The sequence below is a fragment of the Humulus lupulus genome, chromosome 6 (genome assembly GCF_963169125.1).
Source record: "Humulus lupulus chromosome 6, drHumLupu1.1, whole genome shotgun sequence".
NCBI lineage: Eukaryota > Viridiplantae > Streptophyta > Magnoliopsida > Rosales > Cannabaceae > Humulus > Humulus lupulus.
The window spans coordinates 23416965-23489053 of record NC_084798.1 but is presented as its reverse complement, the minus strand read 5'-3'; the positions used below and the strand labels follow the sequence as shown (position 1 = coordinate 23489053).

Sequence of the window (72089 nt, the reverse complement as noted above, 5' to 3'; positions counted from 1 at the left end):
GCAACCTCTTCTTCAATCGACAATCTCTCTGCAATCGCCATGTAGAGTCCAAGAACTTTACTTAGCTAGTTATTTAGTAGTATTATAGTATGTTTAGTATTATCTATGTAACTGTGGATTTTTGGTTCAGACCGGGAATTATTTGGACACTCATAGTAGTACTTATAGATTTTCTAAGTTTAATATATAGTTTAAGAATATTAAGTATAACCTAAGGTTTGATTAATGTGACTGATATTAAGGATTATATTTATTATATTATAAGGTTTAGACATCAACCAATAGGATTTTAAGCACATGTTATGAATGGTGATTAAGGATTAAGTATTTTTGAGGATTAAATTTAATAAGGAGTAAAGTTTGAATGTTATAGGGTCAGTCAGCAGCTTTGAAAATGTTGAGGGCTTAGTCAAGGCTGTTTACTCCATTCAAACTTAGCTAAAAATGTGTAATTTCGTGTTTAAATATTCAGCGTGTGCCAATATATCGCAGCTATAGGGGGCGATATGTCGCAGCACGTAGATACGGAAAACACGAAATGATGCACGGTCGCCTCGGGCATACTGGCCCAGGGGGCGATATATCGCCTCCTCCAGCATGAATTCAAACTCTTTTGAATTCTTTTCCTTTCAGCCATTCAAACTTCTTCAAAAGTCCAGCATCTTTTGAACGAGTCTTCAGCCTCTGCTGAACGATTATTCAAATGATTTTCACCTAAAAAGCCATTATTTTTTTATTCAAGTAAAATCAAGATACTTTCATTCCCAAACTCTATAAATAGGACCTAGTACCCAGCCATTTCTTCACCTTTTACTCTAAGTTCAGAAGCTGCTAGTGTTAAGTGAGTGTGAGAGTTTAAACACCTGGTTTGGGAAAATCATAAGCTTAAACATCATAAGCTTATCAAACACTTTGGGAAGTGAGGTTCGTTAGTATTTCAGTTGTGGTTAGATTGATCTTGCAAGTCTTTGAGGTAACCAAAACTCTAGTTCATTTCTGTATTATGTTATTTTCTTTCTCATAGTCTTCTACTCAATCTCTAACCTTAATCTCTATTTTGGTTAGGGAATCTAAGTTCTTGAGCACATAAGTTTCGGTAAGCATGTCTCTCAAATGGTTTAGTCTTCTCATTTCCTTTTCATCTCTTTCCTTCTTTCAACTCACTCTTGTTCATTATGGTTTTAGGAGTGTTCCAAAAGTCCCAACTCAGTCCATTATATTCCGGTAACTTTGGTAAGGAAAATAGGCTAGAATCTATATGTTTATGTTTATGTTATCTTATGTGTTATGTTATGATATGTTATGAATATGTTATAAATGTGTTTGTTTGTAGGCTTGGGCTTATGCCCTATTTGACTAACAAGACCCCAAAAAGATTGTGGGCATATGCCTATTTAGCTGGTAGGACCCCACTAATCTCATGGGCATAAGCTTGTTTAGTCTATGGGACCCCAAGTAATAATGGCCATTATAATAAGTGTATTATGTGTTATGATATGTCTTTACGTTATTATGAAATAGATTTGTATGACTATGTGTTAGATTTTTCCTTGCTGGGCATTAGGCTCATTCCTTTCTGTTTATGTGCAGGAAATAAGCTTTAGAGGCGGAAAGATTCGTGACGCTTAGAGGATGTGTATCGATGGTGAATGGAGTCAAGGGGCCGAGCGTTATTTGATTCGAGGATGTAGTCTCATTTTAATTTTTATGGTTTTATATGTATTTTCCGCATTTTCTTATGTAATTCTTTTCATTTAAATCATGTTTTGTTTTTAAAGACAATGGGATCCCAAATCCTTCTTAGTATTCTGTTTATTTGTAAGTATCTCTTATTTTACAAGTTACTCAATAAAATTATGGTATTTTCGTAAAAATGTAAGTTTTATGTATAGTTTCGTTAATGGTCCAAATAGTCTAGATTAGTGGGTCATTACACGCCATTACTGTGTAAGTATGCAATTTTTGTTTTCCATTTTGTCAGTTTTTATTCACGCTGTTCTTGTTGTGTACGTGTATATACTGGTTTACATCCTTAGCATAATACGATAGGAGGTTATTGATCAAATAAGCTCTTATACTTTTTGGACTTCCATCCTGGATTTACATCTCTGGTTCATACCCAGATTTGATGTTTGAATGAGGTTCTTACTTTTTGGGTTTTGAAAAAAAATTTAGGCGACGTTTCTTGTATACTAAGTTTTCGGGTAAAAACCCTTGTCCTTGACATATGCACGAAACCCAAGAATGCCTTTCCTGGTTAACCGCCACTCTTCTTTCCCTTGAATTTCGGGATTTTCAAAAAATTATCCACGCTCCCTTTCTTTTTTGTGGTACACATGCCCTGACTCCTCAATAAGGGTCTTAATATTTAGTTTGTCTTGTTCCTAAATCTCCGAGCTCATCCCATCGAGCTCGTGATTCTTGCATGCATGGCCCTCACCATTTTTTCTTTCTCGTTAGATGTCACAGAATCTGGAAAGACGGTGGGGGTCATTGCTGACAATCCCTTACGAGCCAAAATCTCCGAGCCCAGAATCGCTGTTCGCCCGAAATCAACGTCGGATAAGAGAGTACGAGCTTGCGCACGAGCAAGAGGACATTCGAGCTCACTACCTCCGTCAGATAGACGAAGTCATAGAGGGGAAGAGGAGAGTTCTTCGGGAGGCCATCTATCCGGAATCCAATTCAGGTCCTAGGCCGATTCCTCTCGATCCTGCTTTAAAGGTTACTGTCGCATACCACCCTGGAGAGCTCAAATTTTCACTAATGGGGGAACCTTCATCCTAGCAGTCGAGGAGAGAGATGTTCGAGGCCGAGCTCTACTAGAGCTCGGTTACCACAACCAGCCAAATAACTGAAATCTTGGCTTTCCATGGCCTTGGTTTGTCGGGCACCTTGAAGTGTCGAGCTCCGACTGGTCATGAACGGAGCTGCTTTGCCCCTGGCGGCCGCGACGCCACAGTGAAATATGCGGCATGGAGCCAGGAGCACATGAGGGCGGGAGCACTGCTGCCCTTGAAGTCTTTTTTCAAAGACTTTACTGATTTCGTTGGGTTGGATCTGTTCCAACTCAACACCAATTCGTACAGGGTGCTGTCTGCCCTGAGGTCCTTGTACCACGAGCTGAGGTGGAAAGGACCTTCACCTCAAGAGATTTTATATCTCTTTTGTTTAAAAAGTAACCCCTCCCGAGCTCGGAGAGTGGATGGATTTTACTACATCTCGAGCTACCCCAAGGAGACGAAGGTTTTTGAGGATCTTCCCAACCACCCGCCTGATTTCAAAAGGGCCTTTTTCTGGACAGATGGTCTGTCCCCGTCTCGACATTATTCATTCAGGCGGATTCGTAAGTATTCTCGTTACCTTTGTTTCTGTGCTCGAGACTTTAGTTCTTAAATCCATATTTAGTTGAAATGTGTCTCGCCTTTCAACTAATTTTCAGCGTCCCACCCCCGATGAAGCAATGAAGGGGCACAGAGAGGCCTTGCTTCAACTCCCTTATGGCAGGAGGTCTCTCTCGTATCTATTACACGAGGGCAAGCTCCGAGCTTGTGGGCTGTTGGGAGAGGGCCAGTCAACCTCTGACTGGTCCAATAAAAAATATGAACACTGGGAGGAGGTGCCACTGCCCACAGGTGCCCTTCCTCCTAGGAGAGAAACGAGGCCATCACTCCCAGTTCGCCTGAGGAGTCCGCGGTCTGGGAATGAGGCCAATGATGAAGCTTCGAGCTCGGATTCAGATGAAGGTAAAGTCCTCCCTACTTCAAGAATGTGGTCCCCCACTTTACTAAAACACAGGCCCAATAGGTTAGTCTCGTGCCCACAGGATGATACCACTTCTACATATGGAGTTGGGTAGATGACTGTGTCCATAGGTTTGATAGCGGGCTCAGGAAATACAACACCATGTACACCACGGATGAGGTGTGGAATGAGATAGTTGTGCAGTACGGGACCAATGATTATAGGGACCTCTCGAGGTTATCACCTACTTATAGGGAAGGCACTCCCCCCGCCTCCTCTGAAGACGGGGGAATTTCATGGTCCCCAAGCTCGAGCTCGGGGGAGAGTTCCAGTTAGGTTTCTTCTATCATCACTCTATATGTCTGTGACACTGAAACAACTTGTGTGCTTCACTTTACTCACCGTGTTGTGACTTGTGCAGGCGAGATGGACTCTGAACTTGACACCCTCATCGACACTGCTGGTGCCAAGAGGAGCAAACGCCCTAGGGCGGGGTCGCTGAAGACCGGCCAACCGGGCAAAGGCTCTAAGAGGTCCAAGAAAACACCTGCCCTTGCTCTGCCGGTTCCAAGCTCTGTTGCTGTGTCGACTACTCAGGCCGACACTTCCATGACGGCGCCATCCTCGCAGGCCGTCGCCTCTGCGGTGGCACCGACTACGCTGGTTGGTGCCCCCATCATGGTTGAGCCCCCACCTCCTATGGTGGGTCAATCATCCTCTGCTCCGCTTTCCAAAAGGCCTTCTACTTCCCGAGTTCAGAAGCTATCAATCTCCACCCATATGGACGCATATGCGGTGGACAATGCTGCTGGGTCCCATGGATCCACGCTGGTCTCGGATGTCATGTCCCGGATCGGCCAGAGCTATGGCAGCCTCGAAGCTCCCCAGTGGCAGTGCCTAAATGATACCCGAGACTGCACTGCTCTTTATGAGAAGAGTATCGAGCACACCGCCGCAGTAAGTATTCTTCTATACTCCTTCCTTTTCTACTTGTAATCATACTGACCTGGAGCTAATGGTGGTTTATTTCTTTTTCAGGCTCTTGCCTTCACTGCTCAGCTCAATTACCAGTTAAACCATGAGATCCATTCGAGCAAGATTCATGCTCAGGAGGCGAAAGATCTTCACCTCAAGGTGAGCGATGATCTGAAGGCAGCGAATCTGAAGCTCGAGGCAGGAGTTAAGGAGCGTGAGGGTATGGCCACCGAGCTCGGGAATTTGAAGGCTGAGCTCGAGGAGTATAAAAAAGAGATCATCCAGCTTCGGGAGACCAATAAGAAGCTTGAAGAGGACAAGGCCGACACCTTCGACATCATGGAGGATGCAAAAGCTCGTCTCCTTGCCGAGTACAAAGAGAAGAAAGAGAAGGCGGTCGACTCGGCCATGTACCGGATGTGGGCCTACAATGAAGATCTGGACACCAGCTTCTTAGGTTCTCACGAGGCGCCACTTCTTGAAAGGTGGAATGCTCGGCTCGAGAAGGAAGAAGCTGAACAGCTCGAGAAGGATAAGGCTGAGCAGCTCGAGAAGGAAAAGGCTGCTCGGGACGCCGTTTCGGGGGAAGTTTAGGAGGATAGTCATGCTATTCGTCCTGAGGAATCCGGTGCTGCATATGCTGGGAAGGCCAAGGAGACTCCTCTTCCTTGAATCTGACCTCGGGGAGATCATTTATTGGGGCTGCGTCCCCCTATTTTGTAATTATTTTAATTTATGCCCACGGGGCTGATACAATTTCTTTAACTATTCTTTTACATGCTTTACATTTCATGGCTCGAAATATTTTGCACATTTTATGTTGATGAATCAGTTATGTTTATTTATTCATACAAACATAATTTGGATTTTAGGCTTGAATCTCGATGCATTCATGCATAGTTTGTTCGAATTATCCGCTTCCGACCTCGTTATTTATCAAGGTCGGATATTACTTTAACCATGAACCCGAAAGTACTTATATGGTATGTAACGTATATGATTTGGTTATATCTTTTGTTTAGTCACTTTTCCTCATCCTCAGTTTTTGCTCCGAGGTTAAGAGTTCGAAACTATTTTTTTTTAAGATATTCCAGCCTTGATCTCGACTCATCTCGAAGTAGGTTTAGGTTCCTACTTATTACCGATTAATTTTTTGGCCGGTTTGTTCCAAACCTGTTAGGTTTGCACCTCTGGTTAACTCCAAATGTTTTAAGTTTTTGATGGTTTGGTTATGTCCGAACTATCTAAGCTCGCGTATTTAGTTACATCCAAATACTTTATGTTTTTGATAATTCAATTATGCCCGAACTATCTAAGCTCGCGTTTTTACTTACATCCAAATACTTTATGTTTTTGATAATTCAGTTATGCCCGAACTATCTAAGCTCGTGTACTTGGTTATATCCAAATACTTTTTGATAATTCGGTTATGTCCGAACTATCTAAGCTCGCGTACTTGGTTATATCCAAATACTTTTTGATAATTCGATTATGTCCGAACTATCTAAGCTCACGTACTTGGTTATATCCAAATACTTTTTGATAATTTGGTTATGTCTGAACTATCTAAACTCGCGTACTTGGTTGCATCCAAATACTTTATATATATATTTTTTATTTTTTTAAGCTGATGGTATATATACCAATGATGCCCCCTTAATATCCTATGAGTGTGACCATAGGTTATTAAATTAAGAGAGATTGCAAAAATAAAAAACAAAAAGAGATTACATATTGAACAAAATAGATCTTTTATTTGATGGAATTCAAAAACAGACAAGCTAATACATATAGAAAATCATTGTTACAGGCAACACACTTCCTACACTACTGATAGTAAGGTCTAAGGTGTTCGCCATTCCATGCTCGCGGTACTAGGGTCCCGTCTAATCTCGCAAGTTTGTATACGCCAAGTCGGATGACTGACTCTATCTGGTATGGTCCTTCCCAGTTCGGCCCGAGCACTTCAGCTGCTGGATCTCGGGTTGCTAAGAATACGCGTCTCAACACCAGATCTCCCATTCCGAACTTTCGATCTCGAACCCTCTTGTTGAAATATCTGATAGTGCGTTGCTGGTAAGCAACATTTCTCAGCTGAGCCTCTTCTCTTTTTTCTTCGATCAAGTCTAGGGTTTCCTCGAGCTGAGTATAGTTTGAACTTTGGTCGTAGGTCTGAGTTCGGATCGTTGGGATTTCAACTTCGATGGGCAACATTGCCTCGCAGCCGTATGCTAGAGAGAACGGGGTATGTCCTGTTGATGTCCGAGCTGTGGTCCTATACCCCCAAAGGACTTGAGGCAAATCCTCGGGCCATCGTCCCTTTGCTTCCTCCAACTTTTTCTTTAGAGAACTCTTGAGAGTTTTGTTAACGGCTTCAACCTGACCATTCGCTTGAGGGTGGGCCACTGATGAAAAACTCTTTATTATACCGTTCTTCTCACAAAAACTGGTGAATAGGTTGCAATCGAACTGGGTTCCGTTGTCGGATACGATCTTCCTTGGTACTCCATATCGGCACACGATGCTCTTTACAACGAAATCAAGGATTTTTTTCGAAGTTATGGTCGCCAATGGTTCAGCCTCCGTCCATTTCGTGAAGTAATCAACGACGACTACAGCATATTTTACTCCGCCTTTGCCAGTCGGGAGAGAGCCTATGAGGTCGATGCCCCATACCGCGAAAGGCCATGGGGATGTCAACATGGTCAGTTCGGATGGTGGAGCTCGGGGAATTGTGGCGAATCTCTGGCATTTGTCGCACTTCTTCACATACTCGAAAGAATCCGTTTTAATGGTTGGCCAGAAATATCCCTGGCGTATGATCTTCTTGGACAGGCTATGCCCCCCGGTGTGGTCTCCGCAGAACCCTTCATGAATTTCTTCAATGATTTTCTTAGCTTCGGGGGGGGGGGGGGGGGGGGTTACACACCTAAGCAATGGCATGGAATATCCCCTTATGTATAGTTTTCCGTCTAAAATGGTGTACCGAGGAAGTTGATACATCAACTTTCGAGCCTGATTCCGATCTTTTGGAAGAATTCTGTTTTCGAGGTAATCAACTATCGGGGTCATCCAGGTTGGCTCTGTTTCGATCATACACACATCTTCCTCTTCCGGCTCACTAATTCTGGGTGTTGATAGGTGTTCTATGGGTATAACATTCAGCTCTTCATTTTCGGCGGAGGTGGCGAGTCGAGCTAAGGCATCTGCATTTGAGTTTCGTTCTCGGGGAACCTGTTTGATTGCATAAAACTCGAAATACTCTAATGCGGATTTTTCCTTCTCCAGATAAGCTGCCATTCTTGTGCCACGAGCCTGGTATTCTCCCAAAATTTGATTAACTACGAGCTGGGAGTCACTATAGCAATGTATAGCTTTAGCCTTGAGCTCTTTTGCTATTCGTAGTCCCGCGAGTAGAGCCTCGTACTCGGCCTCATTATTCGATGCTTTAAAGCCAAATCTTAAAGCGGAGTGAAATTTACTCCCTGCGGGGGTGATCAGAATAACCCCTGCCCCTGCTCCGTTTTCATTTGACGAGCCGTCGACGTAAAGTTTCCATAGCTCGTGGGCCGTGGTTATTACCTCGTCGTCGGCTATTCCAGTACATTCCACTATAAAGTCCGCCAATGCATGTGCCTTAATGGTCGTCCTCGGATGGTAGGTGATCTCGAACTGTCGGAGCTCAACAGCCCATTTAAGAAGTCGACCTGAAGCTTCTGGTTTAGACAGGACCTGTCTAAGTGGTTGATCTATTAGTACATGAATGGGATGTGCCTGAAAGTAGGGGCGGAGCTTACGAGATGAATGAATTAGACTAAGGGCGAGTTTCTCCATCAATGGATATCTTGACTCTGCCCCCAGTAATCTTTTACTGATGTAGTAGACGGGTTTTTGCACCCTCTCTTCTTCTCAAACGAGCACCGCGCTTATCGCGTGTTCGGTGGTTGAGAGGTATAGGTACAATACTTCTCCCGTCTCAGGTTTTGACAGGATGGGTGGTTCAGCTAGATGCTTTTTGAGCTCCTGAAAGGCCAGCTCACACTCCTCTGTCCATTCAAACTTCTTACTTCCCCTCAATAAGTTGAAGAATGGAAGGCCACGATCCGTTGATTTCGAGATGAATCTGCTTAGGGCTGCCATCCTGCCAGTCAAGCTTTGGACATCTTTATGCTTCCGAGGTGAAGGCATGTCAATCAGGGCCTTGATCTTGTCAGGGTTAGCCTCGATTCCACGAAAGTTCACAATAAAGCCCAGAAATTTTCCCGAAGATACCCCAAAAATGCACTTCTGAGGATTTAGCTTCATGTTGTATTTTCTGAGCACGCCGAAGCACTCTTCGAGGTCATCAACATGGTTCTTGTTAAGTTGAGACTTGACAAGCATGTCATCAACATAAACCTCCATGTTGTTCCCAATTTGTTCCGAAAACATCATGTTTACGAGCCGATGGTACGTGGCTCCAGCATTCTTGAGTCTGAACGGCATGACATTGTAGCAGTAGAGCCCTTTATCTGTGATGAAGCTCGTATGTTCTTGGTCGGGGGCATGCATGGGAATCTGGTTATATCCAGAATAGGCATCCATGAATGACATCAAGCCATGCCCCGCCGTGGCATCCACAAGCTGATCAATCCTTGGCAACGGAAAATAGTCTTTTGGGCAAGCTTTGTTGAGATCCGAGTAGTCAATACAGGTTCTCCACGTCCCATTGGGCTTTGGGACCAACACCGGATTGACCACCCAGTCAGGGTAAAAGGCATCCCTAATGAAATGGTTTGCTTTTAACCTGTCAACTTCCTCCTTTAATGCTTTCTTTCTGTCTTTGTCCAGCTGTCTTCGTTTTTGTTGCTTCGGGGGGAAGCTTTTGTCTATGTTTAGTGCGTGGCTCGCTACATTTGGACTTATCCCCACCATGTCTGAGTGTGACCACGCAAAGACATCCTGGTTTTCCTTCAGAAAGCAAATTAATTGCTATTTTGTCTTATCTGGGAGGTGTTTCCCGACCTTCACCTTTCTCAAGGGTTCAGCTTCCTCGAGCTGAATTTCTTCGAGCTCCTCTAGAGGTTCGAGGTCAACTTTCTCTTCAATCCTTGGATCAATCTCCTCGTCGATTTCAAAGACCGTTCCATCTTTATTTTGTATGATAACGAGTGCCTGAGTGCTCGTTTGCTTCTTTCCCCTCAAGGAGATGCTATAGCATTCCCTCCCTGCCAGTTGGTCTCCTTTTAATGTCCCGATTCCGCTAGGGGTCGAGAACTTAAGGGCCAGATGCCTTATAGATGAAACTGCCCCCAGCCCGACCAGGGCGGGTCTCCCGAGCAGCACATTGTAGGCAGATGGTAAATCTACTACCACAAACTCCATTATCTTGGTCACCGAGACTGGGTAGTCTCCCAAGGTCACAGGGAGCTCAATGGATCCCATACAGGCAGTTCCTTCTCCTAAAAAGCCGTACAAAGTAGTTGCACATGCCTTCAGGTCGCGAAGGGAGAGTCCCATTTTCTCGAGGGTTTCTTTGTAAAGAATGTTGACTGAGCTCCCATTATCTATGAGAACTCGGCGGACTCTTTTGTTGGCGAGCTGAAGAGTAATAACCAGCGGATCATGATGTGGGAACTGAACATGGGAGGCGTCCTCCTCAGTGAAGGTTATGGGTTGTGTTTCAATCCTTTGGCTTTTAGGGGCCCTAGGTTCGGGTTCATAAGGAGACCCGTCCCCTGTCTTAAGCTCGTTAACATATCTCTTTTGGGCATTCCTGCTCCCTCCTGTGAGATGAGGCCCTCCCGAAATGGTTATTATGTCCTCTCCATCTATCGGGGGGGGGGGGGGGGGGCTGTCCTCTTCCCGAGATCGGGAGTTATTATTTTGTGTCGTCGGAGGCGCGGTTACTCTCTGGCTTGCGACCGTCTGACCAGTGTTCTGGTTTTTGACATACTGCCGGAAGTAACCTCTCAAGATCAACCCTTCGATCTCGTCCATCAGTTGTCGACATTCATCAGTTGTGTGTCCGGTGTCTCTGTGGAACCGGCAATACTTACTGGAATCCTTCTTGGATTTTTGATTTCTCATTGGGTCCGGACGCCTGAAGGGGACCTGGTTATCATTAGCCAGGTATATGTTTTCCCGAGACTCGTTGAGCTCGGTGTGCACTTTATAGACGGAGAAATACCTCTCTCCTTTCTTTTTCTTTCCTCCCTCAGCTTCGGGATTGTTTCCTTCGTTCTTTTTCCTCTTGGAGGGATTCTCCGAGGTAGGCTGTGGAGCTGCTGGGTCAGCCGAGGTTGAGGCAGAGTTGATGTTTATCGTTGTAGTTTCGGTCTGCGAGGTCGCTTTGAGCGTAGACCTCGCCTCCTCTACATTGACAAATCTCTGCACACGTCTGTTAAACTCGGTTATCGACCTCACCGGTTTCCCTTGCATGTCATCCCAAAGGGCACTTCCGGGTAAAACACCAGCTCGGATAGCCATTAAGTGCCCACTGTCATCCACGTCCCGAGCTCGGGCGACTTCTAGATTAAATCTTGTCAGGTAACTTTTCAGTGTTTCGCCCGGCTGTTGTCGGACGTTAGTTAGGGTGGATGCCTCTGGTCTGACTCCCATCATAGCTCGGAACTGCTTCTTAAAGTCTCTAGACAACTGCTCCCACGAAGTTATTGAGTGTCTTTAATATTTTTCGAACCAACTCTTGGCAGGTCCTGCCAATGATGTTGGAAACAACATGCACCTGAGCTCGTAACCCACGTTACTGGCTCTCATAATAGTGTTGAACGTGCTCAGGTGACTACATGGATCGGTCTTTCCTTCAAACGTTGGGATGTGAGGAATCCGAAACCCTTGAGGAAATTGAGTGTCAGAAATATGGGGAGCAAACGGTTCGAGCTCCTCATACGAGTCCTCATATCGACTCAATCCTCGTTCATTCTTCAAAAGCCTAAAGGCTCTTTCGAGCTGATCGATTCTTTCTTGGACTGGGTCAGTAAGAGGTGCTGTCTGGAATTGACTGTCATTGATCGTGATTCCAGGCTCGCATCTCTGCGAGGGATCTCTATGCCTATTCAAGCGATCCCTCAGGTCCGGATTTGTTTGATTTTCATTCCCCTGACTTTGATTCAGATGATTGCGCAGGTCAGGACGTTTCTTGCGACTTCCAGTATTCTTACGACCTCGGTCGTGTTTGCTGACGGACCTGGTCTCTCCGGATTCGTCACTGGTGAGACTCATTGCTCGGTTGTTTCGCGATGGATTCTTTCCACGTCACCTTGTCTCCGCGGTGCAAAACTGAGACATCTGACTTCTCTCAGATGGAGCGCCTCTCCGCTCCTGGAAAGTCTCCCTGTTTCCTTGTCCATCCCTTGCACGCCCTTGATCCTGATCTCGAACAGGTTGAGCGTTTCTGCGGGGTGGCGAAGGATATCTTATGGGTGACGGAGGGAACCATATAGGAGACGGTGGCTGCCACCCTTGTCGCGGCCTAGATGGTCTAGAATTTGCCCGAGATGGGTCAGTCGCGTTAGGTGCGCTCCCAGGTACCTGAGTCCGAGCCTCTGCAGGGGTTCGGTTATTCTCAGTTCCCGCAGGCACTTCCACAGGTGGGTTAGGCGGGACCCAAGCTCGGGTATTCCTCTGGGGCCTAGGGGGAGCAGATGGCTCTGCTGGCGCCGAGGGTTGAGTCGGCCTTCTTGTGGCAGCATCCTTTCACGGACGCCCACGGGGCCTCCGGGGAGGAACACGCACGTCCCTTGGAGGAGGGACTTGGTTCTCGCGCGGAGGCGGGGGCTGAGCCACCTGCGCCTCTGCGGCTATCCTAGTCAACTCCTCATTCCGTTTGTTGGCCTCTGCCAACAGCTGTTGCAACTGCTGGTTTTCCAGTTCTACAATAGGAACGTAATGCTCAGGATTGTAGCACATATCCTCATCCCTTGGTGGAGGCGGTGGTCCCCGGGAATCAGAAGACCCACTCCTCTCCTCAACGTCCGGGTTCTCCATTGGTTGTTTTCCAGGACATCTTGGGTAATTTCCTTCAGGGGTGTTTTGATTGTTTGTGGCCATGATTTTCTCAGGGATGAATGCTTAAAGCTCTCAATGAAAGCACCAAACTGTTGACGCCGCTGTTCGTCAAACAGTGAAAGAAGAGCACGTAAACAATAACTGAAAATGGCCAATTGAAATAAAACAATGTAAACACACAATTTTTACGTGGTTCAGCAGTTAAATCTGCCTAGTCCACGAGTCTTTGTTATTAAACTCAAGATTATCTCTAGGAATTCTTCAAGAATGAATTCTCCAGAGTTTTCTCTCAAGAATCAGAATTTCAGTCCTTTACAATGGTGCATGGCCTCTCTATTTATAGAGAAGGCTGCAGAATACTATCCCACATATTTTGGGTAGTTACTCTTTTTGTGTAAATAAAATAAATGGCTTTAAATGCCTATAATCATATATAACAAGAAACGTCTCCTGAAGATCAGGGGACGTATAACTGACCAAATAATATCTCATGATTCTAGGGGATTTACAATAATAAATGAGGATTACATCTCATATTTATAACATTTGTAGATATTCAAGGTGGTTATCGCGTATCTCTAAGGCTTTAGCCTCCCAGGTTTCCCGTCATCTATCGAGCTAGAAACATCTCCCGAGGCCACATGGCTTTCGAGATCGTACGTGCGTCGAGCTCGGGACCCCTGATCCGAAGTCGTCCCTGAAGATGAGGGTGTTCCTGGAGCTATCTTTTGAGATCATGAATACTTCGAGGTCACCATACTCGAGGTCGTCTACATCCTGTAAGCTCGACATACAATCCTGGAGCATGATTCCATCCTTATGAGTCCGCTTCTTTGCGAATCCAACTTTCAAGGTCATAATCTGCATAGCTCGAAATCTGGGTGTAACAGAGTTATTTCGATCCCAAGAAAGTAGTGCATTAATCCCAGGTCGGTCATCTCAAAATTTTTCATCATGTCTTCTTAACACTTCTTTATCATCTTCTCATTATTGCTTGTGTAGATGAGATCATCAACATATAAGGAGACAATAAGTGTTTCATTCGTACCTTGAGTTTTGATATAGAGTGTTGGCTCACTTTTGCTCTTCCTGAATCCTTGTTCAGTGAAGTAGTGGTCGATTCTACTGTACCAGGCTCGCGGAGCTTGCTTTAAGCCATACAAGGCCTTTTTCAACTTGAGAACTTTATCTTCATGTCCTTGCACCACGAATCCTTGAGGTTGTTCCACGTATATTTCTTCTTCGAGAAAGCCATTAAGAAATGCCGACTTAACATCGAGTTGAAAAATCTTCCATTTCTTCTGTGCGGCTAGAGCTATCAATGCCCTTATTGTGTCGAGGCGGGCAACTGGAGCAAATGTTTCGTTGTAGTCGACTCCGTATTGTTGTGAGTATCCTTTCGCAACTAATCTTGCTTTGTGCTTTTGGATAGAGCCATCTGCGTTTAGCTTTGTCTTGTAGACCCACTTGACTCCTATAGTATCTTTGTCTTGTGGATGATCTACAAGCTCCCAAGTCTCATTCTTTTCAATCATCTTTATCTCTTCATTCATGGCTTGTCTCCATACTTCTTGCTGTTGAGCTGCTTCAAAACTTTCTGGCTCCATAAGCACTAGGTTGCATGTCTCATAGATCTCAGCAAGCGGTCTTGTTCGCCTTACTGGTGAGTCTGGCGGGGATTCTATGACTTGTATCGGTTCCTCTGTGGTTGGTTGAGTTGGAACTTCATTTTGATCAGTTTCTTGTCTTGGCGGTAGAGGAATATTGACTGTCTTTCTTTCAACTTCTTGTGTCTCCCAGTTGTATGCAGCATCTTCGTCAAATTTTACGTCTCGACTGATTATTAGTTTATTTGATTCCAAGCTATAGACTCGATAACCTTTTGATTGAGTACTATAGCCTAAGAAGATTCCTTTTTCAGTTTTCTCATCAAGCTTGCCTCTTTTCTCTTTTGGAATGTGAGAGTAGCATATGCAGCCAAAGACTTTGAGATGCTTTGCTGATGGCTTACGTCCGCTCCAAGCTTCGATAGGCGTCTTATTCTGCATGACTTTGGTTGGACATCTGTTGAGCAAGTAGACTGCAGTGCTTACTGCCTCTGCCCAAAATCGTTTTGGGAGACTTTTCTCTAGTAGCATGGCTCTTGCTGCCTCCATAACAGTCCTATTTTTCCTTTCAGATACGCCGTTTTGTTCTGGTGCGTATCCAACAGTGAGTTGGTGCTCCATCCCTTCATCTTCACAGAACTTGTTGAATTCATTATAAGTGTATTCTTTGCCTCTATCACTTCTAATTGTCTTGATGTAGTGACCACTTTGTTTTTCGACACGGGATTTGAATTTTTTGAAAATATCGAAGACTTGCGACTTTTGTTGCATAAAATAAACCCATGTCATTCTAGTAAAGTCATCAATGAAGAGAATGAAGTACATGTTTTGGTCATTTGATGGAGTGTGCATTGCCCCGCAGACGTCAGTATGGACCAGCTCCAGTGGCTTTTTGGCTCTCCAAGTTTTGCCGGATGGGAAAGGTTGTCGATGTTATTTCCCGAGCATGCATCCTTCGTAGACTGTGTTGATCTCCTTAATTGCTGGGAGGTCTCGCATCATATTATTCTGCTTGAGGATCTTTAGCCCATGGAAGTTAAAGTGACCGAACCTTCTATGCCATAACCATGACTCATCTGTTTGTGCTTGCATTGCTACACTGCTTGCATATCTCCATTGTATCGGAAAACATCTGTTTTCTATCATTTTTACCTTTGAAATTTGAAAGGATTTATCTTGCTTATCATAGATTGTGCAAGAATTTCCTTCAAAATGCAAAGAGTACCCTTTTTCAATCATTTGGCCTACACTAAGTAGGTTTTGATCGATGTTGGGTACCAAGAGTACATCATTGATGTATCTCTTGCCTTTTTTAGTGTCAATGGCAATGGTGCCTTTGCCGACTGCTTCCATGAAGTCACCATTACCGATTTTGACTTTAGTCTTGTATTTATCAAGACTACAAAAGATGCTTTCATTTTTCGTCATGTGGTTACTACAACCACTATCAAGATACCAAGTATCTTTTCCTTCTTCTGTTGCAGCTTGGCAGACATAGAAGAGATTACTTTCATCATTTTTCTCTTCGAAAAAATTAGCTTGATGGGATTTCTTTAAACGACAAGTTTTTTCAATGTGGCCAAATTTTTTACAATTTTGGCACTGTGGTTTTCCTTTAAACCAGCAGTCTTTCTCCAAGTGACTTTTTCTTTTACAAATGCCACATGGAGGATACTTGTTGTTATTTTCTTTTTGTTTTTCTTGTGTCTTTTTCCCATCAACTTTTGGTTTTTGAGACCGCGGATTGATTTTAGACTGAAAGGCATTTTCAGCTTCACTTTCCTTATGCCTTTCTCGTCTACTTTCATATGCTTCAAGAGAGCCCATTAGTTCAGTTGGTGATAGAGTTTCTAAATCTTTAGTTTCCTCTATCACAGAAACTATTGAATCGTATTTTTCTGTACAAGAAATTAGTATCTTTTGTACTATATTCTTGTAAGAAATTATTTCTCCGTAGGCTCCCATTTGATTTACTATTTCTTTAATTCTAGAATAGTAATCTTTTGCAGTCTCATTATCTTTCATTTTAAGATTTTCAAAATCTCTTCTAAGCTTTTGTAGTCTAACAGTGCGTACCTTAATTGTTCCTTGGAACTCCTCCTACAACGTGTCCCATGCTTCTTTTGCCGTTGCTGCGCCCATAATCCGTGGAAAAAGATTGTCTGCCATAGCTTGCTGCAAGCAGTATAATGCATGAGAATCCTTTTGTTGACTATCCTCCATTACCTTCTTTTGATCTTCCGAAAGAGATGTAATGTCTTCCGGAATAGTGACTCCCTCTTCAATAATTTTCCATAGATTTTGTGATCGAAAATAGGTCCTCATTTTGATGGACCAAAAATCATAGTTTTCTCCATGGAAAATTGGAAGAGGTAGAGAAGAGCGGTTGGACTCCAAACTCATGTTGATGAGCAGAAAAGATTACGCCCAGTGATATGATCGAACGGAGCTCTGATACCACTGATGGAATGTTAAATGAGATTGAGTAAGATAATTGTTATTTGTATATGAATTATTTAAATTATTATGTATGGAGGTTGTACAGGATGGATATTAGGTAGTGTAGTATGATGATGTTGATTAAGTTGATAAGTTGGAAGATTGGTGGGACAAGGAAGAGTTATGTTTTAATTTTTATGTGTGTAGAAAAAGAGGAGACAAGGTAGTAAGTTAGTAGTAAAAGACTTGATTTGGTTACTCAAGCTTGGTTGCAATTTGGAAGCTTAATGGGGTATTTATAGTTGCTTACCCCTACATTTAATTTTATCTAGATTATTCTAGTTCTATATGATTTACAACTTTTCTAGACTTTTCTAATTGATTTACATTCTTCTTGATTGGTTACTTCTAGTTTAATAAATATTCTAGGCTTTTCTAGTTTAATTATTTTACTAGATTTCTAAAGTTTTCACTAGAATATTCTAAGATTCAAATATTCTAGAAATGTGTAGCACATTTTAACATCAGTAAATCAAAATTAATTGAACGATGAAGAAAAACACAATAGAAAAGCAAATCAATAATTATGTTAAATCTAATAATAAATCAATAAAAAATTATCAAACTCAAAATAATAATAAATAAAAAATTAATTTTAAATCTAAAAAGTAAAATAACTTTTATTAATTAAATTTGATAATAATAAAACGACAAAATGAATAATAAATAAGGTACGTAGTTTTGCCGAACAAAAAGGTAAGAAGTGAATGGATCAATTACCTAACGATTAGTCAACATTTCCTCAAATTTAACGGCAAATCATGGCGTCAAACCATCGACGGCAACTCTTTTGGGCTGCAACTCGCTGAGAACCTCTTGAAGAAAGGTACTCTTACATTTACTTCTCAGTGGACCAGCTTCCCATGAATCCCATGATGACAGTAGTAACCCTGACAAGAATCCCTACACAGTTTCGAAATTTGGGATGAACCAAAGGACGATCTTGGAGATTAATTTGAAGCTACTTCCATGGTCATCTTCTCCACAATCGAATGAGGATGACCAAATCACAACCTCAATGTCTTCCACTCTCATTGCCCAAGTGTGTTAATGGAGTTATTTAGATTGGTTACTTTGCCAATAAATAGGATTGATTCTTTTCAATTGGTTGATCATAATAGTGGAGTTTTAAGTTTGGTGGATTCATCGGATGCGCGTAATAATTATGGCATTGAGATATGGTATTTGAAAGATTATGAGAAGGAATATTGGATTAAGATGCACAAACTAGAAATGAGAATGCGAGTACCACAAGACTGCCTATTCGAACTTAATCCATATCGAGTTATAGGGCCATTGGACAATGGTGAAATATTAATTATGTGTACTCATTTGAGGATTTTCCTCTCTTATAATCCAAAAACTGATATATTTTATCAAATTCTAACAGTGCCTCTACAGAAGAAGCTAACAGTAATAAACATACCATAGCTACTTGGTCCAATCAAGACTAGCCAATGATTCCATTTTCGTGATTTTCTATTTAAGTATATTTAGATTTAGATTTAGATTTTTTTTTTCTTTTGAAGTAAACTATTACGTGTTCCATTTTCTTCATGATTTGTTCTATTTAACTATATTTAGATTTAGATTTTTTTTTTTGGAAGAAAACTGTGTAATGGTTGACTCTAGCTTTTAGTTTTATTTTTCATTTTTAATTACAATATTATATATTTATGATACAATATATATTAAATATATATGTTTATATAGAGAGAGACCCAAATAATACTTGATGCTTTATTGATACTTATTTGGCCTATATATAGGCAATACAATTTGCTAAATAACAAAAGTTAAATATTGAAAAAGCCTACAAAATAGGACATGACATCACGTTCTTAGTCAAAGTAACCCACTAGCCATTAGCACCTAAAGAATAGGACAAAAATATTGACTTAGCAAAAATAAAACAAACTACATGACTCATCAAAAAAAATAATGGCTCAATAGATCAACACGTAAGCTCCACACTTTAACACCGTCCCTTAAACTGATATATGCAGAAATCAGTTTAAAATTAATTTATCTTTCTCAAGTTCTGAACTTCATTTAGAGAGCAAACTCCAAGCATATTTCTAAGCTTCAGAAACGCCATAGGCTTGAGAGGCTTGGTCATGATATCTGCAATTTGATCTTCGCTCTTGCAAAACACCAAGTCAATAACTCCTTCTTTGCATAAATCACGCAGGAAATGATACCTCACATCAATATGTTTGATTTTTCCATGTAAGACAAGATTCTTTGAAAGTTTTATTGCTGAGACATTATCCCAGTGAATCACAGTAGGACCACGTTGCTGATTATCTAGCATTTCAAGCAATCTTCTCAACCAAATTGCTTGACATGAAGTTGATGCTGCTGCAACAAACTCAGCTTCTGTGGTTGACAGAGTTACAATTTGTTGCTTCTTGGATGACCATGTAATAGCTCCTGAATTCAATATAAACACTGCTCCAGATGTGCTCTTTCTATCATCAGGATCTCCAGCATAATCACTATCTGAAAACCCAATTAAACTTGATTTTTCACCTCTTTTGTATAGAATTCCAAAATCTGCAGTACCTTTTAGATACCGTAAAATTCTTTTTGCAGCTAAGAGGTGAACTTCAGTTGGATTCTCCATATATCTGCTAACTAAATTGACAGCATGCATAATATCTGGTCTTGTAGCTGTCAGATACATCAGACTTCCAATTATTTGCTTGTACATTGTGGTGTTCACTTTCTTTCCTGCACCATTCTTTGAGAGTTTCAGACTAACTTCACTTGGGGTGGTGACTGGATTACACTCCTTCATTTTGACCTGTCTAAGATTTCTAAAGCATATATTTTTTTTGAGAAATGAATATGCCAGTAGACAATTGCACTACTTCAATGCCAAGAAAATAGTGCATCAACCCCAAATCTGTCATATCAAATTCTTTCATCATAGACAACTTAAAATCATCAAGCATAGTTTTATCATCACTAGTACAAATGAGATCATCAACATATAAACACACAATCAAAATTTTCTTATCCAGACCATATTTAATGTAAAGAGTGTGTTCATATGGACATTTGATAAAACTATTTTTAAGAAAATAAGCATCTATACGACTGTACCAAGCTCTTGGTGCTTGCTTCAGCCCATATAGTGCTTTATTTAACTTATATACCTGATCTTCACTACCTTGCTTCACATATCCAAGTGGTTGGTCGACATAGACTTCTTCTTCCAACTTTCCTTGCAAAAATGCTGATTTCACATCCAATTGATATATATACCATGAGTTTTGGGCAGCAATGGATAACACTAACCGAATAGTGTCAATCTTTGCAACTGGAGCAAACACCTCTTTGTAATCCACACCAAATTCTTGTTTGTACCCCAACGCAACAAGTCGCGCCTTGTACTTATCAACTCCACCATCTTTGTTCAACTTTGTCTTATAAACCCATTTAACACCAATGGATTTCTGCTCTTTAGGAAGTTTGACCAACTCCCACGTATTATTTTTCTCTATTGATTCAATTTCTTCATTCATTGCCTGTTTCCACTTTGAGTCTTTGACAGCTTCTTCGAATGAAATGGAATCACAATCTGACAAAAAAACATAATGGGCAATTGAATCAATATTATCAGATGGAATACCTGTGACCTCAAAGTCTTCCATCCATGCGGGCCTCCTCCGAACACGACGAGAACTTGAAACAGCCTCTTCATATGTGTTTTCTGCTGCTGTTGGTGTAATTTCAGAAGCTATAGAAGCTCCATTTGGTGGACTTTCAGGTGTATTAGTTGTCAGACTTTGTCTTTGCAGAGGTTGTTGCCTTTCTTCTTCAGCATCGATATCAAGAATAAATTGAGTAGGTTGCTGCTCATTCCAATTCCAGGTGCTTTCTTCATCAAAAATGACATCTCTACTGATCACAATCTTCTTTGTGAGTGGATTGAACAATTTATAAGCCTTGGAAGTTTCACTTATTCCAAGAAAGACACATTTTTTACCCTTATCATCAAGCTTCTTCCTTTTCTCATATGGAACATGTACGTAAGATATGCAACCAAAAATTCTGAAATGGTCTACAGTTGGTTTCCGCCCGCTCCAAGCTTCCTCTGGTGTTAAGTTTTGAACAGAGATGGTGGGACTTCTATTCAACACATGAACGCTCCAATTTACGGCTTCTGGCCAGAAACTCTTTGGAACTCTTCCATTTGCTAGCATGCTTCTCACCAAGTTAAGAATTGTTCGATTCTTCCTTTCTGATACACCGTTTTGCTGAGGTGTATAGGCAGCGGTTAATTCTCTTCGTATTCCTTGATTATCACAGTAGCTTTCAAACTCTTTTGAGCAATATTCTCCGCCACGATCGGTGCGAAGAGTTTTGATGGTGTCTCCCGCTTCTTTTTCAACGTGAGCCTTGAAGCTTTTAAATGTACTAAAAGCTTATGATTTTTCCTGTAACAAATACACCCAAGTTTTTCTAGTATAGTCATCAATGAAGGTAATAAAGTATCGTTTACCTCCATTAGAAGTTGGATTTATTGGTCCACAAATGTCTGAGTGAACCAACTCCAAGACTTTTCTCGCTCTCCATGACTTTCCTTGTGGAAATGGCTCCCGATGTTGCTTGCCAATAATGCACTCTTCACACACATTGTTAGTAGGAACAATTTGAGGAAGACCAATCACCATGCCTTTTTGATATAGAGTTTTTAAACCATTAAAGTTTAAATGACCATACCGAAAATGCCAAAGCCATGTTGGATTGCTTACTTTGGCCATGTGACAAGCTTGGACAGTGTTGATTTTCAAAGGAAATAATCTATTATGGGCCATTTCAGTTTGAGCAACAAGACCCCTTTTGGGATCAAATATCTTGCAAGCACCATTCTTGATGGTAACTTCATATCCTTTTTCTTGTAGCTGTCCAAGGCTTAGCAAATTACTTTTAAGATCAGGAACATAAAACACATTAGACATAACTTCAACACAACCATCATTAGTCTTGATTTGGATATCTCCTTTTCCCATAACATTTATTTTAGAATTATCACCAAAACTAACAGTAGTATGATAATCCTCATTTAAATGGGAAAAAAATGACTTACTTCCACACATATGATTGCTGTAGCCTGTGTCTAAATACCATATATTTTCTTCTAGCTTAAGCTTGTTGTCATGAGTTGTCATCAATAGAGTTTCCTCTTCTTTCTTCTCTACGAAATTTGATTTCTCCACTTCTCTGTTTTGTGGCAGCCTTGTATAACATTCAGATTTATAATGGCCAAGTCTATGACATCTATAGCATTCCACATTAGACTTGTCTGCTGACTTTGGTCTATATGAGCCTCGTCCTCCTCCTCCTCCTCTTCCATGATAGTCATGAGAGTAATTGCCTTGGTGTTGGAATTGTTGTTGAGTTCCACGATTGTTTTGGTGGTGAGTTTGTTGCTGAGTTTCACGATCATTGCTACCTCTGCCTCTGCCTCGACCTCTTCCTCCACCTTGACCTCTGTATGTTATTGGTTTTGAGTGATTGTCTATTGAGGCCTTCAAGGCTTGCTCCTCTTTCTCCTTCTCCTGCTGATTTAGTTTATGCTCATGAACTAACAAAGAACCCTGTAAATCATCAACTGAAAGTTCATCAATATCATGAGCTTCTTCTATACAACAAACAACATAATTAAATTTTGGTGTCATTGTTCGGAGAATTTTCTGAACAACAGTGGTGTCCTTCATCGTGTCACCATGGATCCGCATCTTATTCACGATGGCCATTGTCCGAGCAAGATAATCTGACACTGATTCGCTTGTCTTCATTCGAAGTGTCTCGAACTCTGTATGAAGTGTTTGAAGCTGCTGCCTCTTTGCCTTAGTAGAGCCTTGGTACTTCTTCTTCATAGAATCCCAAATATTCTTGGAAGTATCCTTGCAAAAAATGGTCTCCAAGATTGAGCGATCAATAGCTTGGAATAGATAATTCTTTGCCTTCAAATCTTTCAGCCGTTGAGCTTCTAGTTCCACTCTTTGTCCACTTGACACTGCTGTGCCATTTGCTGGTTCAACAATTCCTTCAGATACTACTTGCCAATACTCTTTGGATCTTAAAAAATTCTCCATTAACATGCTCCAATGATCATAGTGACCATCAAACTTGGGAATTGCTGGTTGAACAAAGTTATCGGTAGCCATGGTTGACTATTACTGCAAAACAGAAAAAATAAGTGAAATGGAAATATGACTACTGCTGTATCACTCTCTCTATCTCACATTCACGTTTTCTCTTAACTTACTGTATCCTTCTCTCTCTCTATTAAATTGGCTCTGATACCACTGATACAATATATATTAAATATATATGTTTATATAGAGAGAGACCCAAATAATACTGATGCTTTATTGATACTTGATTGACCTATATATAGGCAATACAACTTGCTAAATAACAAAAGTTAAATATTGAAAAAGCCTACAAAATAGGACATGACTTCACGTTCTTACTCAAAGTAACCCACTAGCCATTAGCACCTAAAGAATAGGACAAAAATATTGACTCAATGACTTAGCAAAAATAAAACAAACTACATGACTCATCAAAACAAATAATGGCTCAATAGATCAACACGTAAGCTCCACACTTTAACAATTTAGCTATTCGTATTCCATTTTAAAAAATTAATGTCTCAAATATCATCACTTATTTCTTTTCGTGGATCTTACTAACATGTCGGTTCATCTAATTATTCGCTTCAACAAAATAAGCTATATAATCCATCATTCTTTTATGAAAGAAAAAGTCTCTTTTTATTTTTTATCTTAACATTCTCTTTATAGTTTATTTATATTTATAAATATGTTCATAATTACTACTATTTTTATCTTAAATACGTTTTGTTCATGACGTACATAAAAGGCATTTTGGAACTACATCTCTTGTACTTGAGAAAAGTCTCTTAATGAACTTGTGCCCAATCTCAAACTAGTTTGGATAAACTAGGTGGGTTTTGTCTACAAGAACTTTCTCTCATCTTTTGAAGGAAAGGAGTAGAAAAAAGGATAAAGTAGTTCATCGATCATATATGCTCCAAGATGGTTTTTCTTAGTTGCAAATCTTATATCACAAGTGGGCTCTGTTGTTGTTTGTTCTCTTTGTAATGGTTAGACATATCACATGTATTAATGTTAATTTCAGTCATCATAACCAAACTTTGAAATTTGAATTGTGGGAGACAAAAGCCATGTGAACTTCAAATGCTTATGGCTCCACCAAATATGAAATTATGTACCAAACGTCCCCAATTGCCTTTAGAACCAGTTATTTAGAAGACTTATGAGTCCATTCCTCTCTATATCTATATATAGGTACATGATAACCACACAACTAAATAAGTCCTCACATTCTCTACTAAATATTTTTGTTAACTCATCAATACTTTCTCTCAAGAAAATACATAGGAAAATCAAAATGGCATTTGGATTGCCAGGTTTTGTTCAGGGTAAGAAGGCTCTCCGAAGATCGCTTTCGAGCATTAAAGAGGTTGATTTCAATTCCAAAACCATTCCAAGAGGTTACTTTGCAGTCTATGTTGGAGAGGAGCAAAAGAAGAGATTTGTAGTACCTCTTTTGTACCTAAATGAGCTTGCATTTCAAGAATTGCTAAGCATGGCTGAAGAAGAATTCAGATATGAACATCCAATGGGAGGAGTCACAATTCCCTGCAAAGAAGACATCTTCATTGATCTCACTTCTCAGTTGAATTGATTGTAAATTATAGAACTAACATAATTTTGCAAAAACAATTTTGTAGATACTTTAACCCTGAAAAGGAAGTGTTTGACTATATTTGGAATTTAATGATTTATGTCTTCATGTCATACTTATTTCTGTTTTGCTTATTTCCTATCAAACAATTTCACTTCAAAATCCATATTGACCTTTATATGATAAATACTTAGAATTAATCACAAAGTTCTAATACCAACCATTTATTCATAAGAAGAATACCAATAGTTGTTGGTATTGAATAAGTGAATAAGTTTTACTAGTTTTCCTGACAAAGAGTAAAGCAGCATTAGAATTGTTATTTTACATTTCTTGATCACAGAGCCATTTCAGGTCCCTGATAAGCCCTCTAATTAAATAAAGACACTGATTTTGATGAATATTTCTTTGATAGTCACCAGTCAATCATTTCTTTTAATTGGTCATTTCGGAAGTCAGAGACCAAATAATTTGTTATTTAGATTCAGGTTCATAGCACGCAATGAGTGACAATGAAACAAATAGAAGAAAAGTAGCAAGAAGGGTTTATGATTAGAGAAAAGGCTTTATCCTCGTTTGAAATATAACTTTGATAAAAGACTATAAACTTTTTTATGTGACGACTTCTTTAAAAAATTCAGAGAAAGAATTGTATCTTGTACAAACAAACTATCTCCTATCTTCATGATGAGGCACACTCAATTTAATTTTACTTTCCTAAGTATATTGCTGATCATAATCTATGTCAAGAATTTAACTTTGTTTGGTCTCTGAAAATACCAAAACAGAATGTAGACCAAGAACTTGGGACAAGTAGTCTATGATATATTCATAAAAAAAAAAGGTTCAAATCAAATAAAAGTCATGAAATTAACTTTCCAATAATATTAACTTGTATCAATCTTGGGGACAACTCTCTGGTGAATTCCAAGAATTTTTTTTACAAGATATATGGCATTGCCTGCCTAAAAAATTGTAACAAAAATGAATATCGTTAGCTGTTATCATCTATTGGTATCTAAACTCATAAGATTAGGAGCTTAAGCGAGAAATAAGATCAATGAAGGCATCTTCTATGCAGGGAATTGTAAGAGCTCCCATTGGATGATCGAATCTGAATTCTTCTTCAGCTTGACTTAGGAAGTCTTGGAATGAAGGTTGGTTCAAGTATGCCACAGGGATCACAAATTTCTTCATTCTGCTCTCATCTCCAACGTAAACTGCTAAAAAGCCCTTAGGAATATCTTTAGTGCTTGAAAAAGGCCTCTGAATGAGTTGCTTGGCATGAACTAAGCTAGCAAAGCGGAATCCCATTATTGTAATAAAAGTATTTCTAAAGGAAGAAATAAGAAGCAAAAGTGGGCAGAGATATCTCAGAGAACTTGCGAGGATAGCTTGATACTTTGGAGTTTGAGAACTTGGGATGGTAGTGATCCCCATTCATGTGTATTTATAACCAATACTCTTTGATAAGATGTATAGGAAAGATATATCTATTGCATTGAAATGAATGGTCAAGACTAAAGAGAAAATTAGCTAGAAGGGGTCAAGTGAGGCATAGTCCTTGTGAAATCACATGGTATTGTCTAACCAGTCACCGTTATGGATTCAAAGTTCAGATCTGGCTGCCTTAAAATAAAATATCAGTTCATTTTTCTTGGCCCCCAACCCACCAAACAACCTTAGAACATAAAATTTAAAATTTGTAATAAGATGTCTTAGGCATGTCTAACATCTGAAGGGACACATTTTCATATCAAAACTAGAGCAGCCATATCCATTTAAAATCATTATCTTCTCTTCTTCCAATCTTATTGATGCATAATAGGACATGTCATTATCTGCTATACCTAGGGTTGCTTACTTATCTCATTATCTGCTATAATTCTGCTTATTGAAGGCTTTTTTCATTATTTACAGGCTGTTTTTTGTCAACAAAATGTAGAGATATATTTTTCAATACCAATATCATTTGACTTGCCACAAAAGTCACAGCCTCTTTCTACACAAATAAAACTAATAAGTGAGGTTTTCCTTTATGAATTCTTCTCTACAAAGTGGTTGTACATGTGAAACTAACAATGCTACAGATTCAATCACTCAAACCAAATTCTTTTTAGATTGCAGAGAGACAACACATCATCATTTGTTAGATGTTTTATGTATTTTTAACCAAACTACCTCAGAGTGAACAGTGTTCCATATTTATGTGCATATATATATATATACATATGTATACACAAACAATGCAAGTTATGATCAATATGATTTGTACAAGAAAACTTTTTTATAGTCTTCCAGAACTTTACAGCATTTTTTTTTCATGTATATCACAATTAGATTATGAAATGTGACTATAGTACTGCAAGTATTTTACTAAGGCAGCAGAGTTTGTTTTTTAGAAAGAGCCAAAAGATGAGATTTGTAACTTTATTTCAGCAACTGCTTAAGTCAAGCAAAGAAAGAATGTTTGATACTTGGGAATTCGAGGACTTGGGATGGTAGTGATCTCAAGTTTATGTGTATTTATATTCAAGAACCTTGAAAAGATATGTAAAACAGATATATATTTTGTATTGAAATGAATGTTTTACACTATATAGAGGAAATTTGCTAGATGGGGTCTCGTGAGGCATAGTCCTTGTGCAATCACATGATACTGCCTTCCTAGTCATCATTATACTTTCAAAGTTAAGACCAGGTAGTCTGGTCTAAAATATTTTTCTATTCAACTTTCTTGGTATACTTCTCAACCCCACCACATCAACTTTGTAAAACAAAATGCAATTATATATACAGGGGTGCTCATTTTCATATAAAAACTAATAAAACCTCCAATTGAAATATTTATCTGATTAATCAATGGCCACTGCTGCTAATCTTAATTGCAAGTGGGTTCACTAGTTGCTTGCTGATAGGATAACCCTATCTTGAACAACCAAAACAGCAAGAAAAATGACAGAAAAAATGGAAAAACAGAACACAAAGCAATGTAGAGAATACTGTTGTATTGATACCCAGGTATTCGAGAGCCTGGTCTCTCCCAAAAGTGGTTACAATTACCAATTCCAGCCTGGCTAATAATATCTCTTCTACCCTTTTTATATTGTGGTCTACACAGAACTCCCCTGTACCCCACTCCCACCCAATTATTCCTCATATAACTACCTCTACTTGGTGGTTCTAACCTCTTGGTCAGTACTTACCCCGAGCCTTTTCCTCTCTTACCCCTCCTAGTGTATACAAAAGTGATAGGAGGTCTATCAATACCGCTGGCCACCAGTTTCACCTTGTCCTCAAGGTGAAAGTCTGGAAATTGCTCTTGAATCACACGGAAGTTCTCCCAAGTGGCATCACATTCTGGTATGTTCAACCACTTGATCAAGGCCTGCGGTGCTGCCTTTTGAGTTCCTGGCTGAAACTCCAGGACTTCTTCTGGCTTCAAAATCCATTCCAGCTCCGCCGTTAACTCTGGAGGGAGCTTGGTAGGTTGCTGATTTGGTCCCAGCGCTGTCCTTAGCAGTGAAACATGAAAAACCAGGTGGATTGTGGCATTGGGAGGGAGCTGGAGACGGTAGGCAGCCGCATCAATGCGTTCTAAAATCTGGAAAGGGCCAAAGTATCGTGGTGACAGCTTCTCATTAATCCGCTTGGCCACAGTTCGCTGCCTATATGGCCTCAACTTGACATAGACAAAATTCCCCACCTCAAAATGCACCTCCTGTCTCTTCTTATCGGCCTGTACCTTCATTTTCTGCTGGGCCCGATGTAGGTTCTGTTTTAACAGCTCCAAAACGTTGTCCCTGTCGCTTAGTGCTTGCTCCACAGTGGATACTTTGGTACTGGCTGGTTCAAAACGTACCAATGGTGGGGGGTCTCGGTGATAAAGGGCTTTGAATGGTGTCATTCTAGCAGCCGAATGAAAGGAAGTATTGTACCAATACTCTGCCCAAGATATCCACTTGGCCCATTGATTTGGTTTTGAGCTGATAAAACAGCGTAAATAAGTCTCCAGGCAGCGGTTTACCACCTCCGTCTGTCCATCCGATTGGGGATGATAAGCTGTACTCTTCTTCAAACTTGTTCCCTGCAATCTAAATAGCTCCTTCCAAAACAAGCTGAGAAACACCTTGTCACGATCTGAAACAATGGAACGTGGGACACCATGAAGTTTGACAACTTCGCTAACAAAACTGGCAGCGACGGTAGTTGCTGTAAATGGATGGCGTAGGGGTATAAAATGCGCATATTTACTCAAACGGTCCACCACTACAAAGATGGAGTCGAACCCATTCGATTTCGGCAGCCCCTCGATGAAATCCATGGAAATATCATCCCAAACTTGGTCTGGAATGGGCAATGGCTGAAGCAAACCTGTCGGTGATTGAGCTAGATACTTACTTTACTGGAAAATTGCACATTCAGCAACAAACTTTTGAACGTCCCTTCGCATTCCTTGCCAATATAAATCAGCCACTATCCGCTGAAAAGTTTTAAACACCCCCGAATGTCCCCCTACTGCACTGTGATACTCTTGTAACAATAATGGAATGAAAGGGGAAGAGGCTGGTATGACTAATCGCCCCTTAAATTTCAGACAGCCGTGCACCAAAGAATAACCAGCCACTTGCTGCCCCTCCTGTAACTCCTTCGCTATTTTAGAGAGAAAAGGGTCTGCCTCTGTGTGCGCTTTTAAATCTGGGATTGACACCACATTTGGAACTGAAATGGCAGCCAAAGCAGCCTCGCAAGGTAGGCGGGATAAGGCGTCAGCCGCTTTATTCTCTAACCCCGGTCTAAACTGGATGTCAAAATCATATCCCAGCAGTTTTGTAAGCCATTTTTGATGCTCTAGAGCCACCAATCTTTGCTCCAACAAATACTTCAAGCTGCGTTGATCTGTCCTCACCAAAAACTTGCGTCCCAACAAATAGGGTCTCCATTTCTTAACAGCCAGCACGATTGCCATGAGTTCCCTCTCATAAATGGACTTCAAACGGGCCGCGATGATAGAATCTGGCTGAAATAAGCCACAGGGTGCCCATTTTGCATCAAAACAGCCCCTAAACCAGCCCCCAACGCATCTGCTTCCAACACAAAAGGAACTGAAAATTTTGGTAAGGCCAACACCGGTATCGAACACATCGCTTTTTTTAATTGAAGGAAGGCTGAATCGGCTTCTTGAGTCCACCCATAAGAATCTTTTCTAAGCTGATCCGTCAGCGGCTTAGCGATGCTCCCATAACCTTGTACAAACTTACAGTAATACCCCGTAAGTCCCAAAAAACCCCTCAACTCCTTGATGGATTTAGGAGTTGGCCACGCCTCCATTGCAGCCACTTTGTTAGGGTTGGCAGCCACCCCATTTGCTGAAATCACATGACCCAAATACTCCACTTGTGCTTGAGCGAACATACACTTCTTTCGATTAGCGAATAGCTTGTGGTGACAGAGACGGTCCATGACCAAAGTTAAGTGATGCACATGGTCTTCCAAGGACGAGCTGTATATCAAAATATCATTAAAAAAAACCAGCACAAACTTCCTCAAGAAATCTCGAAAAACTTCATTCATGAGAGCTTGAAACGTTGCCAGGGCGTTGGTTAGCCCAAAAGGCATGACTAGGAATTCGTAATGCCCTTCATGTGTACGAAAAGCTGTCTTCTCAATATCGCTTGCCTTCACTCGAATTTGATGGTATCTCGACTTCAAATTCAACTTAGTAAAGACATGTGCCCCATGAAGCTCGTCCAATAACTCATCTATGCTGATCCATAAGAATCTTTTCTAAGCTGATCCGTCAGCGGCTTAGCGATGCTCCCATAACCTTGTACAAACTTACAGTAACACCCCGTAAGTCCCAAAAAACCCCTCAACTCCTTGATGGATTTAGGAGTTGGCCACGCCTCCATTGCAGCCACTTTGTTAGGGTTGGCAGCCACCCCATTTGCTGAAATCACATGACCCAAATACTCCACTTGTGCTTGAGCGAACATACACTTCTTTCGATTAGCGAATAGCTTGTGGTGACAGAGACGGTCCATGACCAAAGTTAAGTGATGCACATGGTCTTCCAAGGACGAGCTGTATATCAAAATATCATTAAAAAAAACCAGCACAAACTTCCTCAAGAAATCTCGAAAAACTTCATTCATGAGAGCTTGAAACGTTGCCAGGGCGTTGGTTAGCCCAAAAGGCATGACTAGGAATTCGTAATGCCCTTCATGTGTACGAAAAGCTGTCTTCTCAATATCGCTTGCCTTCACTCGAATTTGATGGTATCTCGACTTCAAATTCAACTTAGTAAAGACATGTGCCCCATGAAGCTCGTCCAATAACTCATCTATGCTGATCCATAAGAATCTTTTCTAAGCTGATCCGTCAGCGGCTTAGCGATGCTCCCATAACCTTGTACAAACTTACGGTAATACCCCGTAAGTCCCAAAAAACCCCTCAACTCCTTGATGGATTTAGGAGTTGGCCACGCCTCCATTGCAGCCACTTTGTTAGGGTTGGCAGCCACCCCATTTGCTGAAATCACATGACCCAAATACTCCACTTGTGCTTGAGCGAACATACACTTCTTTCGATTAGCGAATAGCTTGTGGTGATAGAGACGGTCCATGACCAAAGTTAAGTGATGCACATGGTCTTCCAAGGACGAGCTGTATATCAAAATATCATTAAAAAAAACCAGCACAAACTTCCTCAAGAAATCTCGAAAAACTTCATTCATGAGAGCTTGAAACGTTGCCAGGGCGTTGGTTAGCCCAAAAGGCATGACTAGGAATTCGTAATGCCCTTCATGTGTACGAAAAGCTGTCTTCTCAATATCGCTTGCCTTCACTCGAATTTGATGGTATCTCGACTTCAAATTCAACTTAGTAAAGACATGTGCCCCATGAAGCTCGTCCAATAACTCATCTATGACGGGAATTGGAAACTTATCAGCTACTATTTCACGGTTTAGGGCCCTGTAATCCATGCAAAAACGCCAGCTGCCATCTTTTTTTTTAACGAGCAATACTGGGCTAGAAAAAGGACTGGTGCTTGGCTGTATAATTCCGGCTTGGAGCATTTCAGCGACTAAACACTCAATCTCATCCTTTTGAACTTGAGCATAACGGTATGCCCGAACGGAGATTGGACCCGTGCCTTCTTTTAGAAGAATCGCATGTTCGCGAGCCCTCAAAGGTGGGAGACCCGCTGGCATATCAAAAACGGACTGAAATTCGTGTAAGACTGCTGCTACTGCTAAAGGCAGTGGCTGTTTTTCGTTGGCTGGTTCGGCTGCTAGCTCTCCAAACTGTACCCAATATCCTTGCGCTTCTCGTTCGACTGATAATATCATTTCTTTAAGGGAAATAGGAGATTTGCATAAACTAGGGTCGCCTTGTAACGTAATCCACGACCCCGCCATCTCAAACTTAATGACCATTGTCCTCCAATTAACCTGCATATTACCAAGCGTTTCTAGCCACTTAATACCGAGTATCACGTCTGCCCCCCCCCCCCCCCCCCGAGTTCCAGCGGCAAAAAATCAGTGACAACTCGCAATGCTCCCAAATCAAGCTGTACTTGCGCACAAATCCCTTTCGTTCGGACCTTGCCCCCCGTACCCAAGAGAACCCTGTAACAAGTTGTAGCTGTAATAGGGATTCCCACTGCTGAAACAATCACCGTAGAAATAAAATTGTGGGTTGCACCACTGTCAATCAAAACTGTTACTGGTCGTTGCCCGATATGCCCCGCTAATTTCATTGTGTGAGTTGATGAAATACCCACCAGAGAGTTTAGAGAAAGGGTTGCCAGCGTCTCTTCGGTGCCACAAAGTTCTCCCGAATCTGGCGATGGGGGTGGCAATTCCTCCAGTGGCAGCGAGTCCTCGTCATCCAAGAGTAACAATACGTGGAGAGACTTCTGCTCGCACTCATGGCCTCGGTGGAATTTTTTATCGCAGCGGAAGCAAACTCCACGTGCTCATTTATCTTGATACTCAGCCTCGGTTAACCGTCGGAAGGAGGATTTCGGCGCCTGAGTAACGCTGTTGCTGGTCGGCGCCGTCGCCTGAGAAGAAAGGGCAGCCGGAGATGAAAGGGGCGGCTTGGCTAGGAAGGGTGGCTGCGTGTTTCTGGGTAATGTAATGGGGCTTAAGATTTGTTTAGCAAACCCATATCTAATGGGCTGGCCCGTCTGAAGTAATTGATGCCCTTCTTCTATTCTCTGGGTCGTATCCATGATATTGGATAGGCCCACGGGCTGGAGGATATGCAGGGCTGCTTTGATACTCTCTTTGAGCCCACGAACGAAGCTGCCCTCAAGAACATGGTCGGGCACATCAGGGACCCGAGAAGCCAGCATCTCCCAACGTAAACGATAGTCACGCACGGTGGACGTCTGGGTCACGGACAGCAGCTCCTCCGTCACTGAACCCACCGGAGACGCTCGGAAACGAAGTAGTAGTTGCTGTTTCAAGTTAGCCCAGGAGGTAATCGGTCGGCGTTGATTCTCCCACTGGAACCACGTTAATGCATCGCCATCGAGCCCGATGATTGCCGTTTCTAGCATTTGAGGCTCCGTCATGTGCATCAGCAGAAAATATCGTTCTGTTCTGTAAACCCAGCCGTCCGGATTCTCCCCTGAAAACAGTGGTAGCTCCATTCTCGGTGGCCGAAAATCATGGCCAAAATTTTGTGCTGCATATAGTGGCTCCGACGACTGTGGTTGTTGTTCGTGAGGCCGACTGGATGGGTCCCCAATAATATGAGGCACCGGGGAAAATTTTGTGCCCCCGGTTGTGTTGTACGCGCCCAAGACAAATGCTCATCCTCGTCCACTGACCGTCGCTGACGATCGGACTCCATGGTCGGTTATCCTCCCGCCGACTTCCCCGAAGCTTGAAGCAGCTGGGCCAAGTGAGCCACCAAGAAATCCATCTTCTTCTCCATCCCCGGCAGCCTCAGCACCTCGGTCTTCATCGATTCCAGCTCCTTAGGAAGGTGCTGAAATTCCAATCGTAAGTCCTCCAATTCTCTCCTAAAATCTTATTGTAGCAACTCAATATTCTCTTCCAACACTTCACTCTGCAAATAATTTTTCGGCCCCATGGAAAGTGAGTGCTCTGATACCAATTTGATAGGATAACCCTATCTTGAACAACCAAAATAGCAAGAAAAATGACAGAAAAAATGGAAAAACAGAACATAAAGCAATGTAGAGAATACTGTTGTATTGATACCCACGTATTCGAGAGCCTGGTCTCTCCCAAAAGTTGTTACAATTTCCAATTCCAGCCTGGCTAATAATATCTCTTCTACCCTTTTTATATTGTGGTCTACACAGAACTCCCCTGTACCCCACTCCCACCCAATTATTCCTCATATAACTACCTCTTCTTGGTGGTTCTAACCTCTTGGTTAGTACTTACCTCGAGCCTTTTCCTCTCTTACCCCTCCTAGTGTATACAAAAGTGATAGGAGGTCTATCATTTGCTCTCTTGATAATGGTTAGACATATCACATGTGCATAAATGTTTCAACCACAGCTAAACTTCGATACATGACTTGGAAGACAAAGTCATGTGGACTTTCAAGTGATTGTCTCTAAATATGTACACCTAAAGTGTCCAAATGCCTTCAGAACCAGTTAGTTTAGATGCAAACTTCCCCATGAGTCCATTCCTCTATAAATATATAGGTAACCTCACATTCTCTACTGAAAAATATTTTGTGAACTAATATATACTTATTCTAAAGAAAATGCATAGGAAGATCAGCATGGCATTTGGCTTGCCTAGTTTTATTCAGGGTAAGAAGGCTCTCAAAAGACCACTTTCGGGCATTAAAGAAGCTGCTTTGAACTCCAAAACAATTCCAAAAGGCTACTTTGTAGTGTATGTTGGAGAGGAGAAAAAGAAGCGTTCCGTAGTACCTCTTTCGTACCTAAATGAGCCTGCATTTCAAGAATTACTAAGCATGGCCGAAGAAGAGTTTGGATATGATCCGACATCTTCAATTATCTCATTTCTCAGTTGAATTGATTATAAATCATAGCAATAATATAATTTGGTAGAAAACAATGTAGATCATAATCTTTACCTTCTCTTTTAAGATACAAGAAAATTGTTTGACAAAGTTGTAAATAGAAATTGTTCATTTGAATCTATATCTGAGGAAGATTTAGGTCTTGCTGTGATATTTATGTTTTGCTTTCTGTCTTCATCTAAATAAATATATAAATAAAATTGATATTTGTAACGGCCACAGAAGCATATGAATAAATAAATCATAGCCTAAATGGTTGTGCACAAGTGTTTATTTGTTTAATTTGTTCCGAAGAGTAATTTTTCTACTACTGGTTGTTCTCTTTTGTCACTTTCTTTAAACACTGCTTTGTAAGTATGCTCCTTCTAATTCTATGTTGGCATTGAAAACTTTTGTGTCCAATAATTTCTCTTGATTCTAATTAAGAAACAAGGTTCCATTCATATAAAATTCATGGAAGAAAATTTCCAATGAAATCTTTGATTAAACCATGAGACATTTAGAATGATTTATATCTTCATGTCATACTTAATTAGTTTTGTTTTGCTTAAAGCCAATTTTTATCAAATAATATCTCTTGTACCAATTCAAAATCCATTGGCCTTTTATTTGATTACTTAGAATTAATCACACACAATACTAATACAACGAATGCAAAACATTATTTATTTTGTGTTAACTGCTTTCCTGATACAAAGTTTTGTAAAATTAGGTTAATTTTGTCATTTATTTGTTGATCATAGAACCATTTTAGATCCCTGATAAGCCCCTTTAAGAAAAACATTGATTCTAATGAATGTTTCTTTGATATTAGTGGTTCACTAAACATTTCATTACCTGAAATACTATCTTAAGTAAATTATTTATAACTGTATTGGTTTGTAATTTCTATTATCAAGACAGAGACCAAATAATATACCATGATAAGGATTCTATGTCAGATTTTTAAGAAAAAAATTCCACATAACATAAAATTGATAAAAGAAAATTTCTAGTAATATTCATTTGTATCATTCTTGTGGACAACATTTTGTTGATCCCCGAGAAAATAAAATATTTACAATGTATATGGCATTGTCTGCCTAAAAAATTGTAACATCAAAATTTGTTAGATGTTATCATCTATTGGTGTCTAAACTCATAAGATTAGGAGCTTAAGCGAGAAAAAAGATCGATGAAGGCATCTTCTGTGCAGGGAATTGTAAGAGCTCCCATTGGATGATCGAATCTGAATTCTTCCTCAGCTTGACTGAGGAAGTCTTGGAATGATGGCTGGTTCAAGTATGCCACAGGGATCACAAATCTCTTCATCCTGCTCTCACCACCAACATAAACTGCCAGAAAGCCTTTTGGAATATCTTTTGTGCTTGAAAAAGGCCTCTGAATGAGTTGCTTGGCATGAACTAAGCTTGCAAAGCCGAAACCCATGATTGTAATAAGAGTGTCTAAAGAAAGAAGAAAGAAGCAAAAGCTGGCAGAGATATCTCAAAGAACTTGCAAGGAAAGCTTGCTAATGAGTTCATTCTTGTGTGTATTTATAATCAATAATACACTTGATTAGATATGTAGGACAGATATATCGATTGCATTGAAACGAATTGAATGGTCAAGAGACTATAGAGCAAGTTAGATGGATTGGATTGGATATGGTCTAGTGAGGCATAGTCTTTGTGCAATCACATGGTATTGTCTTCCTTGTCATCTTTATAGCTTCAAATACAATTCGTACCAATACATTTTTTCTCTGCAATTTCTTGCTCTTCTTTCCCTGGCCCACCATACCAACTCAGAACAATACAATTGCAATTAGATGTGTTAGGCATGTCCCATATCCACAGGGACACACACATTTTCTTATCAAAACTAAAGTAACCCTTGCCTGAATATTTTCTAGCAGAGTTCACATTTTAAATCAAAGTTCAAGAAGCTTAATAATGTCAACTCAAGTAATTAGGTCATTATTCATTAGAAGGAAATTATTTCATCACATCTTGACTTAGCAATTCTTTAAATGAAGGTTGTTTAAGCAATGAAATGGGAACAACATATCTCCTCTTTTGGCTCTCTCCAACATAAACAGCAAAGAAGCCTTTATGAACATCTAGAGACGTGGAAGAAAAACTTGATTTCTTACCATCAAGGCCAAACCGAATATTTTTGTGGAAAGAGGTTCAAAATCAAGAATGTCTAGAAAGACAATATAGGAATAGTTTGCTTGTAGATAATGTGATGAGAGCTTTGGTTCTTGTTTGTTTTCTATATATATAGTGAATTGAAGCAATTTGTTTAGAAACATCACATGGTTATTTCTTCCAGGGTCATCTAAAGTGAATTTGATGTTTTTGAAACAAGATTACTTGGAATGGAGAATGTTACACCATACCTACATTTGGACTACGTTAATAAGTATCTTGTTCATTAGGAAACATGGTTGTGACTTAGGTGGTCATCTTTCATTTTCCATTTTTCCTTTGGAGAAGAAGAAGAAGAATATGATATTACGCAATTCAGACATTTATTGTTATGTTTTATAGACAAATAACATAATGAGTAGCCTGGAAGGAAGATAAAGGCTTTATAGACAAAGTTGATATAGACAAGGCCATTAATATGTGGCCCCTTGCAACAGGGGACATGTCTTGGACATTTTATTACACAATTTGTGTTCAGAAATAGATGAAATAACTAAGCATTAAAGCTCAATCACAAAATCAGAAATAATGAACAAAAATGTACCTCTGCATGTTCTGTGATTCAAGTGATGCTAGTACATCCTACAAGTAACATCTGTACTCCTTTTTATTTATTTAAAAAAAAAAAATATTTAAGTTGGCCAAATCAGAAAATGACTGATGAGCCTAAGGTTGTTCTGATTTCTTGTCAACAAGCTGGTTATGAAGGCTTTTGGCCACACAACTGTGAGAACATAAAACATAACCTTTGATGAGTAGGATGGCAATAGCATGTGATTTCTCAAGGACTATGCCTTTCAATGGACCCCATCTAGATATATCCCATCAAGAGCCTTTCAAGGGTCTTGAATGTATATATATACACATACGATTGGGTTCACTAGCACATCAAATTTTCACATTCTCAAGTATACAGCTTTCCTTGAAAACCCTTTGAGATCTCTTTTCTTTCTTCACCATTTGTTCTTTCTTCTTCCTTTGGAGACAATTACAAGAATGGGTTTTCGATTTCCAAGCGTAGTTCATGCTAAGAAGCTAATTCAGAGACCTTTTTCAAGTTCAAAAGATGTTCCAAAAGGGTATTTGGCAGTTTATGTTTGGGAAAACAGAATGAAGAAATTTGTGATCCCTGTGGCATACTTGAACCAGCCATCATTCCAAGAGTTGCTAAATCAAGCTGAAGAAGAATTCGAATTTGATCATCCAATGGAAGCTCTTACAATTCCTTGCACAGAAGATGCCTTCATCGATCTCATTTCTCACTTGAATGCCTAGTGATTAGCATACACTGATTACTGACAATTTCTAACAGAAATGATTGTTAAAATTTTGTAAGGCAAACAATGCCAATGCCATGTATATATATTTTTCCTTGGGGATCAACAAAAAAATGTTGTCCCTAATATCGAGATAATTGAATACATTCCAAAACTTTTATTATTGATCTTGACATTTAATTAGTCTCATTTACCCTTATATGATTTAGCCTCACACTAAGCAAATTGCAGCAAAACTCTTGCCTCCATCTCTTGATAATGAAAACAATCATACCTATATTGTAGTTTAAACAATAAGCATTACATAATTAGAGAGAATAAGATGGGATAGTACATTTTGTTTCTAAGAAGAGACGTACTACAAATAAATTTAAATAAAAAAAAATATTAGTTTTAGTAATAGTAGTAAAGTATCTTGCAAGTAAAATCTAATGGCAAAACCCAATGCATTTGATAGCTCCCACATCATTTTCACTATAAAGCTTCGAATTTTGTTAGTCCATTTAGCATTAGTCAGTCTATCAAGAACAAATTAGACAAAGCATTTCAATACCTATAACTTTTTTCCTCCATTCAACAAAAATAATATTATATGATATTGGGATGCCTACAAATAATAATAATAATAAACCAATATAAACCTTCTCATCTTAAATTTTATCAACAAAATTGTATTGTTTGCTTTACAAAATTGTAACAATAATTTTTGTTAAAGATTGTCAATAATTAGTGTGTATGCCTATCTTTAGGCATTCAATCTAGAAATGAGATCGATGAAGGCATCTTCATTGCAGGAAATTGTAAGAGCTCCCATTGGATGATCGAATCCGAATTCTTCTTCACCTTGACTTAGAAAGTCTTAGAATGAGGCTGGTTCAAGTATGCCACCGGGATAACAAATCTCTTCATCGTGCTCTCACCTCCAACATAAACTGCTAAAAATCCTTTTGGAATATCTTTTGTGCTTGAAAAAGGCCTCTGAAAGAGTTGCTTGACATGAACGAAGCTTGCAAAGAGGAAACCCATGATTGTAGTAAGAGCGTATAAAGGAAGAAATATGAAGTAAAAATGTGTAGAGATATTTCAGAAAAACTTGCAGGGAGAGAATTTTTATTTGGGAATTTGAGAACTTTGGATGGTATTGATCCAGTCTTGTGTGTATTTATAAGCAAATTAGCTGGAATGTATGGGGTCTAGTGAGGCATAGACCTTGTGCATGCAATCACATGCTATTGTTCCCAGCCCCACCACACAACTCAGAGCAAAACAATTGCAATTAGAAGTCTTAGACATGACCCTTATCCACATGGACACAATATTTTCATATCAAAACTAAAGCAACTCTCAATGTCAAATCTTAATCTGATCCTCCAATTATGGCTATTGCTGCATTATGAGACATTTCATTATCTACTATACTATTGATTGACTACTTTTTCTCACGACATAGAAAACTTCTGCTTGATAAAAAGAAAAAGCAGAAGCACACAAGAAGAAGAAGCGTTATGCAGTTCCTCTTTCGTACCTAAATCAGCCTCCATTTCAAGAATTGCTAAGCATGGCAGAGCAAGAATTCGGGTACGATCATCCAATGGGAGGACTTACCATTCCATGCACACACCGCATCTTCCTAATTCATCTCACTTCTCCACAAACCAATTTCACTACTACTCAACTTGTATATACATGTTGACTGACTCTACATATATGTAATGTTCTCCTTTTATTCAAAATTTAATTTTATGAAGAATTAGTAAATATTTTGAGCAAATTTTGAATATATTAATTTTATGAAGTATACACAAGACATAACAAACTACTAGTCCTTCGCATGTTTTACTAAAAAGTAAACAACAAAATATAATCAAATATACAAAGAAATTAAAGTTTGAGGATAGCTCTGGTAAACACTTCAACACGTGAAAACGTAATTACTTTAGCACCAAAATTACAAAAGTAATTACACCAAAATTTGAATACAATATTTTATGACAACAGACTCTAAACATTTACACACTACGTTTTTTAGCACTTACTTAATAACTTCTCTCACTCTTTTTAGACACACTTATATAGTACTCACTTAACTCACTTACAAACTTAGACACGCATTACATTTGTATTTATAGGCTACAAAGGAAACATCCAAATCTTTCTAGAATTTTCTAACTATATAATTTATTTAACTACTTTCTACCTTTTTCTAAATAATTCTGGAACTCTCTATATATTTTTTAATTAGTTCTAAGTTTCTTCAAGAACTTTCTAGAATGTTCTATGTTCTTTCTAGTATATTCTAGAACATTCTAGAACTCTAGAGCATTCTAGATACAGTAATAACTTTTAACAAGCTCCACCCTCCAATCCATGATTCATTATGCTCTTGTTTCCATCATGATATTCGCTAAATTATATAAGAATTTAAATAATTAATACATAAACGCATACTTAATAGTGAACTATAAGAGTATAAATAGAAGTAAAAATATTCGAGAAAATAACTCTGTAGAAAAAAAAATTATAGATAAGAAAGATAAAATAGAGCATAAATATATTTATGAAAATATTTTATGAGTAGTCTGAGTAACAAAGATTCTAAGAAATTAAAAGTTCATATTACACCACATAATCATAATATTAATGTACACCTAATCAATGAAAAAAAATCTGCTGTCCCCATTATACTGTCACATCCCTGTCCCACTAACTAATTTAAGACACCTCATCTAATTTAATTAACTATTAATAAAACTATTTGACAACATTAAAATGAATTAACGGGGCTTTCAATTCTCTCTCCTCAATTAATGCTAAATTCTCTTCTCCAATAAAAATAATAATAATATCAATTTATTTTTAAAAGAAAAATAATCTCAATTTAAATTTTGCAATAATATTCATCTGTTAAATATAAAATTAGTTGAAAATCCTTATTGAAATTTAATCTCAATTAATTAAAAGTCTAATTTTTTTGTAATTAATCACCTTAAACGACAAAAAAAATAAAATATTTTTGGAAATAAAAATAAAATAGAAAACCACATTAACATTATTGCTCTCAATGTTAAAGGAAATAAAATACATAGCATTTCTTTATAAAAGCTAAAATATGATCATAAGTCATTACCAACATAATATAACTATATGTGATTTTTTTTTTTTTTTAAAAATGGCACATACATGTATTCTTCTGCAATAAAATAGGAGCGAAGAAAGAGCATTTTCTTATGCAAAATAATAGGAGAAGGAAAAAAATGAAAATTTGATTGTATAATCTTAATTTAAATAAGAATTGCTATTCCCCTAATTTAAATGGAACTAATATTGTATTTTTTTTAATTTAAATTTAATATTAATATATGATGATTTTAACTTTTTTTTTTGTTTTGAAAAAAAAAATCACATATAGTTATATTATGTTGGTAATGACTTATGATTTTAACTTTTATAAAGAAATGTTATGTATTTTATTTCCTTTAACGTTGAGAGCAATAATGTTAATGTGGTTTTCTATTTATTTATTTTTTTGATCAAGAAGAAAATGGACTTCATTGAACAAATGAACATTACAAATGATCAAAACAATTGAGAGTCAATGACTCCAACACCAACATGAAATCAACCAACAACACATCAGAACAGTAAGCTATAAGCTACATTGTAGTTGCCGAATATACAATTGATCCTTAACTGAAATATGACTTTTGGACACTATATTTAGCCTATATTTAGTAGTATACTTAATATCCTGGGTTAGCTTCAGAACTGTGGAAGAATAGCCTTCATGAAAACATTTATTCCTGTTTTTCCATGTACTATAAGTGACAGCAGCACAAACTAGATTCACTATATCAGCTTTTACTCCTTTTCGGGCTCTAGCCAACCACACCAGCCAGCAATGAAAATCTAGAGGCCAAGCAACAAACCCCAACCAATCAAATACGCATTTAACCAGCTGAGTAGAGAAGTTACACTCAAAGAAAAGATGGGAGTGGCTTTCCTGAATTCTATCACAAACAGGGCACAACTCAGAGGTTATTTGAATTTTCATCCTGCTAAGGTTGTCCCTGGTTAACAAATGAGAATTTACAACTTGCCAGAGCATAAACCTGTGATTTGGAAGAATGATTCTTCTCCAAATAGTTCTGTAGTACTCATCCCTTTGCTGAATTAAGAGACTGTTGTACAATGTAGTAGTTTTAAATCTCCCTTGCACACCAGCAGAAGTAATATCAGCAGGCCTAAAATGATCCTTGAGATGACATAGCTTTCGCCAATACCAACTGCAATCAGCTATTAAGTCATAATTCTAGAAGTTAACACCTTTCAAGTAAATGGAATGGATCCATTTAACCCAAAGCAGATCAGGTTTAGCTGATAAAGCCCAAACATATTTAGCTAACACAACCCGGTTCCAAGTAGCTCCTTCTCTGAAACCCAAACCTCCATAGGCTTTAGGGAGACAAACCTTCTGCCAAGAGGGAACGTGTAACTTACTTCTCTGACCAGCTGAGCCCCGCAGAAAGCCCCTACAGATCTTCTCAATTTCCTTAACTATGCTTTGAGGAAAAACAAAGATAGACATCCAATAGTTTCGAAGCCCAAGCAACACTGAATTTATGAGCTGAATCCGGCCAGCTAAAGACAAGTGTCTACTCGCCCAATTCTGAATTTTCAAGCAAAACTTCTGAAGGATAACCTCACAGTCTTCATGCTTCCATTTTGTAGGCCTCATAGGGACCCCAAGATAATTAAGAGGAAATAATCCTTCTGTCAGATTTAACTCATGAGCAATTCTAGTTCTATCTGTGTTAGAAACTCCACCAAAAAATACATGCGACTTTCCTGAGTTTATAGAAAGACCTGTGGCAGAAGCAAAGCTATCAAGCACCTCCTTGACAACTCTAACAGCAGCGAGAGAGCCTTTACAAAATAGCAATAAGTCATCCACAAAACAAAGATTTATGAGTTTGAGACCTTTACACATTGGATGATATCTAAAGGGTGAATTAAGAGCAGCTTGTTGCAAGCTTCTACTCAGATATTCCATATTAAGGACAAACAACAAAGGTGACATGGGGTCACCTTACCTCAGCCCTTTCCCTCCTTTAAATTTGCCTTGAATTCTGCCATTCATCAAGAGAAAGTAAGAAGTATTCCTAACACAAGCCATGACCCAACCAATAAATTTCATAGGAAATTTCAGAGCTTTTAACATGTTCTCAAGGAAGTCCCAATCTACCGTGTCATAGACCTTTCTGAGATCTATCTTGATAGTACATCTTGAAGAAGTAGAGGCTCTCCCATAGTTTTTAATGAGGTCTTGGAATATCATTATATTATGGACAATAGAGTGACCCTTGACAAATGCTCCCTGATTAGGCTGAATTAGATCAGGTAGAATATCGGCCAATCTCTTACAAATCAGTTTCGACATACACTTATATAATGTAGAGCAACAAACTATGGGTCTGTAGTCAACAACCCGAGAAGGATTAGCAACCTTAGGGATCAAAGATAAGGTTGTTTCATGGAGCTCAGTAGGGAAGATACCTGTAACGACCCAAATTCACTAATAAGGCTTAAGAGCCTTGATTAGTGTGCCAGGAGGGCATTACTGGAATAACTGTGATTTAATGAGTTATTATATGCTTAATGATGCTTATATGATAATTGATTATATTATGTGGTAATATGATATGTGATATATGCGAGAACCACATTATGATGTGGATAAATCTGCAGCCGGCGACTCGAGGCGATCCTAGGGCTAGATAGCAGGAAAAGTCACAACGGGGCATTATAATTGACTTTGGACAAGTCAGGGGTATTTTAGGTATCGGGTAGTGATTTAGACTATCGGGTGATAAAAATAAATAATTGGAGATATATCTGAGGTTAGGATGTCTAGGCGGGATTATTGGGGGATTTTACCGTTTTGGCCTCGGGGACGTTTCCGGCACCCCGAGCTTTGGGATTAGTCTAGTAATCTAAGGGTATACTTGGAAGACTTAGGAAAATACTAGATAGAAAAGTGTAAATCGACCTTATCTCTATTTCTCTTCCTTCTCTCTCTTAGCAAAGGAAAACTACTGAAACTTGAGAGGGAATTGCTGGATTTAAGCTGTGTCTTGGGGAATTGAAGGGAATAATTTGGAGGGTTAGCTCAGGAACTGATCAAGGTCTGAGATAGAGCTAAGGTAAGTTCTGATTTTTCGTTTCTAAGGTTAGGAATTTAAAGAAAATGGCTGAGTTTTAAATATCTGTGGTTTTGGAATTTAAGGTGGGATTGAGGCTTGAAACTTTGAAGATAGGTCGGGGGACTCTTGGAGAATCGATTCTACAGCTGAGGTAAGGTTTAATTTACAGTTTGATGGTTAAATTTGAGAGTTTTCATGGCTGGTTTTGAGTTCTATGGGTTGAAATTTCAGAAGTTGGAATTGGGGTTTTGGTGAGTCTTAGGCTGGATTTTTGGTTGGATTGTGCTGTCTAAATCATTCTAATGTTGTTATTATTAATTGGTTTTGAGTTGGGGGATTTGGGATGGTTTAAGGTGAGGTTTAGAGTTTGAAAATGGTGGTTTTTTCTGGGTTCGAAGGGTCGGGCCGCGGCATGGTTCTTGGTGAGCCGCGGCCCTTCGAAGATGTTGCATGCTGAAGAAGAAGGGCGGGCCGCGGCATGGCCCAAGCAATGCCGCGGCCCTTACCTGTTTTTGAGCCTTTGGAGGTTCTGTTTGGGGGCCATGCCGCGGCATGTGTGGCCTATGCCGCATCGCTTAAGGGATTTTGGGATTTTGAGATTTTAGGCTTGGGAATTTAACCTAAGGTGCTCGGGGTTGAGTCTTTTACCATATTTGGTGAAGTTCAATGTTCCGGGTACTAGAACTTGGCTTGGGAACTCATTTAAGATTGCTAATGGTATTCTTTATCATGTTTGTGACTAGGTGTTAAGCTAGGGCTTGAGGATCGGATCGCGCTCAAGGAGTATCGCCCGTAACTAATTCATCTGGAAGCTAAAGGTAAGAAAACTGCACCCGGTTATATGTTTGTGATGGGACTAAGTGCTCCCGAGAATTGTATCGTGTCAATGTTGGTATTACGCCATGGGACATGTAAAATCGGCCTAAGGGTGTCGTGCATACTATTAGCGCACAAAGCGCGATTTGGCCACTGGGAGCCATGAACACTGGGATAACAGAGGGAGCAGCCTGTGAGCGCTATCCCTGGTTATCGTTTATAAACTGTACATGTTATGAGTTGATATGCCTAGTATGTGGAGTACTTGACTATATTGAATGGTTATTTGACTGAGGCTATGTGATGCAACGTGAGATATTGACTTGTCTGATAATTGCTTATGCTCTGTTGATACTGTGTTTTCTTGCTGGGCCTTGGCTCACAGGTGCTACGTGGTGCAGGTAAAGGCAAGGGCAAGCTGGACCAAGCCTGAGGTGGAGAGCTCCAAGGTGAAATGTACATAGCCAGCTGTTCGATCACCACGATCGAGGAGTGGACCAGGACAGGGACTACCTAACTGCTTGTTTTGCCTTAGTATGGCTAGTTAATGTATCTGAGTCTTACAACTTCTATAAACGATCTTAAAACTTGTATTTTTGGGATCCCGTGTAACCAGATAATGTTTCTTAATGAAAAATGTGGCTTTTGAGACCGAAACGATTTTAACCCTAGTTCCTTTGTAGCTTCTGCAACACGATTTTAATTAAATGACTTGATTAGCAAGTCTGGCACTTTATAAACACACAGTGTAACGGTCTTGGCTAACCAGAGCGTTACAATACCATATTCAAAACAGTGGGTAATTGCAGCACACACCTCATCCCTAATGTCATACCAGACTGCTTCAAATAATCCTGAACCAAACCCATCTGGACCCGGAGACTTGGTTATAGGAATACTGAAGAGAGACTCCCTAATCTCCTTCCTAGAAAAAGGTTTAAGGAGTTTCATTTGCTGCTCAACTGAAAGTTGAGGCCCCAACTCTACAATCTGATCATTAATTCTACCTGATGTCGAACTAGAGCTACCCAAAAAGTCTCTGAAATGCCCCACAAAATGAGAAACCACTTCTGAGAATTTATCCACCATTTTGCCATCTTCTGTGATGAAAGAGACAATACCATTCTTCGATTTACGCTTCTTTAAAAAAGCATAAAAAAAAGGAAGTATTTAAATCTCCCTGTCTCAGCCAAGTAATCTTACTCCTCTGAATTAAGAAGCTCTGATAGAGCCTTTCCTGAACAGAAAAAACCTCAGCTACTTCCCTCTCAGCTTCCTAAAAATTCAACACATGGGGGCGAGCTTGAGCTTGCAATCGAGCTACTTGAAAAGTCTCTTTAGCCTTATAGAAGTTAGCCTTCAGGTCACCTATTTTGTCTGTGTTAAAGGCTTTCAAACAATGTTTTAATCTCAGCAATTTAAGATAAATGGCCCGAATACCAATTGCATTAATCGGTAGCTTCCAACTTCTTAAGACCTGAGCATGAAAATCTTGATGATCTGTCCAATAATTGTAGAACCGAAACACCCTAATTCCCAACTTCTCAGGAACCTGAATTTTTACAAGAAAAGAACAATAATCAGAAATTGCTTCCCAACTGAACATAGCTGTAGATTGAGGAAATAAGTCAATCTATTTCTCATTTATGAGCACGTGATCAATTTTTGTATAAATTCTAGCAGCACCATGTTGGTTATTGGTCCAAGTAAAATAAGACCCAACACTTTTTAAAGGCTCTAGATAAGAATCTGCAAGCCACCGAATAGGATCACCCAACTCCAAGCCTGATATAGGCTTCCCACCCGATCTATCTTTGCCTGTAAATGGGGCATTGAAGTCCCCTATATAAATCCAAGCTATGTGTTAAGAAATGGCCTTTGAAGCCCCTCCCAAAGGCTTCTCCTTCCTTTTATAGAATTCAAACCATAGATGAAAGTAACACCAAAGCTCTGCTGCACACCAGTCAACTTAACCAAACAATGAATATATTGGTTAGATTCCTCTAAGATGGTAACCTTCACAAATGACTTCCTCCAAACAATCAAAAGACGTCCTTCAATTTCTGGACTTGTATAGTAATCCCAATTCGGAAACTGAAGATCTACAAACCTACTAATTTTGCTGCCCTTCAACTTGGTCTCTAAAAGGCCACCAACTCCAATTCTGTACGTCTTACAAAGATCACTAACAGGGCTATGTTTATTAACTTCATTAAGCCCTCTAACATTCCAACTCATAATATTACTACTATCCATTTGAGAAAATTGATAATGAATTGCCATCCGTACCACTCATCCGGTCCGCTTGAAGCACCACAAACTTGTTTAAACTCTTGTTCTTTTGACCAGAGACCTTAGCATTTTTAACTGACCCCTGCCCCTCCTTTGATTGAGCAGCAACCTTTTTTGGAGTGTGCCATTGATGGTTTGACTGATCATTTTTCCCATTCCCAGCTGAATCCTCCTTATTTAGTAAAGGAGGCTCATCCAGTTCGGCCTGTTTCTTATCCCCTGTTGAACTAGTCTGAACTGTAACCTCATCTGTATCTGCCTGAATCTCAGTACCCTTCAATTCTGCATCTTTGATTCCATCTAAACCCTGTGCTCTATCCTCCTTAGTTAACTTGGTTTCCTTCATGACCCACTGAGCATTCTTATTCTTCCTACAATCTGTCATTGAATGACCAAAACTAGAACAATTCTTACACTTAATTGGCAACCATTCATATTCAACCCCTTGCTCCATGATTTGGCCATGTTCATTGATATACTGTATACTTGTAGGTGGGTTATCTGTAACATCCATCTCTACTAGAACCCGAGCAAACTGAATACGTGAGCGTTCTCTTGTGTATTTGTCTACCATTATTGGCTTGCCTATTGTACTAACAAGGGCACTAAGACATTTACTTCCCCAACATTGAAGACCCAAATCTTGTAGACGAATCCAAAGCGGAACAGAGCGAACTAGACGAACAGCACTCAGATCTGTCGTCCATGGTCGAATAATTACAGGTTTCCTGTCAAAATGGATAATGCCATTCTCTAGAACATGGTCCCTTGTTGCCTCATCGTTGAACTTAACCATTGTTAAACCCATAGTCATTCTTGCTATCTGAGCTATCCCAAGATGACCCTAAATCCTTTTTATGAACCCTTCAAAAACTGCCATAGGTGGGTTTGCTCCTAGCACCATACAAATGACTGCCGAGCTCCAGTTTGCCGATTGAAACTTAACCTCCTCAATATCAATCCTAGCAAATTTTTTACCCTCCCTGAATTCTGGTTCTGTAAACTCAAGCTTCTGATCTGAAAAGGATAAGGTATTAGCGGTGAATGATTGCCATTGTCTCTGTGCTGAGGCTTGAAAGTCGTCCTCACCAGCCTTATCTGCCCACGAGGCCTTCAAATCACCCGATTCGTCCATTCCATTCTTTATCGTCGCAAAACATTGAGGTCCTGTACCCTCCGACCCAATGATCTCATTAATTTGACGTTCCAACTCCTCAATATTATCCACATCTCCTTCACCATTCACAGCACATTCTGTACCTTCAAACCCACGATCATGATCCAAATCCAGATCTGGAGACTTCTCTTCTGAACTTTGTGGAATAACTTGCTCTCCTACCTGATTTGCTGGCTTACGTATTGGCTTCCTCTTCTTCGCCATGGGAGAAAACGAACCAACACTCAGCTATTTCATATTATTTCCAAAAAAAATTAAAATTTTTTTTTTGTCATTTAACTAGATTGATTACCAACAAAATTAGACTTTTAATTAATTGAGATTAAATTTTAATAAGGATTTTTAACAAATGTCACCAAAAAATAGGACTTTTAATTAATTGAGATTAAATTTTAATAAGGATTTTCAACTAATTTTATATTTAACAGATATATATTATTGCTAAATTTAAATTGAGATTATTTTTCTTTTAAAAATAAATTGATATTATTATTATTTTTATTGAAGAGAGAATTTAGTATTAAATGAGGAGAGAGAATTAAAAACTCTATTAATTCATTTTAACACTGTCAAATAATTTTATTAATAGTTAATTAAATTAGATGATGTGTCTTAAATTAGTTGGTAGGACAGAAATGAGACAATATAACGGGACATCAGATTTTTTTTCCTAATCAATGATAAATAAGGCACGTTGTAACACTCTTATAAGGTACTGCAAGAAAATTGATCACAAATAAGAAGAATCAAACAAAGACTTGTACATTCAAGTTATATAAACATATATAAATATACAGGGACTATAGTGCATCTAATTTTTTTTACAACATCAGTGCAGTTAGTTTGTGTTTTCTACACCTCGATAATTTTTTTTTCTATTTATTTTATATGTCAATATACATTGTAATAATTTAAGACACCCTGTAAATGTTTAAGAAATTTAGAATAATTTATAGTGCCAAAAATAAGGTTAAAACAGTTGACTTTTACACGCGTATACAAAAAAAATAAGCACTCGTGCAACAAGCTGTTTGAATCCTGTTTTTGGTACCATATAATTTATTCGGAATTTCTTAAAAATTTGTATGATGTTCTAAATAGCTACAATGTACACCATCACATAAAAAATTTGGGATTATATCTATTCAGGTGTCGTAAATAGAAAAAGAATACACCGGTATTGTCAGAAAAGTAGATGCATTGTAGACGCTCCCAAAATATATATATAATTTAAAAATTCCTTGAATTCATGGCATTGCAATTTTTTTAAAATTTCTTGCACTTGCTGCCAATGGTGTTAACTTTCACGTTCTTCAGTATTTTAATGTCAAAAATAAAGACACGGTTAAGCATTAATCGATTAAGACTTTACCAACTTAAGTCATAAAGGTTAAGCAGCTCTTGTAAATAGCTTTACTTTTTCTTGATATAAATATATAAATATATATATATATCAACTACATCTTTATCAGCCAAAAAATTGTAAAAAGAAAATGCATCGAGGACACTTTTTTAACTTTACAAAAGGGAACCCTAGATCATATATGTGTGTTAATATCGATAAAAATATCACAAACAAGACAAAGGAAAGAACACAAATAGAGTTATTCATTATCAGTAATCAATGTAAGCAAATCAGAAACTAAATTTTGCATTATTAAGAACCAATAATTAAAAATTTTAATTGCTAAAAAAATCCTATCTGATATTTTGATTAAAATACATCATTTTTGTCACTAATTACAATAAATTTTACTTTTTAAATAAAATAATTCTTAATTAGTGTTTTATAAGAAAACAAAATATTTTAAATAAATAACATAGTATAAAGTTACAAGGCACTGATTAAATACTTTTAGTTAATTACTAAATTAATCACAAAGCTAAATAAGGATCCCATAACTAAAATTAATGTATCATCCATGGGTATATATTTGACCAAAGCATTAAAGTTTTATGCAAATTTTTATATTTTTATTAATCTGAATTAATATGATTTGAAGAAGTTGATTGGAAATTAAAATTATACGTTTAGAATTATTAATTAATTAGTTGATATCATTTCAAATCGATAAAAGTAATGAGAATATAAAGAAAATATAATAATGTTCTTTTTTTTAAAAAATATATATTTACCAAACATTTAACTGTTTTTATTTTAAAATTGAAAGTTAAGTTTTTTAATATATGATGAGATTTTTCTCGATTTTTTTTTTTTACAAAATCTCTATTATTATTGTTAAGAGGTAGTAAATTGATTGGGCGTAGTCAAACAAATTACGTCACAATCTTTACCTAATAATACGTAAATCTTATGAATTTAATTTAAATTCGATAATAATAATACCATGTAAAAGATACTCTTATAATAGAAAATTGTTTTATCTTAATAATATCTATGAGGTAAATTTAAAATAAATAAACGATTTTTAAAGATAATTCCTTATGTTTATTTATATGTTTATATAATAAGCATATTGGGTTTTACATTTAAAGATTTAAATTATCCTTTTAGTTTTAGATAATATAAATCAAATTTGAATAGTGTAACCGACATAATTACTTAAGCCTATAAATATATAATATAGTTTACAATGAGTCTCGATCGTCTCTCTCTCGACCTTTCTCCCAAGATCCCTCTAGCTAATCAATCAGCATCTTCAGTGTGAGTCCCAATGGGGTCTGGTTCTAATTATGCTTATAATACCGAAAACAAGGTTGGTATAGTAATGAAGAAGAAGAAGAAGAATATTAAGATGATGATGAGCATGGCATTTGGTTTTTGGCAGCGCATCTGCAAGGGTTGGACTAGGATTAACAAAGACGAAGCTATTTTGATGATGAAGTCCAATAAATCCTCCATTCCAAAAGGCCACTTTGCAGTGTATGTTGGAGACGATGATGATATTGAAAAGGAGCAGAAGAAGAAGAAGCGTTATGCAGTTCCTCTTTCGTACCTAAATCGGCCTGCATTTCAAGAATTGCTAAGCATGGCTGAACAAGAATTCGGGTACGATCATCCAATGGGAGGAATTACCATTCCCTGCACACACCGCATCTTCCTAATTCATCTCACTTCTCCACAAACCAATTTCACTACATGTTGACTACTGACTCTACATATATAATGTTCTCCTTTTATGAAAAATTAGTGAATATTTTGAGCAAATTTTGAATATATGAATTAATGGTACTCTTGCAAACTGAACATTAAACATAAACATAATTTGTAGATTCAATATTAAAATTGCTATTCAACAAGATAAGTTTGCATCACTACGACGTGACAAACTACAGAGAATCATTAAAAAACTTTCGTGTATAGTCATTAAAAGTCTACTTTTTCCAAATTTAGTCCTACATATAAAATGATTACCTTTCTCTTTTATCATTCATTAATTATTTTATAATAAAAAAATTAGAATTTCAATTTTATTCATTAATTAATTAAATATATCAAAAAATATAAAATGGTAATTTATATAAAAAGAAAAAAGAAAAAAAAGAGGGAAAGTATATAAGCAAATAGTACAATATTGTTATGAGACATAATAATATTAAATTATTAATATAAGTCTTCCAAAATTAATGTAGGGTGAGGTGATTGCTATTAATGCAATTATATAAGTATATCAATCATTAATCATTGATCATCACTCACCATTTGACTTTTTTTTTTTTTTGTTAGCAATGACATGATATTTTTGTTTTGAGATTTTTGTTTTGAGAGGAAATAATAACAATGTTTACATGTTGGAAGTAAGAAAAAGTTCTTCCGGCTAAATATGTTTTTCGTTCATCCAAAGAATATGCACAACTAACTTAAAAATGTATAGATTTTGGATACTCTTGAAGAGTTATTCTTAAGAAGAAATGTGCCTAAGGCAAAACAAAATTTTGGGGCATTTTTTTCCTCAAAACAATTATGGCATGTTTCAATATAATTCTATAAAAGTAGTGTTTTTGTGAATTAATTTTAAAATACAATAACTTTTGGCAAGGAGCCTAGGTAATGAGCCTAGTCTACCTATGCCAAGGGATGACCATGCATTCATAGAAACAAAAATCTAACTCAATACATACTAGGGATGTAAATGGGGCAGACTGGAGTTGGGGATGACTCCCCCATTCCCACCTAGTCTAAAGGTCGGGCATGGTCGGGCCTGAGTGGTAGAAGGCCCTATACAAATTATGCTATTTTAAATATATATATATATAAAATGATATTTTTCAAATTTTTTGGGGCTTTTGTGTATGTAAAAAATGATATTTTAAAAAAATTTAGGACCTCATTATGTGGGGACCCTAGGCACAAGCCTGACCCACCTGTGCCCAAGGCCGAGCCTAAGGAAGGGAGTCCATCAGATACCCTCTTAATAAAAGAAGTTTATTTTTTTGTTCTAAAATTGATAAAATAAATTTTAAAAATTAACTTTTTTCTATAAAATAAATGAACTATTAGATAAATTATTATATTCTATATTTTTAATAATATTTATATTAACAAATAAATTAAAATAAAATTACAATATAAACATGGCATTCGAGACAATGATTATGTCTATTGCCTTTAATAGGGCGGGTACTCGCGAGTTAAATTGACATCCTAATAAATACACTCATCATTACACGCTATGTATAATAATAAACACTTGTAAGTGTCAGAGAATATACATAAAGTCGGAACATAATTATCATTAACAGGTATGAAATAAACTAAATAAGTAATTAAGATAAAATGATTATCTTAATCAAAATTGAATTGGTAAGAAATAACTAAACAATATGTTATATTGATTAAAAAAAATTGAACAAAAATTTCAATTTGAAAATGCAATCATATTAATAAAAGTAGAAAATGATGTAACTGAATTGTTGAGAAAAATAAAAATAACAAAAAGAGATAACAAAATATTGAAATATGTAATTGTTTTATAATAACTACAAAGTGAGAAGTTGTCAAGTAAATTGTTGGTGGTCAATAATTATGAAGGAGTAATGATTGGAACACATTACCCTCAAGTCCTATAGGCATACAGAACAACGGCGAGAACCTCGACTAGACATACCCCCTTCTCCCTGGCTTATGGATGCGAGACCATGCTGCCTATCGAGTTCGAAATCCCAACTATAAGACGCGACGCATATGATCAAACCTCGAACCAATCCCAGCTCGAAGAAAGTTTGGACCTTATCGTAGAAAGACGAGACGGAGCCCAACTGAAAAATGTTGCATACCAGCAAAGGGCTACGAGATATTTTAACAAAAGAGTCCGAGACAAGAAATTCGGATTAGGAGAATTGGTATTGAGGCGCGTGTTTCTGGCCATACGAGACCCATCTGCTAGAGTGCTCGGGCCTAATTGGGAGGGACCCTATTAGATCAAGTCCATCATTCGACCTGGAGTTTATAAACTGGCAAGGCTAAGTGGAGGATTGGTTCTGCGAGCTTGGAATGGTGAACATCTACGACCTTATTATCAGTAATGTAGGAATGCTGTTTATTCATTTTAACAAAGCTTGTATTTGGTTTTTGCTTTTTGTCAATAAAGTACTGAATTTCATTCAAATGTTGTATTTTTATTGTTATATTTTTTTGCAAGCCCTCAAACTTCAATAACCTAAGATCACAATCATAGGATATTAAGGGGGCATAAGTGGTATACAATCATACCATAAGCTCAAAAAAATTTAAAATTAAACTTATTTTTAAATTTAATTAAATTAATTTTTATAATTTTTTTGATAAATTTTTATTTTTATAATTTAAAACATATTTTTAATTATTTTTTTATTTTAAATAATGTTGAAATTTTTTTTTTTAAATTAATACGAAATGGACTAATAAGATCCTGACACCTGACATTCTAATCAGCCATAATAGTATTTAACTGAGTGGTAGAGACGGAATTGTCCAAAACATAACGTTTGGTATTTAATCCGTCAAAAAAATATGTTATATTTAAGTGTATAAAACTGAAAAACATTAGGTATTTATGCTGCAAATACCCAAAAAGAAAAAAAGAACAAAAAAAGATGAGAAAGTATCGTAAATAAAGGAGTACAATATTATTATAAGACATAATATTAAATTATTAATATAAGATTTCCAAATTTAATGTAGGGTGAGGTGATTAATATTGATGCAATTTAATATAAGTTTATCAATTATTAATCATTGATCATCAATCACCATTTGATTGTTTTTTTTTTTTGTTAGCAATAACATAATTTTTTAGTTTTTAGAGGAATTCATTGAAAATAATAACAATCTATATATATATATATATAAAAGAGAGCTTCAAGGTGATTATGTGGCACTCTAAAATCTCTTCAAATCACTCTTTCTATTTTCTCATTTAATCAAATTTTTTTATTCATTTTCTATTTTCTAAAATATATTAACAATTAAAAAACTATATCTATATATATATATATATATAAAGGAGAGCTTCAAGGAAATTATGTGGCACTCTAAAATTACTCAAAACTATTTTTTCTATTTTCTCATTTAATTTAATTTTTTTATTCATTTTTATTAATATCTATATATATATAAATAAAAGAGAGCTTCAAGGTGATTATGTGGCACTCTAAAATCTCTTCAAATCACTCTTTCTATTTTCTCATTTAATCAAATTTTTTTATTCATTTTCTATTTTCTAAAATATATTAACAATTAAAAAACTATATCTATATATCTATATATATATAAAGGAGAGCTTCAAGGAGATTATGTGGCACTCTAAAATTACTCAAAACTATTTTTTCTATTTTCTCATTTAATTTAATTTTTTTATTCATTTTTATTAATAAGGAGATGATGTGTCATTCTAAAATTACTCCAAACTATTTTTTTTATTTTCTCCTTTAATCTAATTTTTTTATTAATAATAATTTAAACTTTATTTTTTTAGATATTTAAATAAGATATTTTTTTTAATTAAATACCTAATAAACTAATCAATATATATATAAAGGAGAGCTTCAAGGAGATTATGTGGCACTCTAAAATCTCTTCAAATCATTCTTTCTATTTTCTCATTTAATCTAATTTTTTTATTCATTTTCTATTTTCTAAAATATATTAACAATTAAAAAACTATATCTATATATCTATCTATATATCTATATAAAGGAGAGCTTCAAGGAGATGATGTGGCACTCTAAAATTACTCAAAACTATTTTTTCTATTTTCTCCTTTAATTTAATTTTTTTATTCATTTTTATTATTAATAACTATTTTTTCTATTTTCTCCTTTAATCTAATTTTTTTTATTCATTTTTCTTATTAATTATTTAAACTTTATTTTTTTAAATATTTAATTAAGATATTTTTTTTAATATATATATATAAAGGAGAGCTTCAAATCACTCTTTCTATTTTCTCATTTAATCTAATTTTTTTATTCATTTTCTATTTACTAAAATCTCTTAACAATTGAAAATATCAATATATATACATATTAATTTGATTAAAAATTTATTTAGTTTAAATATATTAACTACTTATTTATTGAAAAATACTAAAAAATTAATTAAAAATTACGTAATAATTTTCGATTATCTATATATCTATTTTTCTTATTATATTATAATTATGTTTTTTTATTCCAAAGTGAATAGAATTTGATTTATTTCAACGATGTATATTTTGAATTTAAATTTGATTAGATATTTCATTACAACAACTATTTAATTAAATTATAAATATAAGTAAACAATATTTTTTTTCTCATTTTTTATATTACTTTTTTAATTTATAGCTATTAATTTATTAAGGAATTTTTTTTTATCTATTTTGTCTGTTCTCTTTTTTGTCATTTTTATTTTAATAAAAATTATAATAGATAAAAATATCTACATAATAATAATAATAAAATCTATCTATTTATATTTTAACTTTTTGACAAAATACAGGATCCAAATGTTAACTTTTAACAATAAAATATTCAAACGTATAATCAACTAAATTATACATGGTTTAAATAATCTATCTTTACATTCCTATTTTTTAATTTTTGACAAAACACAAGGTCCACAAGTTAATTTAAAAAAAAAAATTAATGGTCAAAATTGGTAAACAACTAAATCTATATCTATATATATATAAAGGAGAGCTTCAAGGAGACGATATGACACTCTAAAATTACTCCAAACTATTTTTTCTATTTTCTCCTTTAATTTAATTTTTTTTATTCATTTTTATTATTAATTATTTAAACTTTATTTTTTTAAATATTTAATTAAGATATTTTTTTAATATATATATCTATATAAAGGAGAGCTCCAAGGAGATGATGTGACACTCTAAAATTACTCAAAACTATTTTTTCTATTTTCTCCTTAAATCTAATTTTTATTATTAATTATTTAAACTTTATTTTTTTTAAATATTTAAATAAGATATTTTTTTAATCTATATATATATATATATAAAGAAGAGCTTCAAGGAGATGATGTGGCACTCTAAAATTATTCCAAACTATTTTTTCTATTTTCTCATTTAATCTAATTTTTTTATTCATTTTTATTATTCATAACTATTTTTTCTATTTTTTCCTTTAATCTAATTTTTTTATTCATTTTTATTATTAATTATTTAAACTTTATTTTTTTTAAATATTTAATTAAGATATTTTTTTAATATATCTATATATCTATATATGTAAAGGAGAGCTTCAAGGAGATGATGTGGCACTCTAAAATTACTCCAAACTATTTTTTCTATTTTCTTCTTTCATTTAATTTTTTTATTCATTTTTATTATTAATAACTATTTTTTCAATTTTTTCCTTTAATCTAATTTTTTATTCATTTTTATTATTAATTATTTAAACTTTATTTTTTTAAATATTTAATTAAGATATTTTTTTAATATATATATAAAGGATCATATGGTGTGGTGATATATAGTTAGTTTGGAAAAAATATAGACACTCTATTATGTTAATCTATATCTATATATTATGAGTAATCTATATATAATAATAAATAAATAAATAATCTATCTATTTTTATTTATAACCTGTTGACAAAATACGAGATCCAAATGTCAATTTTTAACAATAAATTATCTAAACGAGTAAACACAAGGTCCACGAGTTAATTTTAAAAAAATAAAGGGTCCAAACGGGTAATCGGCTAAAATACAAAGTTCAAAATGGTGTGAACCCTTAAGTAAAACATAAATTATGTATATTTATATAATTTACTTTCTATAAAGAATTTTTAACACTTTGAATAAATACATAGTCCAAAGGTTAATTTTTAAAAATAAAGAGTTAAAACGAGTAATCGGCCAAAGTATTGTGTTCAGATAACCGATCTATCTATTCCTATTTTTAACATTTTGACAAAACTTGAGGTCCACAAGTTAATTTTTAAAAATAAAAGTCCTAACGGGTAATCGGCTAAAATACAAGGTTCAAAATGATGTGAACCCTTACGAAAAACATAAATAATATATAATTTAATTTTTATAAATAATTTTTAACCTTTTGAATAAATATATGGTCCAAATGTTAAATTATAAAAATAAAGGGTCAAAATGGGTAATCAGCCAAAATACAATGTTCAAATAATCGATATATCCAATCCTATATTTAACCTTTTGACAAAACACGAGTTCTAAAAGTTACTTTTTAAAACTAAAGGGTTCAAACGGGTAATCGTCCAAAATAAGTCTTACACAAAACATAAATTTTCATATACATAATTTAGATTGTTTATAAAAAAAATTACGTAAAGCGTATAATAATGATAATAATAATAAAAAATAAAAGCACATGTACAACAAATTTTTTGAACTTTGTTTTCGGTATTTTAATTATTCAGAATTTTTCAAAAACTTTCAAGAGGTTTGATATACAATGGACACTATTATGAAAAAAAAAATTGTGGTCAATACGCCCTCACGTGTCCATATAAAGAACATGTTGTACGAGTAGGGTGAAAAAAAATCCATATCGTAGCAATCTCCTAAAAGTATTTTAAAATATATATAATTTAATTTTTATAAATAATTTTTAACCTTTTGAATAAATATATGGTCCAAATGTTAAATTATAAAAATAAAGGGTCAAAATGGGTAATCGGCCAAAATACAATGTTCAAATAATCGATATATCCAATCCTATATTTAACCTTTTGACAAAACACGAGTTCTAAAAGATAATTTTTAAAACTAAAGGGTTCAAATGGGTAATCGTCCAAAATAAGTCTTACACAAAACATAAATTTCCATATACATAATTTAGATTGTTTATAAAAAAAATTACGTAAAGCGTATAATAATGATAATAATAATAAAAAATAAAAGCACATGTACAACAAATTTTTTGAACTTTATTTTCGGTATTTTAATTATTCAGAATTTTTCAAAAACTTTCAAGAGGTTTGATATACAATGGACACTATTATGAAAAAAAATTGTGGTCAATACGCCCTCACGTGTCCATATAAAGAACATGTTGTACGAGTAGGGTGAAAAAAAATCCATATCGTAGCAATCTCCTAAAAGTATTTTAAAATATGTATATTTTGTAATAATTACAAAAGACTGCGCGAAGCGCGGTTATGTTTTCTAGTGTTTACATAAAGGAAGTAAGAAAAAGCTATTCTACCTAAATAAGTTTTTCGTTCATCTAAAAATCATGCACGACTAATTCAAAAATATATAGATTTGGACACTCTTGCAGGGTTAGTCCCAAGAAGAAATTTGCCTAAGGCAAAACAAAAATTTGCGGCATTTTTTTTCCTCAACAATTATGGCATGCATGTTTCAATATAATTCTATAAAAGTAGTATTTTTATGAATTAATTTTAAAATATGATAACTTTTGGCATGGACCTAGGTATGAGCCTAGTCTGCCTATGCTTAGGGATGACCCTACACTTGTGGAAACTAAACATCTAACTCAATACATACTAGGGATGTAAACGGGGCAGGGTGGAGTTGGGGATGACTCCCACATTCCCAACTAGTCTTAAGGTCGAGCAAGGCCGAACCTGAGTGGTAGGGGGTCTTATACAAATTATGTGTACGCCCTGATTTTCCCACGGGCTGATTAGCGAGCTGAGCTGCAGCCTAATCATGATTATCTCGTGGACATCCCCAAAACTGGAGCTTCCGTCATAAGGTCGTACCTCCTTAGCTCGAGGTAACCCAAGGGTTCGCCAAAATTGCCTAAGAACTGAGTCCGGCTCTTAAGGCCGAAGGTCGAGTTAAGTATCCAGCTCGTGGTACGAGCTGGATCTGGAGGCTATGACCCTTTGTAAAGTCAACACACGCAAAGTAAACGTGCATATATCAGACATCACGTGTCTGATATGCCCCTGACTTCTCGGACACGCAGCAGGAACGTGCGTATTCAGACACCCACGACTGGGTTGGGCCGTGCGGCCCATTATCTCCTTACCTATTGATTTGACCACACTTATGTGTCAGGTTTAGGAATTAATCATGAATGTCACAGAGTTGATACGATAGGTAAGAAGGTCACGGGATGACCTTCTTACCACTTCCCAAGTGTCTTCTCCTATAAATATGGAGACCCTGAGAGTTAATAAGGGTTGGATTCTCTCTCGTAAGAAATACCCTATAATCAAATATCCAGTATATATCAATAATACTAACTAGTGGAGTAGAAGGATTTTAACCTTTGAACCACTTAAAAAATGTGTCTTGAGTCACCTTTTTCATTTTCTAAGATCATATATCTGTTTCGGTTCAACATTAGCTCTAATCCCTTTCTCTTCTTTTCTTAATTACCTGTTGGCGAAGAATCGCGTCAACATTATGCTATTTAAAAAAAAATTATATATAGAATGATATTTTTTAAATTTTTAGGGGCTTTTGTGTATGTAAAAAATAGTATTTTTAAAAAATTTAGGATCTCATTATGTGGGGGGCCTAAGCACATGTTGGGAAACTTTATACAGGATCTTTATTTATTTTCGTGTAGATCTAATATTAAACAAATTAATATGAGATAACCTAGAACATGTTTCTAAAATTGAATTCAAAAAGAAACAAAAATAAGAATACTTACAGTATACGCAGTGGAATGAAAGAGTCCTCCCTTCAGTTTCTCTAACTCTTGTATCTTTTCTGTCGCAGAGTATTATCAAGAAACTGAATCGTTCTTCTAATTTCTTCACAGTCTTCCAATGTATCCTTAGAATCACCTAGACTAGTGTGGGAAATTCTCAACACATGAGATAGATACAGAGAGAAGAAGAGAAAATAACAAAGAGGCTTAGAAAAGGACTTGTGTTTAGAGAATCTAAAACCTATCAGAAAATCTAACTTGTGACTTGTCAAACTTGTGTTTTGACTTCTCTCTAAGCACTCATTTTATAGACTCAATTAAGTGATTTAATTTAATTAAAAAATCAATAAAATAATAGCCAATTTGAAGCCCTAGGTCGAAATTATCATGGGCTTTAGGCCCGTCAAATTTCTCATTTGATTATATGCTCATTGGACTTAAAATCAAGGCATGTATTATTTTCTATTGATTTAATTAATTAAATAATTATTTAAATCATTTATCAAATTAATTATTTATAATTTGAACATTATTTAAACTTATTTATTAATTTAGATACTAATTTATCTTAATTAATAAATCTTCCATAATTTCTCTTTTTCTTCTCAAAATTACATAATTTTGTAAAACTATCCAAAATTGACATGGTCAACTTTGATAATTCTAATTGATAATTAAATCAATTAATTGAGACTATCTAGATGATTTTCTCCAAGGTACAATGGGGACCATGGGCCTATGAAATCAAGCTCCAATAAGTTATCATAAATCTAAAAAATAAATTTACTAACTTATTAATTCCTCGTGACTCCACTATAGACTCGGAATTGCACTCTTGAATTCATAGATCGCTCTATAACAATTTAGATACGCTATTAATTATCCATTGTTACAACCACAATTGTCACTCAATTCTCTACAGATGGTCTACAATGAGATGGGACTAAAATACTATTTTACCCCTTATTGTATTTTATCCTTAAAACACTTAATTCCTTGTAAAGGATATTTCAGTAAACTAATTTAATTACTGAAATGAGATCTCTATCATTTAAGATCTTGAACCAAACTAAAAAGAAACCATTGTTTCAGTTCTTCATCAGAAGCTATAGATGTTCATATCTATGATTAACACTCCCACTTAATTATACTACCGAGTTCCCAAGATGTAAGTATGGGCTAGTCCGTAGGGTAAGCTGGTAACGAACAAATCAAAGAACTCAAATAATATAATCAGTTAGAATACTAACCACTGAGAATTTAGATTGAATTGACCTAAGGTCAACTATATGATATGACTAGAATAGATAATAACGGTATGTTTACTTATCTTATCAACTGTCAATATCGTTCCTGACCGATGTAACAAATACATCCGATCTTATCTACTTTGCTAATGTTCTGGAAATAACATAACACTACAATGTGTAAGTAGATCATATGGTAGATTGGCAAGTCAGTGTAAATCCTGTGCACTGACTAATCTTAGGACTAACTTATTTTGAACATATAATCATATTTATATTCCACTGTGATTACGCCACTATAAATATGATAGCTATATGCTCGGGATTTAATAGAAGTTTATATTAAACAAATAATTATGAAAATAAAACATGTGAGCAAAGTGATTGACCAAGTCAAAAAATGATTTTTATTTTACAAAGAATTTTGGTTTTAATTAGGGCATAAAACCCCAACAAACTCCCACTTGCACTAATTGAAACTAATACCCTAATTCTACTAATCCCATTTCCTTGATATGCTTATCAAATGTAGCTTCTGGTAGTGTCTTTGTAAACGGATCTGCAAGATTGTCTTCAATTGCAATCTTCATAACCTTCATATCTCTCCTGGCCACATATTCTCGAATAATGTGATACTTCCTTTCTATATGCTTACTCCTCTTGTGACTTCGAGGTTCTTTCGAGTTGGCTATTGCTCCTGTATTGTCACAAAACAACACAAGCGGTTTATCCATTTCTAGAATAACACCAAGATCTGAATAGAACTTCTTTAGCCAGACTATTTCCTTAGTTGCTTCTGACGCTGCTATGTACTCAACCTCCATGGTGGAATCTGAGATTGCAGACTACTTTACGCTTCTCCAAATCACAGCTCCACCCCCAAAAGTAAACACCATTCCAGAAGTAGACTTCCTGTCATTGACATCAGTCTGAAAATCTGAATCGGTGTAGCCGATAGGGTTCAGAACACCACCCTTGTAGACTAACATATAATCCCTAGTCCGCCTTAAATACTTCAGGATATGCTTAACTTCTATCCAATGTTCTAGTCTTGGGTTTGACTGATACCTGCTCACAACTCCCACTGCATAGCAGATATCTGGTCTAGTACACAACATGGCATACATCAGACTTCCAACTGCAGATGCGTAAGGAACTTTTCTCATTGCATCTTCCTCTTCAGGAGTCTGGGGAGACTACTTCTTTGAAAGATGAATTCCATGGCGGGACGGTAGACGCCCTTTCTTGGAATTTGTCATTGTTCAAGCACTTTATCAATGAAGCTGCTAAAGATAGAGCTAAGAGTCTGTTCTTTCTATCCCTTATGATCTGGATACCTAGAACATAACTTGCTGCACCCAAATCCTTCATCTGGAATTGAGTGCTCAGCCAATTCTTCACATCTGATAATTTCTTAACATTGTTTCCAATGAGTAAGATATCGTCTACATAAAGAACCATGAATACCACTATTTGATTTGCCTTCAGTTGGTAAACACAGGGCTAATCAATATTTTGTTGAAAGCCATAGGTTTTGGTGATTTCATCAAACCTAAGATTCTAGGAACAAGAAGCTTGCTTAAGTTCATAGATGGACCTATTCAACTTGCAAACTTTTCCTTCTTGTCTAGCTACTTTAAATCCTTCAGGCTGATCCATATAAATGACTTCGTCAAGCTTCCCATTAAGAAAAGATGTCTTGACATCCATTTGCCAGATCTCATAGTCGAGAGCGGCTGTTATGGATAGGAGGATGCAAATGGACTTGAGCATGGCTACCGGACTAAGAGTTTCCTCATAGTCCACGCCTTCTCTTTGGGTATAACCCTTTGCCACTAATCAAGCTTTATTAGTCTCAATATTTCCATCAACACCTTGTTTCTTCTTATAGATCCACTTGCACCCAATGGCCCCAAAGCCACTAGGTGCTTCCACATGATCCCAGATGGAATTTGAGTACATGGACTCCGTTTCTTGTTTCATGGCTTTGAGCCATAGTTCTTTTTTAGGGCTAGCCATTGCCTGTTTGAAAGACAACAGATCATCATCACTAGTGTCACCAACAACCATATTGGTTTCACCATCCAAACCATAGTGAACTGGGTTCCTAGAAACCCTCCCACTACGACGAGGCTCTTTGACTGTTTGCTCAGGAACAGTGGTACTTTCTTCATTTAAATTGACTTGTGTTGGTTGGACATGAAGAGTGGGAATTTCATCTTCAACTCGCGTTGATGATGATAGAACATTGGTTGGAGTCAATTCTTTAACCATCTCCTCTAAAACTACTTTGCTGCGAGGTTTGAAGTTTTGGACATAATCATTTTCCAGAAAAGTAGCATTCATAGAAGTAAACACTTTCTTTTTTGAATGACGATAGAAAATTCCACCCCGAGTACCTTTAGGATAGCCAACAAACATGCAAAATTCAGTTCGCGGTTCTAGCTTTCCCTCCTTTTTCCTCAGAACGTGAGCGGGACACCCCCAGATTCTATAATGGTGTAAACTAGGTTCACGACCATTCTAGCGTTCTAAAGGTGTTTTGGGGATTGATTTAGATGGAACAACATTGAGAAGGTCATTCGCGATTTCAATTGCATGTCCTCAGAACGAAGTTGGTAGAGTTGAGTAACTAAGCATGCATCTAACCATTTCCAATAAAGTTCTGTTCTGGCGTTCTGCTACACCATTTTGTTGTGGAGTACCTGGGGCAGTAAGTTGTAATAAAATCCCAAGTTCAGTTAAATGATCTTGGAACTACATATCCAAATATTCTCCACCCCATTCAGATCGCAAGATCTTTAACGTTTTACCTAATTGGTTCCGAGCCATTGCTAGGAATTCCTGAAACTTTGAAAATGTTTTTGATTTCCTATGCATTAGGTAAAGACATGAGTATCTAGAGTAATCGTCAATGAAAGTGACAAAATACTCAAAACCACCCCTGGCTTGTACATTCAAAGGTCCACAAACATTTGAATGAACAAGTCCAAGTGGTTCTTTGGCCCTATCACCCTTTGCAGAGAATGGACGCTTGGTCAGTTTGCCTTCTAGACAAGATTCACAAATAGGTAATTCACTTAAGGTGAGTTCCCTCAAAGGCCCATCCTTTGTAAGTCTTTGAATCCTATCATAGCCAATGTGACCTAGTTTCAAGTGCAATAAATATGTCATATTATCGTTATTGGTCTTTTGACGTTTATTGGTCCTAGGTTTAGCTACTTTGAATAAATCATTGTTAAGAGCGAGGGGTTAGTTAGGTCGCAGAATATAAAGCTCGTTTTCCACTCATGCAATACACAATTGTGATCCATTGAAAGAAATAAATATATTAGAACTTGTGAAAGTCATAACAAATTTTTCTAATTGCAACATGGAAACTGAAATTAAATTTCTACTAAAATCTGGAATAAAAAATACATCATTTAAAATTAAAATTTTATTTTCTAACTTCAGATGAGCTCTTCCTCTAGCTTGGACGGCAACGAACGCTCTGTTCCCAACTCTAAGCTTTAAGCCGCCTTCATTCACTTCCTCCCACGATTCAAGAAGCTATAAAGAGTTGTAAACATGGTTGGTAGATCCATAATCAATAATCCAAACGGATTTATCAATCTCTAAAAAACATGTTTCTAAGATAAATGAACTATAATCATTACCTTAGTTTTTCGCTGCTAGAAACTTGGAGCAATCTTGTTTCCATGCCCCTTCTCTTTGCAGTGAAAGCACTTATCTTTACTTTTCTTGTTTTTCTTGTTCTTCCCCTTAGGCGTCTGTGCATTTGGTTGTGCACTCGTCTTTGCAGCCTTTGCAAGCTTGGGGTTGTTGTTTTGTCCACCTTTCCTCTTGTTTGTAGCTTTCGAAGATGAAGCTAGGTTAGCTTCAGCCTTAGCTAGATCAGCAGCAACAACAGTAGTCTTATTTTCTCCTCCTTTACTAGGTCCACCCATGATACTCAAACGTTTGAAGCTCATTCATGAGCTGCGTCAGACCGTAGTTGAGTTGATCATGAACGTGCAGACACGTTGCCATTCGAGAATTCACGGTGCCATCACGTACGTGCGGAGACGGTGTTATCCAAGCATTTATGGTGCTATCAAGAACATGCAGAGGCGGTGCTCGTTATGGGGATTCCTCAATCAGGGCGAATTCAGAATAGTCACCAATCAAGTCAATGTTGATTTTCTGCTTCTAATTAAGGAAGTTTTCACCAGTGAGTTTCTCCATCGACAGTTGAGAAAGGATGGGAGTAGACACAGACACTACTTAACTTAAAACTACAAATTATTAATAAAATAGAAATCAATCGCATTTGCTCAATAAAACTTCTATTCACATAAATTTCAAGAAATAGCACAACATATACCAAAATATGTAAGATATGAGAAAAAATACCAAAAACAATCATATCTCTATTTCTTTAGGTTTTTAACTAATCTATGATATCCTTGTCCCGGTTGGCGAGAGTCAAAAAATACCACTAGTCAAATAGAGTTGTAAACTCATTTAATAATGGACACCACTATTAACAACCTACTATTGGATCAAAATAAGAAAACAAAATCTCTTATTTTATGAGCTAGACCCACGGTTTCGATAATCATAGATTTAGTCCTAGTAGTCACTGTGGGGGTGAGTCTAGTAGAATTTGACCTATAATTATCTATCTTTCAAAATCTAACCTTGTCAAAATAGCTAATGAACACCTTTCATAGGGGAACGAATCAAAGCGCGTCGAGACCCCATTAAGCTATTGACTATGTTAAACCAACGATGGAGAACGAATAAAATTATTAAAATAAGCTCATTATAAAATTAAAAAAAAAAGCATTTTTATTATTTTTCGAAAATTAATGACTGGTTCTCCAAAAAATTGTAAGATTATAATTTTTAAAACCAAAGTCCTATAATTTCCTATTAATTCTAAAGAGTCACATTGAAACAAATTCAATTAATTTAGAAGTAATTTGTTGCTAATCAATATTTAGGTTTAACTAATATAATGAACCTATACAATTAAGTCCAACTTAAGTAAATATGTCTTAACAATTGGGCTTATATGGAGGAGGGTTGGGTCCAGTATGTCGTTCTCACTACAAATGTCCATAATATTCCATACAAGGTCCAAAAGACAGGAATTTAAACATTCGTTTTATTAATTGTTATTAATTGATTAGGTCCACTATAGTCATGCAAAACAAATAGGCCTTCACAAGTGGAATCATCCACAAAAGAGGAATTTAAACTTTACATTTCTAATGGGCCCAAATACAACCTATCATTTTATGAATATTTTATTTGGCAAAATCCATATATCTAACAAACATATGGGCCACTATATGCATCTAAGCCCAATTGCAAAAATACCACATATAGTGCAAACAAACATGTTATAATTGGATGAGCCTAATCATGTTACTATATAAGCAATTCTATAAATTTATGCAAAAATACCACAATTTATTTCATTTGCAAAAATACCACAATTAATTATCTAGAATTTATCAAAAAATTCAAATTAATTAAATTTTTACAAAAAAATAAGTCAATTTAAATAAAATTTATTAATTTATCAACAATTAACAATAGTTAATTTAAATTTCATTTATCAACAACCAACTTGGTTTTAGGTTAATTTGAAAAAAATATTAATTTAATTTAAATAAGATTTATTACAATTAACCAAAGTTAATTTAAATCCCATTTATTAAAAAAAAAATTTATTAATTGGTTAAAAAAATGATATTTTTCAAAATTTAACCAATTCTAAATTTTAATATCAATATCTTAATTGTTTTTCAAAAAATATCTTGTGTTGTTACAACTATAAGCAAATTGTACGCCCTGGTTTTCCCACGGGCTGTTAGCAAGCTGAGATACTGCCTAAATCATGAGATACGGCCTAATCATGTCTACCACGTGGACATCCCCAAGACCGGAGCTACCATAGAAAGATCCTACCTCCTCAGCTCGAGGTAACCTAAGGGTTCGCCAAGGTTAGACTAAGTTTGGACTCTGAAGGCCACAGGTCGAGGGAAGCATCCAGCTCGTGGTGCGAACTAGAGTTGGAGGCTGTGAGCTTTTATAAAGTCAACCACGCAAGGTAAACGTGCATATATCAGACATCACGTGTCTGATATATCCCTGACTTCTCGGACACACAGCATGAACGTGCGCATTCTGGCACCCACGACTAGGTTGGGCCGTGCGGCCCATTATCTCCCTTACCTATTGATTAGACCACACTTCATGTGTCAGGTTTTAGGAATTAATCATGAATGTCACAGAGTTGACATGATAGGTAAGAAGGTCACGGGATGACCTTTTTACCAACTCCCAGGTGCCCTCTCCTATAAATATGGAGACCCTGGGAGTTGCAAGGGGTTGGATTCTATTGTGTAAGAAATACCCTGTAAAAGAATACCAAGCATATAGCAATAATATTGACTGGTGGAGTAGAAGGATTTTAACCTTTGAACCACCTAAAAACGTAATTGTGTCACCAGCCCATTTCTAAAAAGATCATTCATCTATTTCGATTCAACATAAGCACTAATCCCTTCCTCTTATTTTCTTAATTACCTGTTGGCGAAGAACCGCGTCAACAGTTTGGTGCTTTCATTTAGAGCAAGTTGGATTGGTGCTGTCGCAAACATCCACTATGGTGACCACTCGATCCAGACACGGTAACGAGACGGAGCAGCATGATGGGCAGGAGGCTCACCATATCTGTAACGCCCCAATCTCCAGGGACCGTTACGGTGTGCCTTGTAAACAGTGCTAAACCCGCTAACCGAGTCATTTGGCCAAATCGTGTAACTAAGTATGATTAGCGGTTTAGGGTTTAAAAACTTTGGTTAGGATGTAACGCTTCACTAGAACGTTTAATTTATACATTGGGATCCCGAAAATATAAATTCAGGGTTTATTACAGAAAATATTTACAACAGGCCGTTCTAAGCGGCAAAACAGGGTTCAACCCTAGTTCCACTTTAAACCTCGGCTGTGGCGGTCGAGCAGCTGCATATGTACACATCATCACCTAAGCCCTTCAACTCAAGGATGGTCCAGCTTCCTCTTGCCTTTACCTGCACCACGTAGCACCCGTGAGCCGAAGCCCAGCAAGAAAACATAACACTATACATAAGCATTATCAAATGATTATCATTATAATCACACGGAGCATAAAGCCTCCAAACCAATGAGTGAACATCATATGATTCAAGAGGGAGAGTGGCTGCTAGGTAAGCCACTAGCCTCCAAGTGCTTATCTCAATCATCGACCCTCGGGGTCGGTCTAGCATTAATGCTCCTTGAGTCATTCAATGCTGATGGTCGATTAGATCTAATCTCCGTTGTCTCGCGTGAACCACGCTAAAACCGTTCTGACTAATCAGTCAGCGCTATGTGACCAGTGTCCAGTATCACCGCCGAACTTGACTAATAAGTCACAGCTTCACAGCTGATACTAACACCTTTGCCAATTCTGACTAATTAGTCAGTGCAACGTGACCAGTGCCCAGTACCACTGCCGAACCTGACTAATAAGTCACAGCTTCACAGTTGATCCCAGCACCTTTGCCAAATCTGACTAATTAGTCAGTACCATGCACAAGTAAGCAATGCTATCAATATGTATCATATGTCAATTATCCAAGAATAGGGCATTCAGCATGCTTACTAAATAGTTGCCAGCATAATCATGATCATGCACAAACTCAGAGACTCAAGCTCTGGCCAATCTCATATTCATCCCTCATGGCATGCCCTAATCATATGTTTCTCGTACATCTCATGCATCACACTTAATCATCCAGCATGCCTCAATAATAATCATATGCAAATGGGAAAGCTTGCCAAGCATTCATTATGCTAACAATGTTTACATTTAAACATCCAACATGCATCAATCATAGCCATGCATGTCATACTCAATAGCCAACCAACATGCATCATAATAGCCATGCATGTCATGCTCAATAATCAACCAACATGCATCCATAATAGCCATGCATGTCACATATACACAGGGTGCAGTTTTCTTACCTTGGGTTCGAGCGAGAATTAATAAAAGAAACGACCTTTGATAACGATCAGCTTTTAGTCCTTTAACGGTCACCTAGTCATAACCAAACATAAGGTAACATCAATAAAAATGATCAACTTAAGTTCCCAAATCAATATCTAGCCTCCAGAACATCAATCCCCACTTAACCGGGTACTAGGTACAACCCCGAGGCTTAAGGCTTGAATTCCCAAGCTTAAAACCCCTTCCTTGGAAAAAATGACCTTAAGGGCCACGGCCCTCCCTGACCATGCCGCGGCCTTCCCCTCAAACAGAGGCGCCCAAACCCAGCTTACTCCAAGGGTTGCGGCTCTCCCTGACCATGCCGCGGCGCAACCTCCAGTTCAGCCAAAATGACAACTCGCACACCAGATTTCTCCCTTGCATTTTCCCTTAGAACCAGCCCCTCAAACCTGTCTCAAATCACAACGCAACACCCAATTAAACCACCTAACATCCTCTACAACTCACCCTCATCAAAACCCAAAGTAAACATCACCCAAACCTCCATTAATTCAAACTTTCTACAAGTGATTCACAAGTCAAAAGCTAAAACTCAAAACAGAGTATGAACCATAAATTAATGGTTGAAGCTTACCTCAAACACGATTTGAATCCAATTTAATGGCCGAACTCAAGCTAAACCTCCCCAAGCTTGACTCCCTAGCTTGCTTCCTCAAGATAGGCTCTCAAAACCTAAAGAAGAGGGTGAAGGAGAACTTGTACGGGAAGGAAGGGAGAAAGAAGGGATAGGCTCTGTTTTAACTTTGTTTTAATCTACCACTATCCATAGCCAGCAGCCTTTAAATCATATATATCCAAAACCCAAAATGACCAAAATACCCTTAAGCCAATAAAAGCCTCTAAACCATTTTAAGGGTAAAATTGGTACTTTCCACCTATCCCGTTAATCATAATTAACGCTTCCCAATTCCCACTAATCTCCATATCTTCAATTACCAATAAATCACATCCCATTACCCTTTAATTCCCGGTAATGCTCTAATCATCAATATCATCCCGAGACTCACCCCGAGCCCCGTTATGACTAGACCGAAAACTTGCTTTCCCATGATCGTCTCACGTCGAAAGGCTCGAACCAATCCACATATAATGTGGTAAAATTATAATTCACCCATATGCATAAAATTACACAATCACGCCCCCAACGACCAAATTACCAAAATGCCCTTGCATTTAAAATTTAAGCCCATATGCATGCATTCACCATCATATAATAATATAATTCACATAAACATGCATATACTCATTAAATATCATAATAAATCAATTATGGCCCTCCCGGCCTCCTAATCAAGGTCCTAAACCTTATTAGGAAATTTGGGGCATTACAATATCGCCATCCCCGGTGAACGAATTCCTGAGGTCCAGCAGCGGCCAGGCAAGTAGCTGGTGGGCCAGGATGACACTGGAAGTTCGGCGCCCCGGCCACCTAATCCAAACCCAGATTTTTACACTGCGGTAGAGATGGAAAACGCTTAGCTGAGGAGCCAACTAGCAAAAGCTAATCAGCATATCAAGGATGTGTTGGCCTGACTACCCCCTCTTACAACCGACGCTAACGTCGGAAAGAGGCAAAGCGAGACTCATAAGTCCCGCCGGGGTAATCGGTCCAGGCCTAGCCGCTCGGATAGACCTCCGACAGCCAACTCTATTCCCTCATCGCACCGTCGAAAGGCAAACTTCGAAGAAATGCCTAGAGCCGAACAACAACAGTGCAACCGTTCGGTCCGAACTTCAACTCCCAGCTCCCAACCAGCCTCGAGCGCGCCCAGGTGAGCTCGAGGAAATTCCATAAGGAGATCCGGGGAGGGCTCACAGCATCAGCCCATCCCCACCAGCCGTCCTGCGCCTCGTCCAGATCGCCAGGCGCGAGACCCGCAGGTTGGCAGGGCTGTGAGGCCCCCACCTAACTTGATCCGCCCTGACGGAACCAGGATTGCATATTCGGTCAGGCATCCTTTGTCTCGGATAAGGTATCCATCCCCTCCTCGGCCCATTCGAGATATTCCAGCCTACGGAAGCAGCAGGAGAAACCCGCCGTCCGCAGAACCTTCCTGACGTAGCAGGGCGCCGAGAGAAAGCCCGGGTCCTCACCCCCAAAGGCGGACTCCGAGATTT

General features: G+C 37.3%; 4 protein-coding genes across 4 annotated transcripts; 2 read left to right on the top strand and 2 right to left on the bottom strand.

Moving 5' to 3' along the window:
- Nucleotides 1-25590: 25590 nt before the first annotated feature.
- LOC133783889 (auxin-responsive protein SAUR24-like) lies at nucleotides 25591-25987 on the bottom strand. The gene has a single exon (XM_062223491.1). It carries the CDS (start codon nucleotides 25896-25898, stop codon nucleotides 25617-25619), a length of 282 nt encoding a protein of 93 aa, XP_062079475.1. The 5' UTR covers nucleotides 25899-25987; the 3' UTR covers nucleotides 25591-25616.
- An 11741-nt stretch (nucleotides 25988-37728) lies between these two features.
- On the top strand, nucleotides 37729-38230 carry LOC133783887 (auxin-induced protein 15A-like). The gene has a single exon (XM_062223490.1). It carries the CDS (start codon nucleotides 37816-37818, stop codon nucleotides 38092-38094), a length of 279 nt encoding a protein of 92 aa, XP_062079474.1. The 5' UTR covers nucleotides 37729-37815; the 3' UTR covers nucleotides 38095-38230.
- A 3512-nt stretch (nucleotides 38231-41742) lies between these two features.
- On the bottom strand, nucleotides 41743-47350 carry LOC133784851 (uncharacterized). Its single transcript, XM_062224124.1, has 7 exons — nucleotides 47038-47350; nucleotides 46767-46930; nucleotides 46437-46664; nucleotides 45895-46252; nucleotides 43215-43649; nucleotides 42500-43019; nucleotides 41743-42379 (listed from the first exon to the last, which is right to left on the bottom strand). Exons 1-7 carry the CDS (start codon nucleotides 47348-47350, stop codon nucleotides 41743-41745), a joined length of 2655 nt encoding a protein of 884 aa, XP_062080108.1.
- A 3906-nt stretch (nucleotides 47351-51256) lies between these two features.
- On the top strand, nucleotides 51257-51688 carry LOC133784850 (auxin-induced protein X10A-like). Its single transcript, XM_062224123.1, has one exon. The coding sequence runs from the start codon at nucleotides 51257-51259 to the stop codon at nucleotides 51686-51688; it is 432 nt and encodes a 143-aa protein (XP_062080107.1).
- The last annotated feature ends 20401 nt before the right edge of the window (nucleotides 51689-72089 follow it).

Bases quoted from the DNA above. Each gene is read 5' to 3' on its own strand.
- LOC133783887 (XM_062223490.1), top strand. From the start codon at position 37,816: ATGGGTTTTCGATTTCCAAGCGTAGTTCATGCTAAGAAGCTAATTCAG.
- LOC133784851 (XM_062224124.1), bottom strand. From the start codon at position 47,350: ATGAGTTGGAATGTTAGAGGGCTTAATGAAGTTAATAAACATAGCCCT. The intron at 46,665-46,766 runs GTGCTCATAAAT...GTAAAAATTCAG, and splicing joins TTTATACAAAAATTGATCAC to GTTCCTGAGAAGTTGGGAAT. The intron at 43,020-43,214 runs GCAAATTTAAAG...TATTTTGTAAAG, and splicing joins GATGAATGGCAGAATTCAAG to GCTCTCTCGCTGCTGTTAGA.
- LOC133783889 (XM_062223491.1), bottom strand. From the start codon at position 25,898: ATGGGATTCCGCTTTGCTAGCTTAGTTCATGCCAAGCAACTCATTCAG.
- LOC133784850 (XM_062224123.1), top strand. From the start codon at position 51,257: ATGGGGTCTGGTTCTAATTATGCTTATAATACCGAAAACAAGGTTGGT.